Source organism: Rhinoderma darwinii, chromosome 4 (genome assembly GCF_050947455.1).
Source record: "Rhinoderma darwinii isolate aRhiDar2 chromosome 4, aRhiDar2.hap1, whole genome shotgun sequence".
Classification (NCBI taxonomy): Eukaryota; Metazoa; Chordata; class Amphibia; order Anura; family Rhinodermatidae; genus Rhinoderma; species Rhinoderma darwinii.
The window spans coordinates 229,870,399-229,942,487 of record NC_134690.1 but is presented as its reverse complement, the minus strand read 5'-3'; the positions used below and the strand labels follow the sequence as shown (position 1 = coordinate 229,942,487).

The following is a 72,089-nucleotide window of genomic DNA, read 5'->3' as shown; positions in this document are numbered from 1 at the left end:
GGCCCTTTCCTGTTCCAGCATGACCGCACAAAGCGAGGTACAAAAAGACATGCTTTGAGGTGATTGGTGTGGAGAAACTCCAGTGGTCTGCACCAAGCCCTGACCTCAACCCCATTGAACACCTTTGGAATTAATTGGAACGCTGATTGCTAACCAGACCTTCCCATCCAACATCAGTGCCTGACCTCCCAAATCCTCTTTTGGCTGAATGGGCACAAATTCCCACAGAGACACTCCAAAATCTTGTGGAAAGTGTTCCCAGAAGAGCATAGGCTGTTATAGCTGCAAAAGGGGGAACCATCTACATATTAATGCGCATGTTTTTGGAATGTGATGTCCAAAAAGCTCAAATAGCTGTGATGTCAGGTGTCCACATTTTTATACACATAAAATATTTTTAATGAGTAGAAATGTGCTTAATGGGTGAATCTATAAATACCAATACTAGAGAGATGAATTATATGGAAGTGAAGAACATAATCAGATATTTGGTTACAAAGCAGAGGCAATTGTGGAATACCTCTCACTAATGGATGTGTTTGAGCAAAATGTTCATACCTGTAACACCCTTTGGGGCATTAATCTCTCTCACATGATAATATTGATCACTGGATTATAACCCACCAGAGTTAGCAGCTCCATCTCATTGGCTGTATTTTTAAGCTCCTCTGTATCATACTCTATTTTATAAGTAGACAACAAGTGCCGAAGAAGCGGTTTTATCTTCTCTGTTTCTGTCTGGTGTTCAGGTAATTCATCATCTCCATGCTGATGTATTACTAAAACCAGAAAAAACACATATTAGTAATGTGCCACAAGCAACACCAGACAAATTCTAATAATATAAACCATCAATGTTTTCAACAGTCACCTAATAAAGAAGCACTAAAAGACAGGAAACCGGGGTAAACAAGTACCAATGTCTGTGATGTTACTTTTTTTTTTTTTTTTCATAAAGGACATATTTCTTACCAGTCTCTTCTGAAGGGCTTTGAGAACTTGAAGTTGCACATTCAACATCAGTGAACTGGTAATTTTCACTGTCTTTTAATTGTGATCGAATATCTTCCACAGCGGAATCAGATATGGGCAAGTACTGTAAGATCTACAAAAATGCAAATAAATAAAAAAATATATATGAATTTCATGGGATCAGGGTAATGCTTGCCAAACACTTGCCTCCACCATAAACATACACACTTGGATTGGTCAAGCATGCATGTTTAATTCGGTAGGGACAAGGCAAAATATAGTTTTGATGTAGCTTTGTGTGCAAGTCTTACATCACCAAGCACAATGCCAAGCGTTGGATGGAGTGGTATAAATCACGCCGCTACTGGACTTTGGAGCAGTGGAAACGTGTTCTGTGAAGTGACGAATCACGCTTCTCTATCTGGCAGTCTGATGGACGAGTCTTGATTTTGCGAATACCAGGAGAACGTCACCTGCCTGACTGCATTGTGCCAACTGTAAAGTTTGGTGGAGGAGGGATAATGCTATGGGGTTGTTTTTCAGGGGTTGTCCTAGGCCCCATAGTTCCAGTGAAGGGAAATCTTAATGCTTCAACATAGCAAGACATTTTGGACAATCGTATGCTTCCAACTTTGTGGGAACAGTTTGGGGTTTGGCGATTTTCTGTTCCAGTAAGACTGTGCCCCAGTGCAAAAATACAAGATCCATAAAGACATGGTTTGGTGAGTTTGGTGTGGAAGAACTTGCCTACACAGAACCCTGACCTCAACCCCATCGGTCACCTTTGGGATTAGCAAAAATTCCCACAGTCACACTCTAAGATCTTGTAGAAAGTCTTCCCGGAAGAGTGGAAGCTGTTTTAGCTACAAAGGGAGACCAACAACATATTAATGGTTAGAATTTAGAATGGGATGTCATAACAGCTCCTGTAGGGGTAATGCGTAGGTGTCCTAATACTTTTGTTCATATAGTGTATATATATATAGCTTCTGGGCTCGTTACTGAGTCATTAAAAAGCTGCAGTTAGTAAAGAGAGGGTCAGGACCTGAAAATCCACACAAGGATAATGTGGAAAACCCGGTCCAAGGAGTATTGTACTCATGGTTTATAATAGGTGAGGAGACCTGTTGTTTAGTTAGTGCCCAGATGGGCAGGGTGCTTGTTTTTTTTAGAATGCTGTAAGTCTTGGATCCTGAATAAGCCTTTATTAATTTTTGGACTGCAATAAAGCCAAGCACGGACTTTAAACTTCAACTGTATGTACGTTTTATTGCCAAAATCCCCCCCCTCCCATTTTGACGATACATACCCTTATATAGTTGTATATAGGCTTCGCTGAATGCAGGTGACAAATGAACCACTGCATATAAATGACAAGGTCCTCGATAGTAATTAAATTAATAGAAGTCTTCTGTCCAGTCAGCAAGTGTTCTCTCGCTATTGAAAGTCTCTGGGCTCTCTGCATAGAGTCAGCATATTCTTGCATAATGTATCCAACCTGCTCCTGTGGGTTCAAGACAAATTGACAACATATACCCGTAAAGCTTGTAAGCAAATCATTACTTATTGAGGAACTATATACAGGATTATGCGACAAAAAATAGTATTATAAGTGACAGCCAGTACGCTTTTACTAAGGACAGAAGTTGTGAAACCAACCTGAATTGTTATTATGAAGAGGTGAGCAGAAGCCTAGACAGAGGGGTCGCTGTGGATATAGTGTTTTTGAACTTTGCAAAGGCATTTGACACTGTCCCTCATAGACGTCTAATGGGTAAATTAAGGACTATAGGTTTAGAAAGTATAGTATGTAATTGGCTTGAGAATTGGCTCAAGGACCGTATCCAGGGAGTTGTGGTCAATGATTCCTACTCTGAATGGTCCCCGGTTATAAGTGGTGTACCCCAGGGTTCAGTGCTGTGGCCACTATTATTAAACTTATTTATTAATTGTAAAGGATCTGCCAGACACAGCTTCTGTGTCGACGCCCGTGGTTAATCAGTCTGCATCTGCTCCTAGGTCTGATACAGTGACTCACTCTGCTACCACTCAGGCTGGTAGGCTGAGAAGTGGGAGAACCTATCACAGCCTGGCCAGACGGTTCTAGCTCCCGCCCTCGGTCTATGTATACCTTCATTTGCGTCTTGTCTTTGCCTGTGACTCTCTCTTGTTTCCTGGCTCTGCTGTTCCTGCTAATACTACTGGCCTCTGCTTCATATTGACCCTGGTTTTACTGACTACGCTCCTGCTCTGCGTTTGGTACCTCATATACTCCTGGTTTGACTCGGCTCGTTCACTACTCTTGTTGCACACGGTGTTGCCGTGGGCAACTGCCCCATTTCCCTTAGCTTCTGTGTACCCTTGTCTGTTTGTCTGTCGTGCAAATATTGAGCGTAGGGACCGTCGCCCAGTTGTACCCCGTTGCCTAGGACGGGTCGTGCAAGTAGGCAGGGACTGAGTGGCGGGTAGATTAGGGCTCACCTGTCTGTCTCCCTACCCCATCATTACATTAATGATATAGAGGATGGGATTAATAGCACTATTTCTATTTTTGCAGAGGACACCAAGCTATGTAGTAATGTTCAGTCTATGAAAGATGTTCGTAAATTGCAAGCTGATTTGCACTAAGTGTTTGGGCATCCACTTGGCAAATTAATTTTAATGTAGATAAATGTAAAGTTTTGCATCTGGGTACCAACAATCTGCATGCATCATATGTCCTAGGTGGAGCTACACTGGGGGAGTCACTTGTTGAGAAGGATCTGGGTGTACTTGTATATCATAAACTAAATAACAGTATGCAATGTCAATCAGCTGCTTCAAAGGCCAGCAAGATATTGTCATGTATTAAAAGAGGCATGGACTCGCGGGACAGGGATGTAATATTACCACTTTACAAAGTATTAGTGAGGCCTCATCTAGAATATGCAGTTCAGTTCTGGGCTCCAGTTTATAGAAAGGATGCCCTGGAGTTGGAAAAAATACAAAGAAGAGCAATGAAGCTAATGGAGAGGGGGCATGGAGAATCTAAGTTATGAGGAAAGATTAAAATAATTAAACCTATTTAGCCTTGAAAAGAGACGACTAAGGGGGGACATGATTAACTTATATAAATATATGAATGTCACATACAAAAAATATGGTGAAATCCTGTTCCATGTAAAACCCCCTCAAAAAACAAGGGAGCACTCCCTCCGTCTGGAGAAAAAAAGGTTCAACCTGCAGAGGCGACAAGCCTTCTTTACTATGAGAACTGTAAATCTATGGAATAGTCACCGCAGGAGCTGGTCACAGCAGAGACAGTAGATGGCTTTAAAAAAGGCTTAGATAATTTCCTAGAACCAAAAAATATTAGCTCCAAAGTGTAGAAAGTTTTCCCTTCCCTTTTCCCATCCCTTGGTTGAACTTGATGGACATGTGTCTTTTTTCAACCGTACTAACTATGTAACTATGTAACTATGTAACTTCAGTCACTCTGTCAATGTCAGCATATTAATGAAATGCAAAGTACATCTGAAGTATTTATTTTTAAGTGGATGGGACATTCGAGCCATGATAAAGCATATAATAGAAAGGTGCTTGACTTCCCGTATATTAACACCTTCGAAAAAACCATTTTTTATTGTTCCAATTAGTCTAAAATAAAATAAAAAGAGCTCTGCAAAGTCTCCTACTATTTTTGTCCACAGTTTCAATTCAGATGTGTGTGTCTCCATGGTTACAGACTACTGACAAATCCTGTGTAGTCTGATTCTGCTGTATTATTCCCTTATATTTATTCCCTTACATTTATCCCCTACTACTTGTAACCTACCAAATAGTTGTTACCATGAAGTAGGAGAAATTGAAGATCAACCTTGGAGCTACTTTAAAGAATATATTAGGTTATTGCATTGTCCATAATTCTCAAATAAAATACTACAGAATTATTTCTAGTAGCTCAAGGCCACTGGAATTTCAATATAACCACACCTTTCCGACAAGCACTCTTGATAGAATAGAGAAGTTACTTTTGGCAACTGGTCAAATGTCTGCTTAAAGATTATTCCCATCAACATATCATGACTCGCTGAAGTCAAGCAAGAGAAGGCAGTTTAAGAAAACGCCAACAATATCATATGAGAAAGTCATGCATGTATTTGCCACCTACCTTGTACTGAGGATAACACTGCTCCATGATACTACTGTGACGACAGAACATCTTCCACCTCAGCATGTGCAAGTATTTACTTCGAATTAACTGGTGAATTCTGTCAGTGAAAAACTTTGACAGAAATATGGGAATTAATCACTTTATAACACACATATATGGAAAATATGGGAATTATTGTCCCTAATACATTTACAATTAGTTATGAATATTCCATTTCAATGTTTTATACTGCTTAGCTCCAAGGTTCTCAAACTGCGGCACGTGTACCCCAGGGGGTACATGCCTTGTTTCTGAAGTCGTTTTCCACAGGATAGGCGATAAATGTATGATCCATGGGGGACCCACCGCTGGTACCCTTACCGAACACTAGAATGGGGGCCCGAGCCCCCATTTCTCCTCACTGCGATCATGCAATGAGGATCTAGGAGCTGATGGACACAGCCGAGTGCTGCACGCGACTGTCTCCTTTGGCACTATGTGCGACCGCCGCTCTATTAAAAATCCTACTCACTGCGATTGTGCAGTGAGGAGGATAGACGGATTGGGATCCCAGTTCAAGTGATCAGTGGAGTTCTCAGTGGTGGAGGTCATACTTTTATCACCTATCGCGTGGATTGGTAATAAATGTTCTTAGAGGGAAAACTTTAAGCTGTATTGACAAGTGCCTTTTTTGTACCGGTTTTGCAATGTCTTTGTTGTTGTTTTTTTGTTGTTTTTTTTTTTTTTTTTAAATCATAGGAAAAATACAAAAATTGCACGTGTGAATACAGAATAAAGGGCGATGTAATTACATAGATTACTCCTGTAATATTATCATAACTAGTGATACATATTTAGTATGGTCTCTTTCACATGGCAGTATTTTAGTCAATATTTTGCATCAGTACTTGTAAGGGTATGTTCACACGCAGTGGTTTCAGACGTAATTCGGGCGTTTTACGCCTCGAATTACGCCTGAAAAAACGCCCCTAATACGCCTACAAACATCTGCCCATTGCTTTCAATGGGAATTACGATGTTCTGTTCCCACGAGCCTTTATTTTATGTGTCGCTGTCAAAATACGGCGCATAAAATGACGGCTCGTCAAAAGAAGTGCAGGACACTTCTTGGGACGTTTTTGGAGGCGTTTTTCATTGACTCCATTGAAAAACAGCTCCAAAAACGGCTGTAAAAAACACCACGAAAAACGTGAGTTGATAAAAAAATGTCTGAAAATCAGGAGCTGTTTTCGCCTGAAAACAGCTCCGTATTTTCAGACGTTTCTGGTCACTGCGTGTGTACATACCCTAAGAAAAAAACAGGAGTAGAACTAAACACGGAAGTGGCACAAATCTTTCCTTTTATACTTTTCTGTTTATTTTCCTCTTCCGGTTTTGGCTTCCAAATACTGATACAAAATACTGACGAAAATACTGCCGTGTGAGAGATGCCTAACAATAGCAACCCAAGTAATTTAAAATCAATTAACCATTTAGGGTGCACTCAATCATTTAGGGTGGCGTATTTGCTTACTAGTCTTTGCGTTGCAGAATAATTCTCCCATAGGCATACATTGTAAGGTATGTTTACGCTGTGGAAATACAAAGCAAGTAGGCCACGGTTGACTGCACCCTAAAAATGCCTTAGCATAGATATAGCAGACATGGTGTTCAAGATTTTCCAGCATGGCAGATTTTTATTTTTAGGTTGTACAATGCAATGAGTAGCTACGCCACGGCCATTGGGATTTGTTAGGTGCTTAATAAACATAATGTGACACTAATTTAGATAACCTATGTAGAATTCTGTTTGCAGGAGTCTTTAAACATTAAATCTTTAGGGACAGGGATCACAGACATCAGAACACATTTTCACCTGCTGTAATAGCAGAGGCAGATTATCCGCAGTGTATTCTCTTCTTAGACAAGTCTCCAGCTCTCGTCGTATGACATCAGCCTGAATAGTAATTGGTATTGCTTCTGCCACCTTTGATCCAAGAAAACAGCATAATAAGTGAACAACACTGGACATTACCAGTCATATGTATATATATATATATATATATATATATATATATATATATATAAATAGCACACCAAAAAACGGTGACAGCACACTGCGAACACTAATGTCACCAAAACAGCTAAATATAAATAAGTATGCATTACCTGCTAAATCTACATACGATAGGGACATTCTTAGTGCACATTTTTGATCAAAAAGTGTTTGCCCAACTGCCACGACAAGGTGTTCTCTATAGGTTCGGGACCTACACTGCACATACGCCCAGAACTAGGACTAAGCCTACATATATGTGGGGATGGTAGGAACCAGCATTAAACTAATTAAAATCACCCAGGGAAAAATGGGAGGAGTGCAAAATCAAAAAATGGAGGCAGTCACTAACCCCACATATATGAATCACATAAACAACGCAAAAGTTTGAACAGCACATACCCTACGGGAACCAGCATAGCGAAGTGGAAGTTAGTGCCAGCGTCTCTCAAGAGGGAGATGCCGCCAAGCACTCACACGTCCATTGCCGTGCCCGTCGAGGGGTAAGTCAGAAAGATGGTCCGCGGCTGTGGACGTTATAGTATCACCCCTCTTACGCCCCCTCTTCTTGGGCCGGAGTGAGAGAGGAACTTCTTAATGAGGGTAGGGGCATTAAGGTTCTCTTTTGGCTCCCGGGACCTCTCCTCTGGACCGAACCCCTTCCAATCCATCAAATAAAAGGTTCTTCCTCCTACTTTCTTGAAGTCCAGGATCTCCTTAACCTCGAACACATCGGCAGAACCGCTGGGAGCAACTGCAGGGCTAGGAGTTTTAGTGTAGTGGTTCAGGACCACAGGCTTCAGGAGGGACACATGAAAGGAGTTGGGGATCTTGAGGGTAGGAGGCAGCCGAAGATTATAAGAGACAGGGTTAATTTGCTGCAGGATCTCAAAAGGTCCGAGGAACCTGGGAGCAGATTTGTATGAAGGCACCTTCAGCCAGATATTCCTTGAGGACAGCCAAACTTTGGTACACGGAAGATACTGAGGCGGCTCTCCTCTCCTAGTATCCGCTTTTCACTTCATGTGATCGACTGCCAGCAGAATGGAGGACCGGGTCTGCTGCAAGATCTGTAGAAAGTCCCTAAATGCAGAGTCAGCTGCAGGTACCTGGGATGTAGGCAAAACAGGAAGAGGATGTGGATGTTGCCCGTAGACAATGAAGAATGGTGTGGCAGCAGTGGACTCACTTGTGTAGTTGTTGTATGAGAACTCGGCCCATGGAAGAAGCTATACCCAGTCATGATACTGTATGGAGATGAGGTGGCGAAGATAGTTCTCTAGTTCTCCATGATTTGGTTAATCCTCTCAACTTGGTCATTGGACTGGTGATGGTAGGCTGAGGAAAAGTCCAATCTCACATCTAGTAGTTTACAGAGGGCTCTCCAGAATTTCGAGGTGAACTGAACCCCCGATCAGACACGAATTGAAGGGGCAAGCCATGCAAATGGAAGATGTGCTGGATGAAGAGATTGGCCAGTCAAGAGGCAGATGGTAGGCCGGTCATGTGCCATCTTCGAGAACCGATCCACCACCACCCAGACTGTATTGCATCCTGCTGAGGAGGGAGGATCGGTGACAAAGCCCATTGCTATATGCTGTCAGGGAGCGTTGGGCACAGGCAGACGTTGGAACAGACCAGCAGGCTTGGAGTGAGCAACATTGTTGGAGGCACACACAGTGCAGGAAGAGACAAAGTCCACAATATCTGTAATGATGGGGTGGGGAAATGGACAGGTGAGCCCTAATCTACCTGCCACTCAGTCCCTGCCTACTTGCACAGTCCGTCCTAGGCGACGGCGTACAACTGGGCGACGGTCCCTACGCTCACTAAGTGCACGACAATCAAGACAAGACAAGGGAACAGAGAAGCAAGGGAAGAGGGGCAGTTGCCCACGGAAACACCGTGAGCAACAGAGTAGTGAACGAGCCGAGTCAAATTAGGAGAGTACGAGGTAGCAAAAGCAGAACAGGAGAATAGTCAGTCAAGCCAGGGTCAATATGAAGCAGAGGTCAATGGTAATGGCAGGAACAGCAGAGCCAGGAAATACAAGAATCACAGGCAAAGGACAAGCAGCAAATGAAGGTATAAATAGACCAAGGGCGGGAGCTAGAACCGTCTGGCCAGGCTGTGATAGGTTCTCCCACTCCTCAGCCTACCAGCCTGAGTGGTAGCAGATCGAGTCACTCTATCAGACCTAGGAACAGATGCAGACTGATTAACCACGGGTGTCGACACAGAAGCTGTGTCTGGCAGATTCTTTACAATATCTGTGGGCAGCGCGGGCCACCAGAAATAACAAGCAATCAGATCTCGAGTGTTACGAATACCTGCAGAATGTCTCTAACTTGCAAGGGATTAGCAGAAATAATACAGGACGGGTCTATGATACATTGAGGGGAGTCCTCAGTGTCCTCTGTTTTAAATGACTTGGACAGGGCATCAGCCCTCACATTTTTGTCAGCGAGACGGTAGTAGAGCATACATTGGAACCGGGTGAAGAACAGCGACCCCCTGGCTTGATGGGGGTTCAGCCGCTGAGCCGACTGAAGATAGGTGAGGTTCTTGTGGTCGGTATATATCAGGATGGGGTGAGCTGGGGTACTTTTGTGTATGTTACTGTATTTGTTGAAAATGACCAATAAAAAGTATTTGATTTAAAAAAAAAAAAAAGTGAACTTCTCCAGCTTGGCGTACAGATAATTCTCCCTTAATCGCAGTAGAACGTGATGGACATGCCCCAATGAGTCATCGGATCTGGAGAGAAGATCAAAATATCATCGAGATAGACCACAACACAGACATAGAGGAGATGTCGGAAGATATCATTGATGAATTCCCGGAAGACAGAGGGAGCATTACACAGACCAAAGGGCATCATCAGGTATTCGTAGTGCCTGTCTCAAGTGTTGAATGCTGTCTTCCACTCGTCACCCTGACGGATACGGATCAAATTGTAAGCCCCACACAAGTCTAGCTTAGAGAAAATCCTGGCTCCTCGTATGCGGTCAAATAGTTTGGCAATTAGTGGCAACGGATATTTGTTCTTGACCGTGATCTGATTGAGACCACAGTAGTCAATGCAAGGTCAAAGAGATCCGTCTTTTTTCTTAACGAAGAAGAACCCGGTCCCGGTCGGGGAGGAGGATTTTCATATGAAACCACTCTCCAGATTCTCCTTGATATAGGCCGACATGGACTGAGTCTCTGGCAAGGAGAGAGGATATACCCGTCCACAGGGAGGGGAAACATTTGGAACCAGTTCAATCGGACAGTCGTAAGACCGGTGTGGAGGAAGAATCTCAGCCTCCTTCTTGCTGAAGACATCCGCAAACTGAGATAAATGGGGAGGTAATCCTGTTAATGACTGAGGCAGAGGACGCTGGACAGGATGGATCTGTGACAGACAGTGGTTGAGACATTTGGAGCCCCATTGGGGAACTTCTCCGGAATTCCAGTCCAGGACTGGTGCATGTAACTGGAGCCAAGGCAAGCCCAGTAGGACAGGATTGACAGCTTTGGGCAAAACAAGAAACAAAATCAGTTTAGTATGGAGGGCTCCAACTTGGAGCTTCAGTGGCTTGGTCTCAGGTACGATCGAGTCGGGCAGAGGCAGTCCATTCACCGAGGCAACAGCCAAAGACGTCTCCAGAGGTATTGTGGGCAACTGGAGATGATCCACTAGGTCTTGTTGGATGAAGTTTGCCGCGGACCCTGAGTCCAGATGGGCAGAGACCCGGTGCTTCTTTTCGCTGGACACTATTGTCACGGGGATGGACAGTTTAGAAGAGAATTTTTTATTTAGCGCCGTTCCACCTAGAGTTGTCTCTCCAACCAATCCTAGGTATTGGAGTTTTTGGCTTCTGGGGACACAAACGCACAACATGGCCTCCGAGGCCACAATAGAGACAAAGTCCCGAAGTGCGTCTTCGTTGTTTCTCCTGGGCTGACAATTTGAGCCGGTCCACCTGCATTGGCTCCTCTGGTGGAACAACTGGTGAGGGCAACAGGGATTGCTGGAAAGTAGGAGCCAGCCTGTGGAATCTTCCCTCATGACGAACCTCTTGGGATCGCTCCTGGATCCTCATGTCAATCCGGGTGGCTAGAAGAAGGAGGTCATCCAGGGTAGGTGGCAGATCACGAGCGGCAAGCTTGTCTTTAGTCTCAGAAGACAGTCCCTGCAAGAATGTAGCCACCAAGGCCTCGTTGTCCCAGGACAGCTCTGCCGCCAGGGTGTGGAACTGAATGGCGTACTCACTTACGGAGATGTCTTCCTGACGAAGGATCAGCAGAGATGCAGCTGCTGACGAGACTCATCCAGGCTCCTCAAATACTGTGCAAAAAGTCTGTAGAAAACAGTGGAAGTCACGAGTCTCTGGTCCCTGATGTTCCCAGATAGGATTCGCCCATGCTAGGGCCTTGCCAGTAAGGAAAGAGACTATGAAAGTGATTCTTGCGCCACCAGAAGGGTATGCTTTGGCACGTAGACTGAAGTGGATCTGGCACTGGATCAGAAAACCCCTGCAGGTCCACCCATCTCCGTAGTAGCGAGGAGATAGTGGCAGCAAAATCGGGAGTCGGCACTGGTACTGACAGGAGGTGTAGCAGGAGGAACAGCTAGACAACAGGAACAGGTGCTGTGATGACTCCAGCTTGTGCATCTAGCTGATGTGCAATGGAGTTCACCGCTATTAGGAGTTGGTCCTGTCGTCACCGAAGGTCTCGCAGGTCTGCCTGCATGGCTTGTGACGTCGTCCTGGTCTTGGGTTGACCAGCGGGGTCCATGGCCTGAGCGTGCCATCACGATCCGTGGGTATGTGGATCCATTAGGCTGCACCGCCGTAGAGGAGTAGCAGCTGACAAAACAACAGTCCTAGTACAAGAGTACCTTTGATAGTCCAGACAGTAGCGGAGGCTAGGCACAGATGAACTTGAAGGCAGATGACACCAGATGTGGTGTGGGACAGCAGGCATGATAAGTCGCACAACACGACTCCAACACTCTAAGGCACAGGAACAAATATAGCACGGGATACAGGATACAGGTAGTGGGGCACAGGAACAATGGGAAAAAGATAACACTAAGGGACCATTTGCTAAGACTAACATGGGTAAACACAACAATGCTTAGGCAATCAGTGAAAGGGTAGAGCCCTTTTTATAGTCCAGAGTGATCATGGGCTAATTAGTGATATTTTACATGTGCGCGCACTGGCCCTCTAAGGCAGGGCGCGAGCGCACGCACCCTACGGGAACCAGCATAGCGAAGCAGAAGTGAGTGCCGGCATCTCTCAGTAGAGCGATTCCGCCCAGCACTCACATGTCCACGGCCGCAACCGTCGAGGGGTAAGTCATAGCGACGGTCCGCGGCTGTGGACGTTACAGTGTGGGTGCAAGCCCTGGGGAACAGACCAATGTCCCATCTATATAGAGGCAAAAAATAGGCAGAACTCTGCAGAAATAAGTGAAAAATAGGGGTACTTTATTACCCTTAGTACAACGTTTCAGCCCCGTCAACTGGAGCCTTTCTCAAGCAGTTTGTTAGTGGGTATGCACACATATATAAAGATTGTGCAAGTGAATAAGTAATTTACAATCTTCAGTGTACAATCAAGCAAAATATCCAAATACAGTTCCTATAGTGGATGTATGCAAGCATCCCAGTGAAAAGGGTGATATACATTACAATTGTGCATATATAGCATACAAGGAGAGCTGCAATATCTTTCATAGCATACTGTAACAGTCTGTTTTATGATAATAAGTAATAAGTACATCTGGGCGTATTTATTGAATAAACAAATGAGGAGGGCTCACTTATGATCCAGTATAGTAGGAAGTGTTTACAATGGGAGCTCGCCAAGCATCCTGAAAGTGCTAGCTCACCTGTGCAGGGGAGAAATTAATGGGACATTGCTGTGTTAATGTGCACATGTGCAGAAGAGTGGAAAAATCCGCCACAGCCATGTTACATGTAGTTAGTGAGTCCCCCTGATTTGTTCATTAGATAAGCACAGTTGCACTTTATTACTTATTATTATGAAACAGACTGTTACATGTTTTTCACCATAAGGCTTTGTGAGTGCTGCCTATTTGGCTTCGTTCACATCTGAGCTAGTACCCCGTTCCGACGTTCCGTCTGAGCTTTCTGTCAAAACGGAGCCCTGCCCCACACAAACGGAAACCATAGGTTTCCGTTTCCATCACCATTGATTTCAATGGTGACGGATCCGGTGCCAATGGTTTCCGTTCGTCTCAGTTGTGCAAGGGTTCCGTCGTTTTTACAGAATCAATACCTTAGTCGACTACGCTATTGATTCCGTCAAAACAACGGAACCCTTGCACAACGGAGACAAACGGAAACCATTGGCACCGGATCCATCACCATTGAAATCAATGGTGATGGAAACGGAAACCTTTGGTTTCTGTTTGTGTCATTCAGGGTCCCGTTTCGACGTAAAGCTCCAACAGAATGTCGGGACGGGACCCTGGCGCAGATGTGAACAAAGCCTTTACTGGGTTTTTTTTTTGTGTGTGTTTTTTTTTTAGATAGATAGATAATCATGCCATTTTGCTGTTCTTTCAAACACAATTTGCTGATACTATCAAGCTCCGCACACGCTATGTTTAAAATCTGATGGACCCATTATAAGTCAATATCGTCCATCAAGTTCCATTTGGTTCTACTTCAAAGCAGATCATAACATATCCGTCATATGCGTAAAAAATAAAAGACACGACGTCAGTATTAACAGACCCTAATAATAATAATAATAATGTAAATCTTCCCTGTGTTTCCAGTATTTTGTGTCCTCAGTATTACAGAATCTTCCAAGCAGGAGGTAATGTGTATTTGTATTTGGGTGCTCATTTTACCTGTAGGCCTCTTTTCAAGATCATTTCTCTCTCATTTCTAAAGTACACAATGTCCTTTGGGATTGGTACAGAGCTAGAATATTAAACAATAAACATATATAAAGTCATAGAAAATGACAGGTATTACTTCAAAATGTAGCAGACCATGAAGATAGTACAGAAAATCCATAATAAATACGTTTTGTACAGATCTAGTTTTTAAAAATAAGCTTAGGGCTCATTCAGGCAAACTATTTTGGTGCTGTCTATTCTACACTGGGACAGCACCAAAATCGTTCCAAAATCGTTCCATCTGGATGGAATGAACTGACAAACTCAAGGCAATCGCAGAAAAAACTGATGCAACCAGATGCAAAGTTTCTCACTGACTGAATTCAAACGAGTTTTAGGCTATGTGCTCACGACAATGCCAAATATGTCTGAAATTACGGAGCTGTTTTCAGAAGAAAACAGCTCCTGAATTTCAGACGTTTTTACAAGTGCACGCGTTTTTCGCTGCATCTTTTACGGACGTAATTGGAGCTGGTTTTCATTGGAGTCCATGAAAAACGGCTCCAATTACGTCCCAAGAAGTGTCCTGCACTTCTTTGCCGCGGGCGTAATTTTATGCGCCGTCTTTTGACAGCGACGCGTAAAATGACAGCTCGTCTGCACAGAACATCGTAAGACCCATTGCAAGCAATGGGCAGATGTTTGCAGACATATTGGAGCCGTCTTTTCAGGCATAATTTGAGGCGTAAAACGCCTCCATTACGTCTGAAAAGATGTCGTGTGCACATACCCTAACAACATACGTCTGAATAAGACTAAAGTATCAGTAAATCCAAAAGGCAATAATAAGATGAAGAGAATGTGTCATCAGAAAATTACATATTATCTAAATCAGGTTTTTATTATTATAAACATCTTTAAAAAAAATTTTTTGTTTATATGACAACAAAAAATCTTTAACTATTCTGGTTTTCACACTGGTCACTAGATCAGTTTTCAATAGGCTGAGTTCACTTGTCAGCTTTGTGGTATAGACTAGGACAAAATGATAAAGGTCATCTCATTATCACCAGAAGGAGGATGAGTAAGGCTTCGTTCACATCTGCGCCAGGGTCCTGTTCCGACGTTCCGTCGGAACGGGACCCTGACTCACACAAACAGAAACCAAAGGTTTCCATTTCCATCACCATTGATTTCAATGGTGACGGATCTGGTCCCAATGGTTTCCGTTTGCCTCAGCTGCAAGGGTTCCGTAGTCGACTACGCTATTAATTCCGTCAAAACGACAGAACCCTTGCACAACGAAGACAAACGGAAACCATTGGCACCAAATCTGTCACCACTGAAATCAATGGTGATGGAAACGGAAACCTTTGGTTTCCGTTTGTGTCAGTCAGGGTCCCGTTCTGAGGGAAAGCTACGATGGAACGGGACCCTGGCGCATATGTGAACGAAGCCTTAAAGAGGACCTGTCACCTTTCCTGACATCCTGCTTTAGTAAATAATTGTATTACCCATAAAATAACAATTCTGGAGAACCTTTTCTTAGAACTCTGCGTTGTGCTGTTCCTATTACAAATTTATGAATAAATTGACAGCTGAATGTTACCAGTTTCCGGAGTGTCCCTACACAGACTGATAGACTGAGACTGTATAGGGACACGCCACTTTGACAAAGGGAATGGTAGCACCCAGTTGTGAATTTATTCATAAATTTCGAGGCGGAATAACAGAGGAATGGCAGAATGCAGCGTTCAAAGAAAAGATGCCCCAGAATCGTGATCTTATGGGAAATACAAGTATTTACTAAAACAGACATGTCAGGAGAGATGACAGGTCCTTTTTTAGCCAGCCATACACATGATAGCTGTCAACCAAACCCTCTGGCAACAACTAATGTCCCACAGGAACAAAGGATCAGGCGTGTTAAAATCCAGCAAGCCTGATCCTTCTTTCCCCAATATCTGCCAGGGGAGGGGGGGGGGGGGGAGTCGGTAAGCCCTCATATACATTAGATAGTTAACGAGTTTGGCTGAATTTCATCAATGTGTATGGCCAGCTTAGGAAGGTCCAGTGCCGTATCCTATGTTAGTACATTGTAGCCGTATGAACGCCGGGTGCTGCCGCATCCACCTTCTGGCAGCACCCGGCGTGGAAGAAAAAAAATGTTGTCATGGTGCGTTGTGAGTAGCTGTACACTAGCTCCTCCCTGAAGTCAGGGCTAGTGTTCGGCGCCTTGCAGTGAAGATCTGTGATGAGCTGCCTTTTCTTCGGCCTGCGTTGCCAGCGCTTCTGGACCGCACTCCCCGAGCACTGCCTTCTCCATGCCCAGGGATTCCGCTCCTGAAGAAGCCCCTGCTGAAGTCACTATCCGTATCATCAGACATCAGTGGCTTCTGCATGAGCAGAAAACCGGGCCATCGGCAACACTCTGGCCGGGGTTTGCGGTTCTGGGGGGGGGGGGTGTGTGGATGGCACTATCTATAGGGCAGCCGTGGGTGGCGCTATCTACAGGGCAGGCGTGGGTGGCACTATCTACAGGGCAGGCATGGGTGGCACTTTCTAAAGGGCAGGCGTGTGTGGCACTATCTACAGGGCAGGCGTGGGTCGCGCTATCTACAGGGCAGGCGTGGGTGGCGCTATCTACAGGGCAGGCGTGGGTGTCACTATCTACAGGGCAGACATGAGTGGCACAATCTACAGGGGGCGTTGTGTGTTGCCATCTACAATGGGTGCTGTGTGGTGCTATCTATAGGGGGGCTAGGTGACATTATATACAGGGGGTCCTGTGGCATTATATACAGAGGGCACTGCGGCATCATCTACAGAGGGCAGTGTTTCATTATCTACACATGAAATTCATCTGTTTTTAAAAATGTGTCAAAAACGGAAAACACGGACACGGAACGGATACAAAACAGATGCAAAACGGCCATCAAAGACGGACCTAGACGGACCTTTACTGAATTATAAAAGTTGTGCTAATCTGTTAGGGTGCATTCACATATATCAGTTGCATCAGCATCAGTTTTTTTGACTCTCAAGTGATTACAACTGATGCAAAAACTGATGCAAAACTGTATCAGTTGCCATCAGGCTTTTTCACGATTTTTACTACAAAACCATCAGTTGTTTTACCACTAGTTTTACATCAGTTTTTACCACAATGGTCCACCAAAAACATAGTCTAGGGTCTGAAAATGTGCCAATTTTATCAGAGAGGTGCATAGCTTGTGATAGATTGGATACATGATAGATTAGATACTTGTTGTGTACCACTTCAGGGCTCTCCTTCTCTGCTACGGGCTCAGCGCTATACTGAAGTCTGACACACAAATTGTAATGTCACGTGTGTTATATTAAGTGCAGCGCCAAGGCCGATGCCAAGAGAGAGAGGCCAGAAGGCAGCTGCTGTCCACTCAGATCAGATCTTCGACGCAGCCTTGTGAGCCTGCAAAGACGCCAAACGCTAGCCCTAACTTCAGGGAGTAGCTAGTTTTTGGCGACTTTACAGCTACCCAATCATTGCTGACGCTGTGGCCAGGGATTCCCTCAAGGAGGACTCCCTGACGCCACTGTCCATATATGGACAGTGACGTCAGGAGTTACTCCCTGAAAGGAATCCCAGCTACAGCATTGCCAACACTGTAGCCAGGGATTCCCTCAAGGAGGACCTCCTGACGCCACAGTCCATATATGGACAGTGTCGTCAGGGGTTACTCCCTGAACGGAATCCCAGCCACAGCATTGCCAATGCTTTGCCCGGGGATTCCCTCAAAGAGGACCCCCTGACACCACTGTCCATATATGCACAGTGACGTCAGTGGCAATTCCTTGAGCAGAATCCCCGTTGTTGACTCTGGCCGGGGATTCCGCTCCAGGAGGAGCCCGTGACGTTAATCTCCATCTATGGACAGTAACCTCATTGGTATCCTCTAGGAGCGGAATCCCCAGCCAGATCATCGGCAATGAGGATTCCACTCAATCAGTAGCCACTGACGTCACTGTCCATATATGTACAATGACATCAAGGACTTCCCCGAGCACAGTGCTTAAAGTAGCGCTGTGCCCAGGGAGTCCTTGGCGAGCGCAGGAGCTCCCTCTGCTCCTCTGCTCTGAACTAATTCTGAAGCGTGGAGCTGATGGTTCCCTGCTTCAGAATTGGGTTCAACTCAGCGGTACATACCCCCGTCGCCTTCCCGCTGAGTGCTACCGGAAGGTGGATACGGTAACAAACGGCGTTCATCTGGCCACAGTTAAAATATATGCTGCAGGTAACGTTTTTGGATCTGGCTCCTGCACAGATCCAGCGCCGTACGGAGCCACAACTGATGTCCCCTGTGCCAGGACTGATCCCATAGAAGGCTATGGGATCTGTTCTAGCATCAATTTCCCTCTGGCTGTTCTGCAGCACGCCGGAGGGAAACTGACAGGAGCAAAGGACATATGTGAACGGCCCCTTAGTAATGTGTCTGTCAACAAGATTGGTAACTGTTTCTAATAGCAACCAGCAGAATTTTGAATGTGGCTCTGGGCTATAAGATGGGCTGAAAGTGGAAGATGAAAATGTATAAACTATAAAATGGTATTTATGCATGTGCTTTAAATTAATGAACTTGCAATACTATTTTAAATACCATATAAACATTTTGAAACCTACCTGTAGGCTCGAAAATGGGTGCCATGGAGTGCTCCATTCTCTTCTATTTCTGTCCTCAGTTCTGTCAACTGAGAAGCCAATTCCCTCTCCAGAAACTGGATTTTATCACTTGACGAGATTCTATACACCTCATTCATTTTCTAATTGGCTAAAAAAGAAGCAAATGTCTCAATATATACTTCTATATACAGTAGATAAACAGACTACAGTATTATTAACAAAGAAAATCTTAATTATAGACGACTAAGTTTGGGTTTAAACACTACAATTCCATAATGATCCAATCTTCGATTGTGGGAAAATCTACATGTAGTGAAGGAGACCTGTCATATCTATACAGCTTGTTCACACAGCAATCACCACAATTTAACTTGAACGATGACATCATTTTCATGTTTAACATTTCAGTTAATTTACATTATATTATAGACGAAATCTGCACAATTGACATAAAATCCACGCTAAAATGCACTCACATTCTTTCAATGGAGTACTCCACTTTAGACGACAATGACATTTCCTATTTTGCATGAAATACATCTCCCGGTATCTCTAGATCCATTTGAGTATTTTAGGGGTGTAATTAAATCGGAGACAGGTTATGATTTTTCCTAGGTTAATGCACAATAAATACTATGTTCATTCATTTTGCCAATCTTTCCATAATAATCTCGTCAGTTTAGGAAAGTTGGCCACCAACTTGTTAAAAACCATGAACAGAAATCCAGGTGCATTTGTCTAAATTAAGGTATAAAATATGCTCATCATTTCCTTTTTTGTCTATTTGACTTTAGTTATAACATGGGCATGGGTGAACTTTAGATTGTGTTATATTCTACTTTGTCATTCTTATTTACACAAAAGTATTGGATATTCCTTCACTAGCAACCGGCATATACACCTATGCAGAGCAGCATGTACAAAAAAATCCTTTAATTGTACAAAGGACAATATGGAGAGGAAGGTTTATATGCCATGATGAAGGACACTGCACGTGTCTGAAACGCGTAGGTGAAATATGATTGCGATACACCCTTCAGTACTTTGAACTTATACTTTTAACTCGAATTTCAATAAAATTGGAACTTAGATTCCTTTTAATTACGCACAAGCGCTGGATCACAGTCTCTTCCTTGTCTCTATTGAGAGGAAGGTTTGCTTTCTATACGTATCTATACCGGTTGTCTCTATATTGACATTGCGTGACACAGCTACACATTAAATGACATACAAAGGCAGCAAATATGGCTGAAATACCTACAGTCATTACCAGTATCGGGGTGTTACCTATAATGCGGTTCTGTTGACCGTCCGCCACCTTTACTGCTACACCAGCAAACACTGGCTTTAAATGCAAAGGCCAAATGTAAGTTTAGGTACTTGATGGAATAAAGAATAGGTGTAACTACAACAATAGTGGTCATAGTAGACGCTACATGGGCCCCCTCAACTGCAGGAATTGTGCCACCTGGAAAAAGCAGCAACATAGGCATCTTGGATATCACCAAAGTTCTCAGAAGATTTCACCAAGTCTTGCTACAAACATCTGAATACAATTTTTAACAACTTGACATAAGACGACCAAGGATTTACATGTCCTAATGATTTTAATTTAATTTAATGGGGAACTTGTCACATGCCTAGTAGTCTGCACATGCTGTATGGAAAGCTGTTTGTACAGATATTAATAATTTGGAAAATTCTAAAACCTATTTATAAAAATCAGTTGTAAAAAAAAAAAGAAACATATGTAAAGTAAATGTCTTCTATATTGATTCTCTGATTTGAGCCAGGCAAATGTTCACGCAATGGGAAGTTTCTGATATTATTATTTTATGATATTAGGTATGAAGTTACTTGCATATACCCTATTACTGCCATGCAGTATGCCCCTAGTTTAACACGGTGGTGACAAATCACAGTGGCTAAACACACAAATTTTTTACACGCTCCAAGACTTTGATCCTCTTACACATCCAATAGTTTATGTTCAATGATACTTACCAGAGCACAGTTTTACTGACTGGCTTCTTAGATTTCCCTTTATACAAACTCCTCGGAGCAGTCGAAGAGATCCCCAAGCAGTGCACAGAGGAGTTATGCAGTTTGCAGTCACCATGGCAGCCCAGGTACACACATTACACAGCCCAGGAAGCAGTCAGGGATCAATAGATACAAACTTTCCTCCTTGCGATATAACTAGCCAGCAGAGGGCGCATGTGTGCTCTCTAAACTTTAAATTGAAACAATTGGAAAAGATGATACAATTCTATACAGGGGCGTTGCTAGGGTCTTAAAAGATCAGGGGCACAAGCCCCGAGACATATATTTACATATATATTTTACATATATATATTTTTTTCATCTATATCGGAGATAGCATATCTATAAGACTAAGGCTCCTATAGCTTCACCGCTAGATAGGATTGGATGCATTGTCCCAGCAGACAGTATCACACATGATAGGCTTAGATACATGACCCCAGGAAACAGTATCATACATGATAGGCTTAGATACATGGTCCCAGCAGACAGTATCACACATGATTCTTGTCCTTGTGCTGTACGTTGAAACAACTCACAGCACACGGCCCCATTCATATCAATGGGGCCATTCACACATGCAGTTTTCAGGCAGAGAGTGTCTGTTGCGTGAAACTCACTGCATGTCCTATATTAGTGCATTTTCACCTACCTAGTCGCCGTTTGAAGTCAATGGGTGCGTGAAAACCACGGACAGCGTACGGACGACATCCGTGTGCTGTCCGTGTTTCACGCATCAATTACATTGAAAAAAAAAAAAGTGCTTGCAAGTGCATGAAAAACACACGCAACACGCAAAGCACACTGATGCAAAACGCAACGCACACGATCAGATTTACGCGTGTCTTTTGCGCACGTAAATCTGTCACGCTGATGTGAATGTAGCCTTAGATACAGGGCCCCAACAGTAAGTGACCTTGCACTAAACCTCAGGGGAAAATTTGGCATTTCTGCGGCCCCAAGCAAAGTTATGTCTCGGGGTTCTAATCAAAGACACCTGTAGAGTGTTCCCCACACAATGCCCCCTGTATATAGTGTCACAACCCCCTGTATGGTTCCACACACAGTCCCCCTGCCATAAATCCCCCTTGCAGACAGTGCATGCAGTCCCCTATAGGTGGTCCCACATACCCACCTTGTCTCAGCAGACAGTATCATATATGATAGGCTTAGATACATGGCCCAGCAGACAGTATCGCACATGATAGACTTAGATACAGTGCCCCCGCAGTCAGTATCACACATGATAGACTATGGGCATGTTCACACTCACTATTTACGGATGTAATTCAGGCGTTTTACGCCTGGAATTACGGCCGAAAATACTGCTTGAAAGCGTCGGCAAACATCTGCCCATTCCTTTGAATGGGTTTTACGATGTACTGTGCAGACGGTAATTTAAAAAAGATGCCCGCGTCAAAGAAGTGCATGTCACTTCTTGGGACGTAATTGGAGCCGTTTTCCATTGACTTCATAGAAAAATAGCTACAATTACGTCCGTAATGGACGCTGCGAAAAACGCCGGCAACATTTCATTACGTCTGAAATTCAGGAGCTGTTTTCGCCTGAAAACAGCTCCGTAATTTCAGCCGTAACGGACGTGCACGTGTGAACATACCTTTAGGGTATGTATGTTCACACGCAAAACGAAAAACGACTGTATAATACGTAGCTATTTTCAAGGCACTTCTTTTTTACCTGCCATTTTTTTACACGCCGTTTTTACAAACGGTCGCGTCAAAAAATGCCCCCGTGGGAACAAAACCCATTTTTTTCCATTGAAACCAATGTGCAGATGTTTGGAGGCGTTTAGCCTCCGTATTTTGAACCATTTTTTAGGGGTGTTTACGTCGGGAAAAATGGCTGAAAATAAGCCGTGTGAACATACCCTTAGATACAGAGCCCCAGCAGTAAGTACTAACATATGTCCACCGCCCAAAAAAAAAGTGTGTGCATGTATGTATATGTGTGTATATGTATGTGTGTGTATATATATATATATATATATATATATAGGAGACAGCATATCTGTAGCACTCTGACCCTATAGCTATGGATAGGATTAGATACAGTGGCTCAGCAGACAGTATCACACATGATAGGATTAGATACAGTGGCTCAGCAGACAGTATCACACACGATAGGATTAGATACAGTGGCTCCGCAGACAGTATCACACATGATAGGATTAGATATAAGGCCCAGCAGACAGTATCACACATGATGGGATTAGATACACAGCTCAGCAGACAGTATCACACATGATAGGATTAGATATAAGGCCCAGCAGACAGTATCACACATGATAGGATTAGATACAGTGGCTCAGCAGACAGTATCACACATGATAGGATTAGATACAGTGGCTCAGCAGACAGTATCACACATTATAGGAGTAGATATGGGGCCCAGCTCGCTGACATTGCGGCTCCAGCGCTGGACCCAGGAAAGGTAAGTATAAGAATTGTTTTGCTTTTTTATGTGTTACTAATTATTTTTGTGTCTTTGTGTTTTTTTAAAGGTTTGGTTGTTGGACTAGGTCGGATTCGAGGACTACTTGGATGACAGCGTTTTTAATTCTCAATAAAATGGTTAATGAGGGTGTGTGGGTTTTGTTTTTTTTAATAATTTATTACTACTGCCTTATTAATAGCTGCAGGCTGATTGACAGCGTCCATTACTAAGGCGGGGCTTAGTGTTAGCCGGTGCAGAGGCTAACACTAACCCCCATTATTACCCCGGTACCCACCACCACCAGGGGTGCTTGCAAGAGCTGGGTACGATCCATCATCTGTAGGGACGGTCGGGCAATACGGCGGCCGCATGCTGGCGTTATTAGGCTGGAAAAGCCCAAAAACAGTGGCCCTTTCCACCCTGGTAATGCTAGGCTGTCCCGGTACAGTTCTATAATACGGACACCCATCCGTAGCGATACGGAAAGGTGTCCACGGCCAATAGAACCGAATGGGCCCGTAATTACGGTGGTGTGCATGGGGCCTTAGAAAGGAATAAATCACGAATAAAGGGGAGTTTATAAAATAATATGTAGCAGTAAGTTGGGAACATTTCTAATAGCCATAAGCTACAGATGCACAATTTATTGAGGCATGATGCCACTACTGAAATGTCCAGCAATCATTCGGCCCATCAGTACACTAGTATTTAGAATAGTGTTCCTATTTTCTATATGGGATTATAAAACATACTATTAACATTATAATAAAAATAACCATTGTCAAAAATTAACAAATTAACTAAATAAATAGACACGATACTGGAGTGGTGCTAAAAATATTCTGGTGCCGGCCTTTTATTAAAGTTACCATAAAATATTGAATAATAAAAACCATTAACTTTATCATCCTGAATTATTAACCTGGCTTAGCCATAAACTCAAGCCTACCACAAATAATACATAAATGTACACTCATACTGCTGAGCGACTTACCCCTTTCAACAAAAGTCTGTGGTAATAAATACAGTACAATCACAAAATTTAGGTAGGGAGGGCGGGGGCAGTGAACATTTATTCCAGGAATATGTCAGAAGCAGGGGCGTAACTAGGAAAGACTGGGCCCCATAGCAAACTTTTGACTGGGGCCCCCCCTCCCCTGGGTATCACACAACCCCCCCTTGTAGATTGTGCCTCCCTGTATATTCCGCCACACATCGCCCCCTGTAGATAGCACCATACAGCCCCCCTGTAGATAACGCCATACAGACTCCCCACTGCAGATAACGCCATACAGCCCCCCCTGTAGTTAACGCCATAAAGGCCCCCTGTAGATAACGCCATACAGCCCCCCTGTAGATAAACCAATACAGCCCCCTATAGATAACGCCATACAGCCCCCCTGTAGATAATGCCATACAGCCCCCCCCTGTAGGGAACGCCATACAGCCCCCCTGTAGATAACGCCATACAGCCCCAAACCCCCTGTAGATAACGCCATAAAGCCCCCCTGTGGATAACGCCATACAGCCCCAAATCCCCCTGTAGATAACGCCATAAAGCCGAATCTCTCCATGACAAACCTCGGACTTCCGGAGTCTGCGCAGTTCAATAAAAATGAGAGGAGCGCTGGTCACGCATGCGCACAGACACGACCGGTGCACAATTCATGTCTATAGAGCTGCCGACAGAGCCCAGAAGTCCGAGGTTGGTCATGGAGAACTTCGGGGGACTTTCGGTCCCCTGTTCTCCTGATCGCTGCCAGTGATCACACATGTATCCCCTCTCCTGTGGATAGGGGATGCATGTCTTTTGTTTTGTAGGAACAAACCCTTCAGTGGCGTCGCACTGTAGCAGCCATAGCGGAGCCTCCGGCCATGTGGGGGGCCCGTGCCAGCCACTACGGCTGCTAGAGCGGTAGTTACGCCACTGGTCAGAAGGTCTGCCAAGACCACTGCATATGCCTGGTTTATATCTAACTAACTAGTCACCTGACCACACCTCTTACACCAATCCCTGACTGTCACTAAGGCCCTAAACTGCCCCCACTGTCACATAGGCCACAGCTGTGGCCCAATGACAGACATCACCCGGCAGAATTCCCATTCTGCCCTGATACCGGAAGGAAAAATTCCCGTAGAAAACCAGGGATGTCTGTAATTGAATGTAGAACCCTCCTAATGGTCCGGGTTCTTTCAATCACTAGCAAAAAAATCTGAGGCCATATGTAAGCTTGTAGTCTATGGGGAAATATTAAACGCACTACAAACATGGCATTTTTCTTAGGTGGCTTTTTTTATTGTCTCTTGCATTTTTTTGATCAGTGCCGTTTTTTCCAAATTACAGCAAGACTGTGTTTGGCATGTTTTTAATTATTTAGTAGCGCTTTTCTTCCATAGACATCCATAGGTTTTTTGTGTATTGCGTTTTTTATGGTGGTTCTAGGTTTCATGTATTGCAAAGGGGAATTTTTTCAACCCTATGGACTTCTAGTTACATGAATTTCAATGTGAAAAACGCCAATTGAAAAACGCAGGTAGTGAAACCCACTATTTTGAAAAAAGTGTTTTTGGATGTGTTTTTTTGGGCCCAAAAAAAAAAGCCACACAAAATGTGTGCGCGAAGGAAGCCTTATGGCGAATTCCCTATGGATCAAAAGTTGACGGAGGTGGAATTGCACTATAAAAAAAGCTTGTGCATATAATAGCTCAGAGCTTAGTATGACAAAGTGCAACAAGCTGGGAGTCACCCTCAGTAAAGAGCCATTAGGAAGTTAGAGGTTAGGAAACAAGGTACCAGTTATTCCATTGGAAGTTTGAATAGAACAATGTAGAACAGGCATTGGGTGAAGGACAAGTGGACAGGTTTAGAAAGGATTTATAAGATAGGTCATTGTAGGTAAATTATACCAAAGATGAGTTTCACACTCTACCATTCCTATATTTTCCAGTATGACATTGGGTTTGTAAGGCAAGATCACAGCACTTCACACGCCAGTTGTGCATGAGCCACAGCTGGCATACCACAGGCTAAGGCCACCTGCACATGGCCGTAGCCGTGTGTACGGTCCATGATTACGGAACGGATCACATTAAGAATTATAGGAGCACGGACCGTAAATGCAAAAAATAGGACATGTCCTATTTTTTGCGGGTCATTTATACGGCCCGGACACTTACCCATAAAGATACGGGAAAGTGTTCGTGGACCATAGAAATTAATGAAACAGTATTTTTATCCGCAATTACGGATCCATAATTGTGGATAAAAATTACGGTCGTGTGCATGAGTACTTAATGACAGGTTAGCTCATCAGTTCCTATTTGGATGGACCCAGGTAGGCATGAGATTGTCGGGGCAGTAGTCTTCTCCGTGTGAGCGGCTGCAACGACGAACATGCCTCCACAGAACTCACCACAGAGCAGAATGCATTATTCCACTTGTGTAATTCTCTTATTAGGCTGGATTCACACGAGCACATTACGTCCGTAATTGACGGACGTATTTTGGCCGCAAGTCCCGGACAGAACACAGTGCAGGGAGCCGGGCTCCTAGCATCATACTTATGTACGATGCTAGGAGTCCCTGCCTCGCTGCCGGACAACTGTCCCGTACTGAAAACATGATTACAAATATGTCAGATTTGTCCCTATTCGTCCCGTCAAAACGACGGACCCCACTATAAGTCAACGGATCCATTATGAACGCAAGTGTCAACATAGCCTAAAAGAGGAGGTTTATTAACCCCTATCCACACGAGTAAGTAACTGTACGTCGTTGCGGGAGGTTACTTCCCGCACGAGGACGTACAGTTACTGAGTTTTTTCCGGTGCACACTGTCGGCGACAGTGTGCAACGGGAACAGGGAAGTCAGCTGTCGCCGACAGCTGACACTCCATTTTTGCCGGCCAGCAGTCCTTTGCCGCTGATTTAGGCGAATTAACCCCTTAAATTCGGCGATCGGTTGCAATCGCCTAATTTTAGGGGTTTCTAGCATATCGGCAGACCTCGGTCCGAAATTGCGGGGTTTGCCGATAGTTAGTATGGCAAACGGAAGCCAAACAATGGCTTCCGTGTCTGTCATGGACGGAAGTCCATCAGGACCAACCTTCAGCTGGTCCTGATAGGCTCCCTGTCAGTGACAGGAAGTCACTGTGTCGTTACCGATGCACACTGTCGGCGACAAGGTGTGCATCGGGAACTTGGAGATCAGCTGTACCCGACAGCTGACACTCCAGTATTGCCGATCAGCGGCTCATCGCCGTTACATGTGGGGCTCGATTGCGATCTCCGCATGTAGGGGGTTTGTAGCACATCAGCAGCCCCATGCAATTGTGGGGGCTGCTGATGCTTGTGATGGCATCCGGAGGCCAGGCAACAGCCTCTGGGTCTGCCATGTTTGGAAGCCTATGAGGATCAGCCTGGCTAATCCTCGTAGACTAACTGTCAGAGTGACTGTGACGTCACACTGACAGTTGGAATACATTACACCACCTAGGTAGTGTAAATGTATTATAGCAGCGATCAAAGCTGCAGGTCAAAAAAATAAAGTGTAAAAAGTAAAAAAATAGTTAATAAACAAAAAAATAAAGTGTAAAAAGTAAAAAAAGTTAATAAAAATGTTTTATAAAAGTGTAAAAATAAAAGTTTTTGTTTTCCTATGAGAAGTCATTTATTATAGAGAAAAAATGAAACCGTTAAAAAAAAGTACACATATTTGGTATCACCGTGTTCGTAACGACCCAAACTATGAAACTATAATGTTAATTTTTACGCACGGTGAATGCCGCAAACAAAATAAACGGAAAACTGTCAGCATCGCTATTTTTTTGGTCACCACCCCTCCCAAGATATAGAATAAAAAGTGATCTAAAAGTTGCATTTACCCCAAAATAGTACCAATAAAAACTACAACCCATCCCGCAAAAAACAAGACATCCCACAGCTTTTTTGACGAAAAAATAAAAAAGTTACGGCTCAGAATAGCGTGTCTCAGAAAATTAATTATTTTATAGAAACGGAATTTTATTGTGCAAACATTGCAAAACTTTAAAAAAAACTATACACATATGGTATCGGCGTAATCGTACCGACCGGCAGAATAAAGTAAAACGTACTTTATTGCGCACGGTGAACGCTGTAAGAAATAAAGAATTTAAAGCGCCAAAATCGCAGTTTTTTTTTGTCATCTTAGCTCTAAAAAAGATCCTGTGGGGTCAAAATGCTCACTATACCTCTAAAGAAATTCCTTGAGAGGTGTAGTTTCCAAAATAGGGTCACTTTTGGGGGGTTTCCACTGTTTTGGTTCCTCCGGGGCATTGCAAATCCGACATGGCACTGAAAACCAATCCAGCAAAATCTGCGCTCCAAAATCCAAAAGCCACTCCTTCCCTGCTGAGCCCTGCTGTGGGTCCAAACATCAGTTTATTACCACATATGGGGTATTGCCGTAATCAGGAGAAATTGCTTTACAAATGTTGGGGTGCTTTTTCTCCTTTATTCCTTGTAAAAATGAAAAAATTATATGTTTCCACAGAAAAATAGGTGATTTTCATCTTCACAGACTAATTCCACAAAATTCTGCAAAAAAACTGTGGGGTCAAAGTGCTAACTATACCCTAGGAAAAATGCCTTGAGGGGTGTAGTTTCCCAAATGGGGTCACTTTTGGGGGGTTTCGACTGTTTAGGTACCACAAGACCTTTTCAAACCTGACATGGTGCCTAAAATATATTCCTAAAAAAAGGAGGCCCCAAAATCCACTAGGTGCTCCTTTGCTTCTGTGGCCTGTGTTTCAGTCCATTAGGACACTAGGACCACATGTGATATACTTCTAAAATCTGCAGAATCTGGACAATAAATATGGAGTTGCGTTTCTCTGGTAAAACCTTCTATGTTACAGATTTTTTTTTATTACAAATGAATTTCGGCTAAAAAAAAAGAAATTTGTAAATTTCACCTCTACTTTGCCTTAATTCCTGTGAAACTCCTAAAGTGTTAAAATACTTTCTGAATGTGGTTTTGAATACCTTGAGGGGTGCAGTTTTCAAAATGGGATGATTTATGGGGACTTTCTAATATAGAAGGCCCTCAAAGCCACTTCAGAACTGAACTTGTCCCTGAAAAAATGGCCTATTGAAATTTTCTTGAAAATATGAGAAATTGCTGCTAAAGTTTTAAGCCTTGTAATGTCCTAGAAAAATAAAAGTATGTGAAAAAAAATGATGCAAACATAAAGTAGACATATGGGGGGATGTTAACTAGTAACTATTTTGTGTGCTATTACTATCTGTTTTACAAGCAAATACATTAAAATTTAGAAAAATGCAAATTTTTGCTAAAATTTGAAGTTTTTCACAAATAAATATTGAATTTATCGACCAAATTTTTTCACTAACATAAAGTACAATTTGTCACGAGAAAACAATCTCAGAATGGCTTGGATAGGTAAAAGCATTCCGTAGTTATTACCACATAAAGTGACACATGTCAGATTTGAAAAAATCATCTGTGTCCACAAGGCCAAAACAGGCTGTGTCCTAAAGGGGTTAAGGATTGTTATACATATTGTGTAAATATAGGGTGCAATGTTAACTTTTAGTCATAAAATGAAACAAAATTATTTTTCATTGCTGGTTTGTTTTTCTTTTCAATACACATTGCAGATAGAGACAGTCTAGGCCAGCGGTCTCAAACTCGGCCGGGTTAGCGGGCCGCATATAGAAAAAATGGGAAGTTGACGGGCCGCATTACTTTCAAATTTGATACAATCCAAAATTATTGTTAATCAATTAGTTATTTGAACTACTATAACACTATATTACTATAATAATAATACTACATTACTATAATAATACCGCTAGGTTTAAAATGTGAGATATTTCTCCACGTGCTTATTTCAACAATCCAGTTTTCCAGTTTAAGTGTCGCTAAATGCAGTCCAGCGGCTAAGTTAGCACACGTCAAGATTGGGCAGCCCCTTTTTAGATAGTGCCGCAGTGCCCTCTGTGGATGCTGCCACAGAGGCCTCTGTAGATGCTGCCCCAGAGTCCTCTGTAGATGCTGCCCCAGAGTCCTCTGTAGATGCTGCCCCAGAGTCCTCTGTAGATGCTGCCACAGAGTCCTCTGTAGATGCTGCCACAGAGTCCACTGTAGATGCTGCCACAGAGTCCTCTGTAGATGCTGCCACAGAGTCCTCTGTAGATGCTGCTACAGTGCCCTCTGTAGATAATGCAACACACGCCTAGATAACGCCACACTGCCCTCTGTAGATAAGGCCACAGTGCCCTCTGTAGATGCTGCCACAGTGCCCTCTGTAGATGCTGCCAGTGCCCTCTGTAGATGCTGCCACAGTGCCCTCTGTAGATGCTGCCACAGTGCCCTCTGTAGATGCTGCCAGTGCCCTCTGTAGATGCTGCCACAGTGCCCTCTGTAGATGCTGCCACAGTGCCCTCCGTAGATGCTGCCACAGTGCCCTCCGCAGATGCTGCCACAGTGCCCTCCGCAGATGCTGCCACAGTGCCCTCCGCAGATGCTACCACAGTGATGTCAGGGGCTTGCCCAGAGCTGGAGTCCCGGAGCAGAGCCGCTTCTGGCACTCTGCCTGGGATTCCAGCTCTGCTCCTGACATCACTGTTCATATATGGACAGAGATGTCAGGGGCAACCCCAGAGCTTGAGTCCCGGGCAGAGCGCTAGTAAGCTCTTCCTGAGACTCCAGCTGTGCTCCTGACATCACTGGGACTCCTGCTCTGGGGAAGCCCCTGACATCATTGTCGATGTATAGACAGCGATGTCAGAGGCTTCCCCAGAGTCCCGGAGCAGAGCCGATAATTGCGCTCTGCCCGGGACTCCGCTCTGGGGAAGACCCTGACACACTGTCCATATATGGGCAGCGATGTCAGGGAATTCCAGAGTCCCGGAGCAGAGCCGATACTAGCGCTCTGCCCGGGACTCCGCACTGGGGAAGACCCTGACACACTGTCCATATATGGGTAGCTATGTCAGGGAATTCCGCAGCGTCCAGGAGCAGAGCCGATACTAGCGCTCTGCCCAGGACTCCGCTCTGGCGAAGACCCTGACACACTGTCCATATATGGGCAGCGATGTCAGGGAATTCCGCAGAGTCCCGGAGCAGAGTCGATACTAGCGCTCTGCCCGGGACTCCGCTCTGGGGAAGACCCTGACACACTGTCCATATATGGGCAGCTATGTCAGGGAATTCCGCAGCGTCCCGGAGCAGAGCCGATACTAATGCTCTGCCCAGGACTCCGCTCTGGGGAAGACCCTGACACACTGTCCATATATGGGCAGCGATGTCAGGGAATTCCACAGAGTCCCGGAGCAGAGCCTGTACTAGCGCTCTGCCCGGGACTCCGGCTCTGGGGAAGCCCCAGACATCGCTGTACATATGTGGACAGCGATGTCAGGGAATTCCAGGGGCTCGGAGTAGAGCGGGCCGCAGATGACAGCCCCAGGAGCCGCATGCGGCCCGCGTGCTTGAGACCCCTGGTCTAGGCTTTGACCCATTGATATAGTCAAGGTTTTTTTTTAAGCTGGAGGTGCTTGTGTATATCAAAGGGTAACTAAAGGTTCAACAAACTTTTGACATGTCACAGTGACATGTCAGAAGTTTTGATTGGTGGGGGTCCGAGCACTGAGACCCCCACCAATCGCGAAAACGAAGCGGCAGAAGCGCTTGTGTGAGCGCTGAGCTGCTAGGTTTCTGTTCTTTTTCTGGAAAGCCGATGTAGCGGTGTATGGGCCCATAGACTTTCTATTGAGCCCGTACACCGTTGATTTCTGGAAAAAGCCAAACAAAAACTAAGCAGCTCAGCGCTCACATGATTGGTATCAGTGCTCGGACCCCCACCAATCAAAGCATCCGACACGTCACTATGACATGTCAGAAGTTTGTTGAACGTTTAGTCACCCTTTAATGTGATTGTAAGCATCATCATTTAACAGTTTACAATTAATTCTGATAGTGTGTTTATATAAGAATTAGACATGTATTACTTCTAAATCTTTTGGCCATGTTCACACAAAAGTTTTTTGCAGGCAGAAAAAAAAATCTTCCTTCAGGAATTTTGAGGCTGATTTTGACCTGCCTGTGCATTTTTGCCGCGTTTTTCACAGCGTTTTTCTGCCCGCGGCCATTGAAGCTAATGCAAAGACCATGGGCAAAAAATACCCCAAAAACCGCTCGGAAAAGAGCGCCACAGGTGTTTTTTGCCTCCCATTGACTTCAATGGGAGGTCAGAGGCGGAGACCGCGGCAAGAAAGAACATGCTGCTTTTTTCCCCCGCAAGCGGCTAAAAGTCTCCTGGGGGAAAAGAAAACCTGGGGGGCAATTTCGGAAGTTTTTTGGCGCTAATTCCGACACGGGTTCCACATCAAAATCAGCGCCAAAAAACTATGTGAGCAGGGACTTGAATAATTTCTATTGATTTTCGGATTTGTTTTATAAAGATTTTGTCTAACAGTTTTTTCTAAATTGCCCAGAGAAACAAAAAAGGAGGAAGTTGAGAACCTTGGACATCTTGAGTAAACGAACTTAAATTGAGTAAATGTATGAGTGTCTTTATAAAACAACGGACAGGCTATACCTTACCAGTGACACTGCTTTACACAAAATTACAAAGCTTTATTTAAAATATTAAAATTACATAGACATACAAAATCACTGAGAATAAATATAGGCAAGAATGTAAGTCTTATATGAACACAAACACACACATACACAAATAGAAGGCTGTAAACACACAAAGAAGAATTCATTTCTCCCACATGATGTCATCTTTCTTTAGCGTCATCTGAATCTTTTGCACATTTTTCAACAGTTGGAGGGCGGCCTTGCTGTTAGGGTTCGGAGTGCTTCTTGACAGAGTTTCTTCTTTTCTCCTTGGTGTAGCTGGTATATCTGCTTTGCAGGGCTCTCCTGCAACAGCTCGTTGGGCGTTAGAAGACAGCTTCTTCATTGATCGAGCTGCTTTCTTTAGTCTTATAACCTAAAGGAACGAACATATTCACGGTAATTAGCAAAAAAAAAAAAAGCAACAGCAACGTTACATTTTCTATATAATTAATCTGGGGAAACTGTCCAACTGCTGTTAGACGAAATTGGAAAAAGTTGGCCTGTTGTGTCTTGCCTTACCCTAAGGCCATTAATGACGGATCCTTGAAACACGGACCGCACACGGATGGCTTCCGTTTGCAGTCCGTTGTTTCAAGAACCAAATCAATGAAAAGGCCGAGACTGTTCTGTCAATAACGGACAGGAGTAGGACCTGTTCTATCCTTGAAGGAACGGCGACACGTTTCCGTTAAAACAACGGAAGTGTGCATGGCCCCATTGAAATGAATGTGTCCGGGTGCTATCTGTTAAAAAAACGGATAGCACCCTGACAAAAATAACTGAAGTGGAAATGAGGCCTAAGTCAAACAGCAAGGTCTGAGAAAGGTTGAATTTGATGTCGTTTTTTTGACCCAAGTAACTATGTAACTAGAAGAACTTAAAAATAAAATGTTTTTCATACAATATTCATGATTGGACATCATGGAACTTTAAAGTGTAGCTAAACGTTTGACAAACTTCTGACATGTCAGAAGTTTGGATTGGTGGGGGTCCGAGCACGGAGACCCCCACCAATCACTAGAACGAAGCAGCTGAAGCGCCCGTGTTAGCGCTCAGCTGCTTCGTGTCTGTTCGGCTTTTTCCGGATGTATCGGGGAACGGGTTCATAGACTTTCTATTGAGTCTGTACACCGATACATTTATCAGCTGATGCTCTGCTCGGGGACTCCACTACTGCTGCTGACATAACTACCCATATATGGATGGTGACATTGGCAGCAGTTCCGGAGTCCCCAGGCAGAGGATCAGCTGATGCTCTGCTCGGGAACTCCAGCTATAGGAAAACCCTAAAGTCACTGACCAAATGTCGGGAGAAGTGTAGGAGTCCCGAGCAAAGCGCTAGCTGTCTGCTCGGGGACTCCAGCAATAGGCAATGTGACTGCCCCTTGCGGTCATGCGATTGATAACACGCCGACACGAACAGCACAGGAAGCAAGCCCTCAGTCACGTGGGGCCGTGTCATCAATATTAGAAAAGCTACAGGACTTCCGGGAACAATTCACCGGGTTTGAACGGTACCATTTAGTACCGAATTTTTAATTAAAGTATATTAGTAAGGGACTTCTTTTTACATAACAAATATGAATGCAAAGCAATTTTTTTAAATGTTTGGTACCTGGATAACCCCTTTAAGCTTTCTGCCAGCAGAGGGCGCATCTTAAAGGGAACCTGTCACAAGATTTTATGGCACTAAACCACTAGCATGTTGACATACTGCTGGGGATTCGTGTCCCAAACATGCCCTTTTCAAAACTGTCCGTTTTAGAATTAATGTATAAAAGGAAGATATAAATCAACGAAGAGGAGTCCTGAGATGAGTTCAACGTCATCCTGCGTATGCACAGTACGCAGTTGAAGCATGTACACCTTGCTTCACTGCACATGCGCAGGATGCCGTTGGCCTCATCTCATCCCCTGCTGTGACCACTAGTCAAAGGGTGATGGAAACCTTTCAGGAGAAGGAAGAGGGGCACTGCTGTGACTACTGTGGGAAGGGGGTTCTGCTGTCACTACTGCATGAAAAGGAGCAGTGACTACTATGTGAATGAAGCACTGCTGTGACTACTAAGTAAAAGGGAGGGGAAGCACTACTGTGACTACTGGGGGGCATTGCTGTACCTGCTATGAGAAGTGAGGGAACTGTTCTAACTGCTGTGGGAAAGGGGGGCTCATATGACTACTGGGAAAAGAGAGCACCTCTGTAACTACTGGGAGGGAGAAGTCGAATGCTGCTGTGCAACTTATCGTTAGAGGGTGGTCACCGCTGTTATTACTATTTGGGGGTACTGCTGCATCAAGTGTTAAGGGGGAGTACGGCTGTGCTGTGTCTACTATGCTAGTGATGTATAAGGCTAAATTCACAAATCTGTATGCAGAGAAAAATAAAATACACTGGTATGAACTGTTTTCTGCCGGCACGTTGCTCCATTTTTTATATATTTTATAGAATATGGGGCGAGGACTTAAACCATAAGCATTCTATGCTCCTGATATGTAAATATTGTACTGTTTCAAAGTACAAAGTGAGCATCACTAGAATGTTAATTGTACATGTTTTAAATTATTTTATTAATGCATTAATTTAATTGAATAGAAAATATTTTTCAAGTTTAACCTATTCTGTGAAATTGTGGTCTCATTATTTTCTCTGTAGAACATCTGAAGACTTTATAACCTTAAAATGTACTTCTGGAACAAAATAAATCTAGATAGGGCTGAGATAATGATGAGAACCGGGGTTCTGGCACCATTTTTGGGGGGCCTGCAACCATCTAATGCACATGTATTGCAGGTTGCCAAGAGATCAAGTGCTAGTGTAATAATGTGATATTCGTGCTATAGCAGAATCATTTCATTTTAGACAATATTACTGTGATATAGTTTGTGTAATAAAAGGAAAAATTGTTATTTCAATCCTCACATTTGTTTGATGCCTTTTCAGCTTGAGTATTTGGTCGCTTTTAGTTTCCATTTGTTTGACGAGACAATCCATTTCACGTTCTAAATCTTCACGTAAATCATTGTCCTTCGTATCATTTATCTGTTTAAGCAGCTCTTGATGGTCACTTAAAAGAGAAACATACATAACAAAAACAGGAATCATCTTCTCATAGCAACACATTACAATTCATACTTATAAAGCTATAAGCCTTCATAGACTGCAGTTACAACACTCTATTATTTGGGAGGAAACTATAGCACAAACCCCCTGCGGACTCCTGGTTCATTAAATAGATACGCAGAATTTTGGAATAACCGGCACAGGCAAAGTAATAGGAGACAAAAAGCATGGGAAAGTTGGGTGACAATGAACACTGAAGAGGCTGACATTACTTATTATCTCAGAGCACAGATAAAGCGGTGTAAAAAAAAAAAGGTGCGCGTGTGTGCGTGTGTACATCAATTGACCCAGTCCTGGCTGAATGTAACATGTGGCACTTTGATGTAGTCAAAAGATGCATTTTAGGCCCCAACAATATGTCGGGTTGACCACTACTAGCCCAGAGAGCATACACATTAGTATATTCAGTGAAAACACATGGGGCTACTGAGAGACCTCCACAGTAGTAATTTCTAATTGTTGTAGAGAAGGAGCCCCCAAGGTCCAAGCCTCCTACATAAGTCATATAAAATATAGATGGAGATCGGTAGTCAAAAGTAAGTTTAATGATCCCTAGGTCTTTGGCTACATGTTTCTCCTGAAAATTCCCTCGGTACAATGGATACTCACAAACTCATTTGCTCTAGTTCGCCTTGCAGATCCATTAGTAAATCAGTCAGGCTGTCACCAGTAGAGTGTGGAGTATAAGTTGCTGAAGTTCTGTTGGCACCTAGACTCCTAGGACATGGCTTGCGTCCTGCAGATCTTGAGCGTTGATGGGCGACACCCGGGCTCTGGCTTCGATGCTTCATCATGTGAAGAACACTCTGAACATTTGCGCTGAGAGAATGGCTTGTACTGGTAGACTTGGGAGGAGAAAGAGAGAAAGAATTCTAAAAGTTAAATAGAATGCAGAATATCAACTTTCTTAAGAAAAGACTAAAACAATACACTCACCTTTCCAGCTACAAATGGAAGATCTCCTGCCTTCACAGAAATCTTCGGTTCAGAAGTACTTGTACATGCTGCAGGTTTCTTCTACAAAAGATAAGAACATTAAATGTAAGTGTAATAATTCAGATTAAAAACTGTAAGAAAGTGTTCATTTAACGTGCATGTTCCCCTTTAAATACTATTTTACAGTTTGAAGTACTATTACATCATGTAATAGATGTCCTAAGAAAAATAATGCACCCAGTTGGGGGGCAGCTAAAAAGAGAACCTTGAATGGTAATTGATCTATCAGCACAGTGGGATCACATTCACACCACTTCAATATGTGGGAAGCCCAATTACCATACAGGATGCACAATATTTTGCAGTGCCCTGAATTTGGATTTGGGGGGCTGCTCAGCATGTGCACCGTTTTGCCTTAGGAATCTTTCAGAGCTGGTTGAGTATCTCCTATAATGAAGAAAGCTACTTGCCTCCCTGTGAAGTAGAAATTGGTCTGGAATTACACAAGCCCATAGAGGTTTCTAGCAATCACAAGCAGTTCTAAGTCAATTGCTTAGAACTGCTGATCTCAACAGGAAAATGCTAGCGCCCGCGCTACAGGGTAAACTTAGCTTTACACACTGCCCACTAAATTCCATGGACAGCCATTAAAGATAACATTAGGCATTTTTTTGGGATAATGCATTTGGATCTGACTGCTGTAACAATGGTGTATATGCAAAACCACCACGAACAGAATACTTATATATATATATATATTGCTTGAAAAAGTTCCTATAGCAGGACGGAAACGTTGCAGCTGTTGACTGAATAATTCACATACTTTTTGGAACCATCGGAGTGCTGTGGGATTTCTTTTGTTTATGTCTTACAATCTACGGATCTGGATTACCTGCTTGCACCCATTACCGTGTTGGAATCTGTCGCAGAGTGCTGCTTATCTCTACATATATATATATATATATATATATATATATATATATAAAGCGCACAATTTACTATCTCTTCGACAAGTACTGATATTACCTATACAAAGAACTGTACTTTTGGCAAAGGTCACATACACAGTCTAATTTATATACACAGAGATTTTCTGCTGGACTTCATAAGGTACGTAATAGGCGATCATTTCATGTTTGCTTGTAAGTGGAATTAGGGATGCATGATGAATCAAAACTTTTATACTGTTTCGATACTCTGCATCCCCAAACGGTTCGATACCGTTATTTCATGTATTTCGATACTTAGCTGTGCAGCCGCATAGCTGAGTATAGTAACACAGTAACACATGAATGTATGAGAGCGGGGCTGCGGCTGTGTAATACAGCCATTGCCCCGCTCCTGAGTCCTGATAACAAGTGCGCGGGGTCAGGATGATGCGATGCGGCCGGCACTGCACTAATGAGTGGCGGCACTGAAAACAGAACATGGTGAACGCACTGCAAAACACCCTCCATGTTCTGTTTTCAGTGCCTGCGCTCATTAGTGCAGTGCCGGCCGCATCTCCTCATACACCCCGCGCGCACACTTTCTGTCAGGAGCGGGGCAATGACTGTATTGCACAGTCGCAGCCCCGTTGGTGGAGATCAGAGAAACCTCTCATCTCCGCCGTTATTCCCGTGAATGTTGCGATCACAGAGGACTGCAGCATTCAGGGGAAAATGAGAAAGGGGATGCCCCTTGGATCGCATCACAGGGAATTCCTGTGATGCGATTGAGTGACATACCATATATGGGCAGACAGCCCAGGGTCCATTGAAGGACCCCAGGGCTGTCCTACCATATTTCCTGTTAGGGCCTACTTAGGTATGTCCTAGCAACTGCCTGTGTACTATCAGTACACAGGCTAATGTACTGTAATATAGATATATGCCAGTACATTAAAGTTTAAAAAATAGAGTAAAAACATAAAAGTAATGTTACATTAAAAAAAATACACATACACCTTTTTTACAATAAACATTAATATAAGTCTCAATACATAAAATACACATATTCGGTATTGGCGCAGCCGTAATAACCTGCGCAACAATTTTTCTGCATCATTTATGATGTGTACGCAGTAAAAAAAAAACAAAAAAAACTGCTTTCGATCACTTATTGTGACGCACGAGGTGATGAATTTAACCTCCATGTGCCTCACATTAATAGTAATTAACTCCATCATGTACCTTACATATTAACCCATTATGACTGAGAAACATGATGGGATTAATTACTATTAATGTGAGGCACGTGGAGGTTAAATTCATCATCACACCACGCGCCTCACATCAGAAAATGGAAGTGCTTTTTTTTTTTTACTGTTGGCAAAGTATCGAATTGGTATCTAAACAAAGTATCGGTATCGAAGTCCAAATTCTGGTATCGTGACAACCCTAAGTGGAATAGTCAGATTTAACTGGCGTTAAGTAAGTGGTTTAATGCTATAGTGAATTCTCTAGTGTGTGATTTCAATAGATCATAAGGATATCTGCTATGCTGTAAAAAGAAGGCAGGGGAGTCACGTAATCTGGACCAGTGACTACTACAGCCTGAAAGGGAGTCAGACAGTGATTAGAATGCTAAGGCCTCATGCATACGGTCAGTAAATACTGCACGGAGAGGCCGCGGAGTGTCACCCGAATTTGTGGAAAGTGCTGACAGTAATAAGTATAGGAGCTCTGTCCGCGAATGCAAAAAATAGGACATGTTCTATTTTCTGCGGGTGATTTCTACGGCCCGGAAACACCCCTGTAAATATACAGGAAGGTGTCCGTGGCCGATAGAGATGAATGGGTCATATTTTATCCACAATTACGGATCTGTAATTGTGGATAAAAATTACAGTCATGTGCACTCCAGAGGAGATCAAGGATCTGGAAACCGGGTACTCCGTTGTGGCAGAACCCAGAGGGTAGATTAACGTGTACTGAGAAGTCCCAATAATGGATCAGTGATTTGGTTATAAGCCTTTCTGATAAGGCGATACAAGAGCCATATCTCAACAACGTGGCTTTTAATTAACAGACATGTATTAATGGCTTTGGAACTGGGACTTTAATCTTGACCATTTTAAAGCATACCTAACTTTTCAGAATAAGATGTCATATGTGTGTACATAAGGAATAACATTATTTCTGGCCATTGTATGACTTGTATTCTGCATTATTTATCAATTGATCCCTCTGCAGGCTCTAATTCTCAGTGGTCTCTAAGCTATTGGGAGAGCCGAATTGCTATTATGTCATCTATACACTGCACACATAGAAGGGGAGAGAATCCTGTGTAGCTGAGTATCCAGCACTGGGCTGACATTGAAATCTTACCAGAAGCCTATGTCTTTCTCACACTGCTCCTGTTTCCTTCCCCTGCTAACCCCTCCCTTATCCATAAACTTGTATGCAACATGTCTGTTGCTAGACAATGACAGAAAAAAACAACAAAGCGCACAATAGTGCATGAAACTGTATATACGGGTGTGAACAGGGTGCAAGTGATGCTAACCTTTTGCGGTTATACATCCAGTAGAGCAGAATCCAGGATACCTCGATGGTATAGTGGTAATAAAGTTCGGTTGCAGCCTAGGACCCAGTTTGAGAACTTAGCAGGAAGTCTCAATGCTGAAATGGAAAGGATAAAAAAAGAAGAAAGAACGGGTATTTTCCAGGCGCTGCCGATCAGAGTGTCATCCGTGATGAATACGATCCATTTGTCTCATGGATGAAGACAAGGTGAGTAGTTGAGAGGTTTATTAGTACAAGTATATAAAACATCTTTTTGTGTGCGGAGTTGTATAAAAATAAAATTATTACCCGCACACATTTTTAAAAAGTTGACAGCAACAGCTATCTGGATTATAAGAGCAGTCACTATCTGAAGTGGCTAAAAAATATACCATATAGCCAGTACAAGAGGATTCGAAAAAACTGTACATCAAACAAAGACTTTAATAATCAAAGCCGCATTCTGCACAAACGGTTTAAAGAAAAAAACTACCCACATACACTCCTTTCAGATGCATATAAAAAGACAGTAATTTTAAGCTAACAAGATTGCCTACCCTCTAATGATACAGCATCAAATGGAACTAAAGAGAATGACACAATTGGTACAAAAAAGGCGAAGGAAAAACATAAAAATTATTTTTCCTTCAATTTTATAACAAAATACAACTCGGCACACAAAAATATGTTTTATATACTTGTACTAATAAACCTCTGAACTACTCACCTTGTCTTCATCCATGAGACAAATGGATCGTATTCATCACGGATGACACTCTGATCGGCAGCGCCTGGAAAATACCCGTTCTTTCTTCTTTTTTATCCTTTACATGTCTGTTGCTGCCTCAATCCCTCCTCCTGCTTCCCCCTCTCCATCGACTTGTATTAGCAGGCAGTGAAGAGACACACCCCCACCTTCTGCAGCTCTTCAATTCTGCTCTTTAACCAGGGATGATTTTAACTCTTAACAGGGGGTGGACAGCAGACTACAGGAAGGGAGACACTTCGTGGCAGTGACTTTACACAGAATTTACATGGATAAAACAACTAAATTTTAACAGGAAGTGAATTACAAAGTTTATCTATATCAGGTATACTATTAGATTAGCATAAGCTGTTTGAAAAGTAATTGTCTATTTGAGAAATGTTTTATTAATCTGTTATATGTTATACTTATATCTATTATACGGTTTGTGACCTGTGTCTTATGTATAAACTTGTATGCAACATAGATAAACGAACAAAAGTAGAGGATCCAGCGCAATCATTTAAAATAGAACTTTTCCCAGGGAAAAGAAAGCCATGAGGAAGGACGTGTAGAGCATCTGAAACGCGTAGGCACCTATCTACCTATCTCTAAATACCACACTCGGGATTGATTCTGTTTTAATATCCCAATAAAATTGGAACCATGTTCTATTTTAAATGATTGCGCTGGATCCTCTACTTTTGTTCGTTTATCTCTGTCTTCAACACCGTGAGCCGTCACTGAGATCCAGGCGCAGAGCGCAGAAAATCTGCATTCAAGGTGAGCTGGAGGACCCCTCCCACAGTTCCATTTGTATTGTATGCAACATGTCTGTTGCTGACTCACTCTCTCTGCTCCCTCCTCCTGCTTCCCCCTATAGGTTAGCTCAGTCCTTGTCGGGAGAGATGGTAAATTAGGTGCTGTCTAGCATTTACCTGCCATGGTACAAAAGAAAGGGCATATTGTAGTACTTATTACCTGCAACTGCTTCTTTTTCTTTTCCTTCTTTTGGGAAGTATTTTCAGCAGATGCTGACAGAAATATTGTATTCAGTTCTGGACCAGTTTCCAGCTATAAAATAGTAAAATGTTAACTTGTATACTAGAAAGAAATCATTTATTCCAAAATAAAACTTGCTACATGAGAGATTCAGCTTTTTTGTTTTTGTTTTCTCTCTTGGCTGTAACTTTAATTTTTTTGCTACAACAAGACTTCAGATCTTTGCATTTTTGTTCTAAATGACAGAAATTATGCCATTTTATATAGTGTTATTTTCTAGAGTGCGATCCAAATATTTCTAAGAACGTATTTCCTTTTCTTTTTTTGGGTGAAAGACAAATATTCACTTCAGAAAACATGGTAAATATTAACTTCCTTCAAACTTTTACAGAGTTTACTGCTAAAAATATATATATATATGAAAGAGGACCTGTCAGTCTTTGACAAGTCACCACAATATCTCTCACAGGATAGTTTATAGGTAACAGGGCTGGTGGACAAACTGTTCAGGTATTCAGTCTCCCCATTGTAAGAACCTAGTTACAAAAAGAAACTCCAAAAATCTAAAAAAAAACACATGCACTATCACTCAACTATCAAATTTCGAAACTTTCTTTAAAAAAATTACAGACATAAGATATTTTGAAAAAAAAAAAACCTCCAACAAGTAATACAGAGCGAGTAGGCATACTTTACATGATATAAATAACTAATGTTATCAATCGGCAAAATCCCATGTAGAGTAATCCTGGAACATCTGCTACTAGTATACAGTTCATGTAGCCCATTAATATCATTCAAAAAGCAAAAAAAATCGCCGCTTCTCAGACTTTTGGCTAAGATCAAGCTAAGGTTAGTAATCATCCCTGCCAGTGGTACAGCGGCCATCGTAAGGGGATGATAGAACGCCGAGGTGATGGCAGGAAACCACAACGGTCATCGCTCTGGTGTACGCATTTGGTTTAAAGGTACCATTTGTAGGTGACCAGGCAACCGCCGGATCGAGGTCAGGTAGTTTGGAAGCCTGAGTTGCTATGTGCCCCAGGGCTGGTGACCCTGGGGTGCCCTAACTCACTGGGGGTGGGATCCCGCTGAGTGAAGGCACATTTTGCACGCACTCTCTTTCACACTATATGAGCACACACCTTTATTCTCCCGGCCTTCTGGCTGGGAGATGAGGAATTTTTATACCTGGCGGATGTCCAGGCTGTATCACAGCGCACATCCACTTATTTAATTTTGTTTTTCACTGTGTGTTTGTCACAGGATTTCGGATGCGGTGCCCTTTTGGGACCCTTCCAAGGTCTAGGGGGAAAATGTGTGGCCATCTGGTTCCGTTTTCCCCTGCAACCCAGCCTCCCTTCTTCGGAAAGGAGGTGCAAGTAGAAGCAGGCTGCAAGGTGGACACTGGGGTGGCAGCCCAGGTAGAAGCCTTGGAGTGTTGTTGGGTCTCCCTAAGCTCCGGCAAAGGGGGGGGATCATTGATCCTCGATCCTCTTGGCCTAAGGCTTGGAGAGTCGGGGAATGGTTATGCGGGGCCTCTCTCTTTTAAGAGAAGGGCTGCGATAGACCGCATCCTTGTGCACTTTTTGTGTGGCACCCTTGCACTTTTTTTTGAACTTGGGTGATAGAAAGCACGGCTCGGGCTTTAGAAAAAGAAGAAGAAAAAAAGTGCTAACATACTAAGGTCAAAAGACATGGATGAGAGTCATACCCATGTCCCAGGAGTCTAGTCACACTGTATAGTGCCCCAATGTGCGTTTTACGTGTATAATTCCTCAAGAGCCATACAGCAACTTTTTTATACTAGCCATACATACTACTAACATAACAGCACTATGCTATATACAAGAAGTAGTATGCCATATAATATTGCCCTAGAGTTGCTATATGTACATAAAGCCCTGCCCTCCCCCACAAGGCACTCCCCAGCAGAATATTTATCTAATGAAGTGTCTCTTGTGCAACCAGCAGCACATTATCCGCAAACCCTCAACACGGTTTACAACATATGCAACCCCTCCCCCCAAAAAAGGCCATCTGACCTACATTCTCCTTCTCCCGCTTCCTCCCGAACAGCAGCAGATTCTCTAACTCTCCTGTCGGAATTAAATTCTCTTTCTCCCCTCCCTCAGCAGTACATATTCCCCACTCCTACAGCAGTCGGATGAGGAGCATCATTCTTGCCTAGCAATGGCTCTCACAAGACTGGTGTGCTAAGCAGCAATGCCTGCTGTAAATGTCGCTATGATTAATATTTACACATCATGCCGCCAATAACCAATGATTTTTACGACAGCATGATCAATCAAGAGCAACGATAAAATATATTTTCCTGCATTCACAATGGGCATTTATTATTATTAGAATTGGCCTGTGTATAAACAGGCCTTTAGCTGCTATGGTTGCATCTGTAAACAGGTCCCAATATCGATCATCATGTATCCTTTATATTTTATTGCTTTAGGAAGTATCTAATCCTCTCCTGAATCAATTAGCTGTGTGTACAAATACTAGTTCCTGAGGTAGACTGTTCACCAGCACTAACAGTAAAGAACCCTTAAATAATAATTTATCCATTAATCGTTCAGTAGTTGACCATTTATTTGACCACAAATAACCCCCTATTTACCTGTCTATTCATGTGAGCCAAATATCTACACAATAATAAATACAAAGGCAGTACATTCTGAGATGTTAGTCCAGGAAAAAAGACAACACATAATATTTTCTGACTTAAGAATGAGCTGAACAATTTGTATAACTGCCACACCGGGTCACACGGAAGCTGCGGTCCACCGCTACTTTGGCCCAATCATACTCTGAAGTGAATGGAGATTGTCTTGCAACATTTGGCAGTCAGCCTTTATGTCCTTGTGTAGGGCGCTATAGGAAATGCGGGAAAGTTGCATCATAAAATTTAGGATCTGCCACCAGAATCACTTGACTGATGCTGCCATAAGACCTCAGCCTTGATACATTCAGTTATCCTTCACTTCAGCAATATTCAACATGTGAATAAGGATAGACATGAAGTTTTCACATACATTTTTACTGTGGCGCATTAGGAGAACACTACTCAAAAATCAAAGCCTATAATTTGCCAGAGTAAACTTACCTGGACTACTGTGTCCTGCATCAACTTTCGATGTTGTTCCTCTACATGTAATTTTTCCTCTAGCTGATGAATTTTGCTCTGAAGGGATAAAATATTTGCTTGTGTGTAACTCAAAGTAAAGCAACACATTAAGTCTGTTAAAGTGCAACTATTATCTTACATTTTGGACATAAAAAAATATTTCTAGTAGCACCCTCTCCAATGAAATGAAGAGGAACGTTCTGTCGAGTCAAGCATGCACGTTTATGGGGGAGTTGGGAAAGATAGGCGACGTTCAGCCGAAAGCCATCTAATGTGTATGGACACCTTTACCTGAATGTAATTGTCCGACACCACTCCCAGATCTATGTTTTAGTGACTAGAACTCAGGGCTGAAATCTCTATATACTTTCACAATTTGGTCCTCAAGCCAAGAACTTATGGACCACCACTGTATGGCCAGCACGTGTTTATAAACTCTGCTGTATGGAAAATGCAATTGTAAATAGAGTGATCTAAACGGTATGCGTAAGTGTATATAAAAACACTGTTTGGGCTCTAGTGGACACCAAGTTATTATTAGAGCATTGTATTGAAATTTCTGATCTACCCCAGCCAACTGTAAGTGCTATTATTGTGAAGTGAAAGAGTCTTGGAGTAGCAACACACACGAATAAGTAGATCGAACATACTCACAGAGCGGGGCCATTGAGTGCTAAAGCGCGTGGCGTGTAAAAATCTCCTCTCCTCTGTAGCATCACTTACGACAGAGTGAATTGGAACATCAATTGTGAGCCAGACTTTCCCATTCAACATCAGTGTCTGACCTCACAAATGATCTTTTGGCTGAATGGGCACAAATTCCCACAGACACACTCCAAAATCTTGTGGAAAAAGTCTCCCCATTTAATAATAATGGTGTATTTTTCACCAATGCAATTAAAGGGGGTGGATGGTGAGAATTGTGCCCGATTTATGAAAAAGGCAAAAAAGACTTAACAAATTTGGTGCATTTGGAATCGTCTGACTGAATTTCTTTTTATACCTACTATAAGTAGCTGGACATTTGTGCCGCTAAATTGTACCTTTATAACTTTTGTCTTTGATATATTAATCTAAAAGTACGTTTACCCACTTTTCTCATCTGTTTTTTTTTTTTTTTAAGAGAGATTTGGTGTAATTTTATATTTAACCAGTGCAGATTCCACCAAGGTCAGGCATACACTGAGTAATAAACTCGGGCCGGTGTGTCTTACCTCTGCAATCTGCTGAGTGGCCGTGAGTCGGAGACATTCTCTCTCTAATAGCTCAAGTTTTTCCAGCTTGTCCTGTATATTATCTTGCTTTAGAAAAGTCTGTGGATACATTGAGGAAGACCAATTACATTTTAATTTTCTCTTCTCTGCAGAGCAAATACGTCTATGTTAGAAAATATCTGCACATAAGAATCTAATTTGCTTGATTACTGTGATTGTAATTACAGTACATGAGTAACAAGTTATCATTAGCACAGAACTAGAGATAATCTGGGAGCCACGTAGCCAATGGGATTTACACACACACCAGGGGCGTAGCTAGGGGGGGGGCAGGCGGGGCACGTGCCCCGGGCGCAGTTCAGAGGGGGGCGCCAGCGCCACCTCCTCCTGCACTATAATTGTACCTGTGTCGCAAGGACACAGGTACAATTAGAAGCAATGAATGACCGGGGACGTTCCGTGCCCGGCCATTCAGCGCCTTTCCACGAATGAAGCGACTGGTACCTTTTGTACCAGTGACGCTTCCGTCGATGAAAGGCGCTGACTGACTGGCAGGGAAAGTCATCCTGCCCAGCCAATCAGCGCCTTTCATAGACGCTGTGTTCAACCCCCTGGTGACCTGCGCAGAAGAGAGCAGGTCTCCATGGCTGCCGGACGGCGTGGGAGCGGGAATAAGGTGAGTTTGAATTTTTTTTAAATTGTAATAGACGTGTGTCGCTGTATCTGCGGGGGGGGGGGCTATATACAGGTGGACTATATCTACAGGGGGGGGCTATATACAGGGGGACTATATCTACAGGGGGGGGGCTATATACAGGGGGACTATATCTACAGGGGGTGGGCTATATACAGGTGTACTATATATACAGGTGGACTATATATACAGGGGGACTATATATACAGGGGGTGGGCTATATACAGGTGGACTATATCTACAGGGGGGGCTATATACAGGGGGGGCTATATCTACAGGGGGTGGGCTATATACCGACTGGACTATATCTACGGGGGGGGGGCTACATACAGGGGGACTATATCTACAGGGGGTGGGCTATATACAGGTGGACTATATCTACAGGGGGGGCTATATACAGGGGGACTATATCTACAGGGGGGGCTATATACAGGGGGACTATATCTACAGGGGGTGGGCTATATACAGGGGGACTATATCTACAGGGGGTGGGCTATATACAGGTGGACTATATCTACAGGGGGTGGGCTATATACAGGGGGACTATATCTACAGGGGGTGGGCTATATACAGGGGGAGGGCTATATACAGGTGGACTATATCTACAGGGGTGGGCTATATACAGGTGGACTATATCTACAGGGGGTGGGCTATATACAGGGGGACTATATCTACAGGGGGGCTATATACTTGGGTGGGCTATCTATGGAGCACCATATACAGGGGTGGGCTATAGCTACAGGGGGGGCTATATAGTATATAGCCCCCTGTAGATATAGCCCCCCCCTGTAGATATAGCCCACCCCTGTAGATATAGCCCACCCCTGTAGATATAGCCCACCCCTGTAGATATAGCCCACCCCTGTAGATATGGTCCCCCTGTAGATAGCCCACCCCTGTATATAGTCCCCCTGTAGATATAGTCCCCCTGTAGATATAGCCCACCCCTGTATATAGTATCCCACAAATAGCTCCCCCTATAGTGCTCCACAGAAAGCCCACCCCTGTATATAGCCCCCTTGTACATATAGTCCACCCCTGTATATAGTGCTCCACAGATAGCCTACCCTTGTATATAGTATATACAGAGGGGGGGCTATCTGTGGAGCACTATATACAGGGGTGGACTATCTAGTGGAGCACTATACAGGGGTGGACTATATGTACAAGGGGGGCTATATACAGGGGTGGGCTATCTGTGAAACACTATATACAGGGGTGGACTATATGTGGAGCACTATATACAGGGGTGGGCTATATCTACAGGGGGGCTACATACATGGTTGGGCTATCTGTAGAGTACTATATACAGGGGTGGGCTATATCTACAGGGGGCTATATACAGGGGTGGGCTATCTGTAGAGGACTATAGGGGGAGTTATTTGTGGGACACTATACAGGGGTAGTCTGTATGGGGGCACTATCTACAGGGGCTCTATGGCAGGCACTATCTACAGGGGGTACAGTGTGTGTGTGTAGGACACGGTGTATGGTGTTATTATAATTAGAGGTGCAGTGTATGGTGCTATTATATTTAGGGGCATAGTGTGTGGTATAATGATAACTTTATATTTATTTATAGGTGCAGAAATGTTGGAAAAGTTAGAAGCTGAAGACATGTGAGCAGCAAACTGCAGAAATGGGCTGTGACCGGGAGAAGCCACCATAGAGGTCTGGACCGGATGGAGAAAAAGAACTAGAATCTGAGACGTCACCAGTGAGTCACTTAATGTATATGTTTATTCTGCCTCTGATCAGTAATGTAGTCACTGTATGATCTGCAGCGAGATGATGGGTGGTGTGATTATGATAGGATTTATTTTTTGTGAAACGGCATCTCCCAGCATATCCTTACCATTGTTTGGGCCATGCTGGGAGCTGTAGTTTTACGCCGTACATACCTATACAGCAGGGGTTGCACTAAATTCAGCCGTATTTGTGCTGGTGCTGTATATATGTACTGAGCTTGGTTCTGGTGTTGTGTATAGAACTATATTGCTTGTAAAATGTACAAATGTTTTTATGCTCGCGTTACATAAAAATAAATTACACGTCGATTGGTAGAGAAAACAAACACGGCGAGGGGGAAGGAGATGTCGGGAAAAAGGTTGGGGGGGGGGGGCGCCAAACTGAATCTTTGCCCCGGGTGCTGGAGAACCTAGCTATGCCTCTGCACACACACACACACACACTATTAAAAAAGTTACAAAAAAAAACCCTTTTCCTATTTTTTCTCTTAAGAAATGTTAAAAAAATAAAAGTTATCATAACTGGTATCGCCGCGTCTGTAAAAGTCCAAACTATTACAATATAACGTTACTTAACCTTCTTGGTGAATAGCGTAAAAAAATTAATAAATACAAATTACAGCTCGCCCCACAAAAATTTAGCCCTCACACTGCTCAATCGACAGAAAACTAAAAAAAAGTTATGACTCCCAGAATGCGGCGACAACAAATTATTAGTAAATATAAAAACATTAAAAAAAACATACATTTTTTATCGCCGTAATTGTATCAACTCATGGACTAAAGTGAACATGCGGTTTTTGCCGCACAATGAAAGCCGTAAAAACGAAAACCCCCAAAAATGGCGCAATCGCTGTTTTTTGCCCCATTTCCCCCCCACAAATATTTTAAGTGTGGCAGGGGGCATTATCCTACTGAAAGAGGCCACTGCCATTAGGGAATACTGTTGCAATAAAGGGGTGTATTTGGTCTGCAACAATGTTTAAGTAGGTGGCATGTGTCAAAGTAACATTCACATAAATGCCAGGACCCAAGGTATTCCAGCAAAACATTGTCCAGAGCATCACACTGCATCCACCGGCTTGCCGTCTTCCCATAGTGCATAGTGCCATCTCTTTCCAGGTAAGCAACGCTTAAAGAGGCTCTGTCATCAGATTATAAGTGCCCTATCTCCTACATAATCTGATCGGTGCTGTAATGTAGATAACAACAGTGGTTTTTATTTTGAAAAACTATAATTTTTTAGCAAGTTATGAGCAATTTTATATTTATGCTAATTAGTTTCTTAATAGACAACTGGGCGTGTTTTTACTTTTTACCAACTGGGCGTTGTACAGAGGAGTGTATGACGCTGACCAATCAGTGTCGTACACGCCTCATTGTTCCGGCCCAGCTTCTTTCACTGCACAATCACACTGAGCAGTGAAAGAAGCTGACCTATTCTTTTGCGCACACACACACACACACACACACACACTGTATGTGTGTGTATGTATGTATATATATATATATATATATATATATATATATATATATATATATATACACACACACACACACACACACACACACACACTTCTTAAAGGGGTTGTCCCAAGATTAAAAGTCCTAATCACAGGGTAGGTATTAACATTCTGATCAGTGGGGGTCCGACCGCTGGGACTCCCACCCATCACGAGAACAGGTGTCCCGTTCCTCTGAATGGAGCGGCAGGTCGCGCATGCGGACCACGACTCCATTCCCAGCCTATGGGACTGCCAGGGATAGTTGAGTACAGCACTTGGCGATCACCGGCAGTGCCATAGAAAATAAATGGAGCAAGGCACAAATGCGACCTGCCGCCCCATTCATTCGGAGGAACAGGACCCCAGTTCTGGTGATTGATGGGGGGCCCAGCAGTCGAACACCCACCGATCAGCATGTTATCCCCTATGCTGTGGTTAGGAGAGAACTTTTATCCTTGACATCCTTTAAACTTATATTAGCTTCCCTCTGTACTGACCATTTTCTAGATATTCTGATGGAACCTGCAAAGGTACCTGCTGATCCATAATGGTGTTCTTATCCACTTCTGCATGCAGAACCATTTTCCTCATGTAGTTTAGCTGTTTCTCAAGAAGTAAGCAACGTTCCTCAGCTGCATTTAGTTGGGTAATTACATCTAATATTGTGAGAAGAAAGATTTGCAAATATTTAGAAAAACTCAATGGGAGTCAGAAAAAGCATCACATTTTATCGGTGCCTGCTGTATTATTAATTTGGCGCATCTAGCTAGACACTTTTTTTTTAACCTCATACCACCTCTTGGTTGGCTTAGTTTCAGTCAGTTTTTTTGCACCAAAATTTGTGTCACACAATTTCGCATTTAACTATGTAAACCCCTTAACGACCGCCCACCGTCTTTTGACAGCAGGCGGTGCAGGTGCGTTGTCTACAGCGATGTCTTTTGGCGTCGCTGTAGAAGAGGCTGATGAGCGCTCCTGTGAACTAAGCAGGAGCTGTAACTTACAGCTCCTGATCTTAGAGCAGCCTGCTAAATACAGCTGGGGTCGGAAAACAGTCAGACCCCAGCTGTTTAACCCTGAGATCACCGCAGTCCGTGACCGCAGCATAATCAAAGGGAACTCCTCTCTTTGATCGTATCATCGGGAACTCGGTGATGTGATCAAAGACCGGTGAATCCCTCTGCAGTCAGCCCTGGGGACCTAGAAAGGACCCCAGGGCTGTCTGTTCAGTAAGCCTCCTGTTCAGGCACACTATGTGCTGCCCTAACAGCAACTTGTGTCATAGTGACACAGTATGATGTATTAGCATACAGGAGGATGCTAATAAATTACAAGTAAAAAAAAATGAGTTAATAAAGTTATCCCTTAATGGGATTAAAGAAAAAGTAACATAAAAATAAAATAAAAAGTCCCCCCCAAAAATTTTTATTTTGCATATACTGCCCCTACATTAAATAAAAACAAAAAGCCTACACATATTAGGTATCTAAACGACCCTAATAACCTGAAGAATTAATCTAACAGGTTATTTAGCATGAGACGTAAACGAGATAAAAAATAAACAAGAAAAACGATGCAGAGAATCGCTTTTTCCTATATTCACGTCGTAAAATTTTTTTTTCTACCTCCAAACGATTACAAAATAATGCAATTTCTCCCGCATAAAACAAGGCCTCATACGGCCACGTCAATGAAAAAAATTAAAAAAAGTTATGGCGGCTGAAAGGCCCGTTAATTAAGGGGTTAAGCCACGTCACCTTTCTGCAAGACCACGCCCTCTTTCCTGCTAAACTACACCCCTTGTCGAGCATAAACCATTAATGAATGTGGAGTACAGCATATAAGCCAGAATTCTGCCTCAAAAACCAGAATGATAGTGAATTTGGAATAGTAAATCTGCCCTCCGATATTTCATTTGCGTGAAATGAGTGAATTTATTTATACTTATTCTGAGGTCTAACTTGGAGTTCCTGGGCCCCAGCTACAATGTAATACTGGTGTCTACTTATGCAAGCTTTGGGTCCTCTAAGGTATGGACATTTCCCTAAAATTATGCATCAATATATATCTAGGGAAAGTAGAATATGAAAGTTATTTTTCTTGTTGAAGATTTAGAAATTGTAAAAGTGGGATTTTTTATTTTATTTTACAATTCAGTGAACACTTGGGGCCTGTAATCCTGCATAAAAAAACAACAACTTTGTATAGCAGACTATGTAATGGACACCAGCCTCGTTGATCTTGCTGTATTTTAAAAAAAGACTTAAATGAATTATGCCATACAAACAACTGCATTTTATTCTCATGAACAGATGATAAATGCCAATTGGCAAATGTAAAGCTTACCATTTTTTTGTCTTACAGCTTCATGCTGAGCAGAGTCAGTCTTCTCTTTGTTAAACCAAACCTTCTTATGTTCTGCGGTCTCCATGGGCAAGCTTGTTAAGTGGTTCTGTGCCTTAGACTTCTCTAGTTCTAGCCGGGAAATCTTCTCCTGAAGAGTCTTCAGTGCAGACACAAGAGCTGTTGTGTTAAAATGTCAAATAGTTAAACTTCTCATAAGAAAGACAAATATAGAACAATTTAAAAAGAACAACTCAAGAAAAACATCAAATTGAATGACAGTAGATAAAAACACAGAATGCTAGATAGAGAAACAGAAGAACCCCATAGGTGATCATTTTTACCAATAGAAAATTTATTCTAATTTTCTAGTGACAGCAATTCAGTAAAGGGTTTTCCCAGGCGTTCAAAAAATAGATTAAAAAATCTGGACACTAAAAAAAACACATTAATCTCGGTTAAATCTCCCACCGTTCCCTGCCGGTCTTTGTTTACATGGCTGCAGCAGTCACCTGCCGTACCTACTCTGGCATTACCGCTGCGGCCAGCAAATGTGTGTAATGGTTACATTCCGGTACAGCACGTCATCGCCGCTGCCATGTAAACAAAGACCAGCCGGCAACTGCGGGAGCATCATCGATGGAGTGGCGGGGGGATTTAACAGGTGAGTAATGTGTTTTTTGTTACTTTATTAGATATTCTGCAGCCAAATGTTTTTAAACTCTTGAACAATCCCTTTAAAATGTGACTTCAGCAACAATTGAAAAAAACACACACATTGTGCAAAACTTAAAGACTACAAAATATCAGAGAAACCGCATAATGCAGTGGTCCAAAAAAAAAAAAGATCTCCAGAAAATTTTATTTTATGGGGCATTCAAGTATTTAATATAACAGGCATCAGGGCCGGACTCAGGGGTGTGCGACAAGTGCACAGGGCGCTGCACCCTCCCAGCATGTAGGGGGCGCCAATGGGCTCTGCCTCTGCTCTTAGTCACACACGCAGTAAAGAAGAGCGGAGGGAGAAGAGGAAGCTCCGCTCAGAGCCCATCCTGTAAGAAGCCTGTCAGCAAGGAGAGATGGTAGGTGTCTATATGTCTGTATATATGTCTCCGTGTATATGCTCCTGTATATGTGTGTATATATATATATATATATATATATATATATATATGTTCCAGTATGTGTGTGTATATACTGTATGTTCCAGTATGTGTGCGTATAGTCTCTGTGTTTTTATGTGTATACGTTCCAGTATGTGTGTATATATGTATACATGTGCCTGTATGTGTAGATGTGTGTGTGTGTGTATATATATATACACACACACACATATATATATATATATATATATATATATATATATATATATGCCTCAGTGTGTGTTTATATGTGCCTGTGTGGGTATAGTTATCACTGTGTGTCATCTGTGGTGTTACATAGGACTGCAGGTGACATCTACATTATCTGCACTGTGTATATTTATGCCTGTGTGGTATAGATGTGTCTGTATGTGAATGTGTCTTTGTGATTGTATATATGTGCCTGTATGTCTATATATGTGTCTGTATGAATTTGTATAAGTTCCTTCCTGTGTATTTATGCGCCGGTGTGTGTATATATGTCTGTATGTCTATATATTTACCTTTATGTATGTATATATTCCAGAATGTGTGTGTATATATTTGTCTAAATATGTGCCTTTATGTACGTACAGTATATATGTTCCAGTATGTGTGTATGTATGTGGTTCATTTTTGGTTTGTGGAGGGCAGCAATAGATTCCAGAACAGGGCGCCATGCAACTTAAGGCTATGTTCACACGGAGTATTTTGCAGGAGAAATATCTGCCTCAAAATGGGAGGCATAAAACACCGCGAAATACGCTTTCTCTGCCTCCCATTGAAGTCAATGGGAGGTCAGAGGCAGAAGCGCCCGAAGATAGGGCATGTCGCTTCTTTTTCCCACGAGGCAGTTTTACTGCTCGCGGGAAAAAGACGCCGACGCCTCCCATTGAAATCAATGGGAGGAATTTTCGGGCCGTTCTTGCCGAGTTTTGCGACGCGGTTTCCGCGTCAAAAAACTCGGCAAAATACTCCATGTAAACATAGCCTTAGGCCGACCCTGACAGGCATAAGCTAATAGGTCCTCTTTAAATGGTCAGGTTTGCAGTATACTTCATTACTGGCGTATTCCTTGTTTCATAAATATCACAGCACAAACTGGGACAGTGTTCATAATGAGACTGTGCCCAACAGAGTCTGTGCTGCAGAGGCTCCGTACAGAATATAGATTCCTAGGAGACTAAGACAAAAGGATATTTCGTATTCTTGCACATTGTATAACTGTGAATAATTATTTTACCTGTGCGATTTGGAGCTTCTAGCATATCATATGAATGGGGACTCTGGTTCTGCAATGCGGATGATATCAGTTTTCTTGAAGATGAAGACTTGGACTCAAGAAGGTCAGCAATGGGAATAGAATCAGGAGGGTAACAAAAGCTAGCCAGGTAACTTTCCTTTAGCACTGAGTCCATTTCCGGCTACAAGCAATAAAAATGACATTATGTGATAACTATATATATATATATATATATATAATGGGGTCCTGGACTACCCATTTAGAGTGCCTTCAAGGTAGGGACCACTTTAAACTGCTGTATACAGATGATGCCACAATTAAGCGAAACAGTCTACAACATGAAAGTAGAAGATTTTGTATTAAAGAGATTTTCCCACTAAGAACATTTATCACCTATCCACACGTTAGGAGATAAATGTATGACCCTCACCACTGGGACCCCCACGATCACTAGAATGGGAGTTCTCCCTCATTGAGGGAGAAAGAATTTGAATGCAGTGGCGAATGTGCATGTGCCCTGTGGCTCCATTTAATGTCTATAGGGTTGACGGAGACAGCCGAGCGCTGCGCTCAGCTGTCTTTGTCAGCTCCATAGACATTGAATGGAGCAGTAAAAACTTTTATAAATGGGAAAACTCCTTTAAGCTCCAGTTCCCATTTTAGAATACTGGTATGGAGTCAGTTAATTGCAATTAAATTATACAGTATATCACCAACAAAATCCGTGAACCCAAACCTGAATAGCTAGAAAACACCATAAAAATAGTTCCTTTCCATGCTTTCATTCTCCATGCTATGACTCACTTAAATCTTTCGCTTCATCACTTAATGAAGGGTGACTTCACATTTTCAGGCAAAGGGAACAAATTTAATTGTCTCATCAGTTCTATTTTTACGTTTTCAGATATTTTTTCACAGTATTTCAGTCTTTATCATTAAATTCAACAGCCACGCCATCTGTCTAAATGATCTAAAGCTTGCTGAAATTAGCATATTCTACCATAGAATACAGATTAATGAAAACTAGCCTACAACAGATGGTATAAGGATATCCTTCAAAACAAGGTTACGTCATATATTGCCCACGTGAAGGGTGAATATGCACATTTCTCATTAAACTTTTGTGGAATTAACCCCTCAATATTCTTGCAAGAGTACACCAAAAGGCAAAAACAATTCTTTCAAAATGCTTTGCATTAACAGTAATAAAGGTTACACACAAAATTCTGCATCAATTTATTGGCAACGCCACCCAGGAAACAATAAAAATCCATGTATTACTAGTAACAGCATTAGGCTCTGTTCACATCCCGTTACGTGAACAAGTTTGGCGTATGCGCCCAGTGCCTTCCCCCGAAAGAAGCCACAAACTACCATTCAACATACTTTTTTTTTTTAGGCTGCGGAAGACTGCATTTTTCTTAGCAGTGACTATACAGTGGCATACGTCGGACTTATGTGGCGGGGAATGCTCCTGCTGTATAACTGCAATGTATTGCTCGAACGAAATACGAACAGAGCTTTAGTGGAATAGTGAACTGTGGGATATACTTCCAACTTACCTGTTCATCAGGGATCAGTCCTATGTCTCCTCCTCTTTTCGCTATACAAAGCCCGAATTGTACAAACCATCAGAAGCTTTGGCTTCTAATACCATCTCTACTCTGTTGGCACCCAATTATATACCTCCACCTGTGATATCACCCCCGCTCTCATACAAAACATCAGTGATTGTCTATCCGCTGTCTCTAACATCATGTTTTCGATCTGAAACAAAAAATTTCAAAATCTGAACTGCTTATATTTCCTCCATCTACTAAACTACCTAAACCCGATGTGTATATTTCAGTGTGTGGTACTACCATATCTCCTAGGCAGCATGCCCACTGTCCTGGAATTTTTTTTTACTCAGATCTTGCTTTAAAGGGGTTTTCCAGCTTCTGACAACTGATGACTTATCCACCGGATAGGTCATCAGTACATGATCTGCGGAGGTCCGACACCCGGGCCTCGCACAGATCAGCTGGTCCGGTGCCTCCGTGCACCGGACATACAAGCCGGAAGCAGTTAGCTCCGGCCATGGAATAGCGGCCGAGCTGCAGTACTGCAGCTCTGCTCCAATTCAAGTGAATAGGAGAAGACCTTCAGTTCTGCAGCACGGCCGCTATGCTATGTACAGAGCCAACTTATTCCGGGCTCTATCCATAGCATTATGTGCCACAACATCCGGTACACGCAGGCCACCGAAGCGGCTTATCGGTGCGGGGTCCGCGTGTCGGACCCGCACCGATGACATACTGATGACCTATCCGGTGGATAGGTCATCAGTTGTCAGAAGTTGGATAACCCTTTAAGCCTTATATTCAATCACTTACACGCTCATGTCACCTCCACCTCAAAAACATCTCCAGAACCCACCATTTTCTTACTGCGGAAACAGCCAAAAATCATCTTGTCGCTCTGATTCACTCTCGTCTTGATTACTGTCACTTATTACTAATCAGTCTTCCCTTCACTAAACTCTCCCCTCTTCAATCTTTCCTGAAGGCTCAACTTTCTGACCAACCGCTACACCAATGCCTTTACCCTGTGCCAGTCACTAAACTGGTTGCCCATTCACTTTAAATTGTATTATAAAGTCATTACTCTCAACCACAAAGCTCTCCACAGTGCGGCACCTCCTTACATCTCCTCCCTCATCTCTGTCTACCACCCTACCAGTGCTCTATGTTCTGCCAACGATCTAAGAATTTCATCCTACATAATCCAAACCTCCCACACCTGTCTACATGACTTTTCTCGTGCTGTGCCAGTCCTCTGGAATGCACTACCTCAGAGACGATCAAATTAATTCCCATCTACAGTATTAAGCGTGCCCTGAACACACATTTTTAGGCAGGCCTATTACATTCCCTAATCTGACTCCTTTCCTTTATCCTCCCACCAAATATATTGGTCCTCAGAACCTGATCCCTTCATTCAACAGTATCTCCCATACCCCTTGCCCCCTAATACATTTAATGTCCGTCATACACGGATACTGGCTAGTGACTGGCTCATGCAGCTTTATGTGTACTACCCTGTTTAGTATAAAAGATGGCTGGACCATTGTACTGAAAAAGCACTTTTTACCTCGTGTCACCCCTAATTCCTCATAGATTGTAAGATCTTACGAACAGGGTCCTCACTCCGCCTACTTGAATTGTTAAAGAGGTTGTCTGGTCATGGGGCAGTTTTTCAAACTGATCACCTATCCAGAGGAATATTGAAGAACAACTAGTGGTGTAATTGATGCTAAGTTGCATGATTATTTGATTGCAAACCATCCAGTGACCCCTATGATGTATACTTTGCCAAAAATTCACAAAAATCTTGAAAATCCACCAGGTAGACCAATTGTGTCAGGAATAGGGTCGTTTTTACATCAATAGCGACTTTTCTTAATAAACCATTGAGACAGTATACCGTGGGGGCTCAATCATATGTTCGGGATAACAACAGATTTTATCTGTAAATTACAGACATTGGACATGCAGGAAAAATATATTCTTGCATTATTTGATGTAGTTAGTCTTTACACCAGTATAGACCATGAGAGGGGAATTGATTCTGTGAGGCGAGTGCTAATGGATTCTAACTATGATGGTGGACAATTCTTGTTATCATTATTGGAAATAGTTCTGAAGTTCAATTATTTTCTATTTCAGGATAGATACCATGTACAACGTAGGGGTACTGCGATGGGGTCCAATGTGGCCCCAACATACGCAAACATCTTCATGACTCAATTTCAGCAAGGTTTTGTATACTCATCCAGTCCCTTCCAATTTGTGAAGGGCTGGATACATTGATGATATATTCTTTATATGGTTAGGGACAGAAGAGTGTCTCAATGAATGGTTAACTTACCTCAATGGGATTAATGAAGAGTTACAATTTACGCTGGTGTATTCGAGCGAATATATAACATTTTTGGACACTAGATTCAGTTTTCGAAATAATAATCTAAGCACAGACTTATATGTTAAACCAACGGATAGGAATAATACCTTGAGATATGAAAGTCAACATCCCAAACATATGATTGAGTCCCTACCATTTAGTCAATTACTACCTATTATTATTATTAGGATAATAGTGGCTGAGGAAACAATAGTTGAGGAACATTTGAATGGAATGTGCAAGCATTTCATGCATTGAGGTTATCATAAGAGGCTGGTCAAAAGAAATAAACAAACAGTGAAAGCATGCACTAGAGAAGACGTACTATGAGATAAGAATAGGTATTTCATTAAACGTAAACCTAGAATTGCCTTTGTATCTACTTACACTAATTTGAGCAAGATGATTGTAAATGTAATAAAGAATAATTCGTCTATTTTAACCCAGAGCTTTCCGGAAGTTGAGGAGTTCAGTGCTCACCCTTTGATGTCCTTTAGGTGGTCCAGAAATATAAAAGAGATCGGTTGGTTAAGACTGATGTAGTAAGGCAACAGAAAATAGTTGTTAATAAGACAGGTTGCTACCCGTGCTTGGGGTGTTGCAACTGTAACAGTATGCAAAAAGTTATTTCTTCTGTACATCAGAGAACAGGAAAACTATATTTGATTAAACAATACTTCACGTGTAAATCAGAATATGCCATTTACCTATTATAATGCCCTTGTGGGTTTCTGTATGTGGGTGAAACCACTCAAGAGTGTAGAAATAGGATTACCCAACATAAATACACTATCCGCAAACATATGCTAGAGCTACCCATTGCAGAACATTTTGACAAATTTAAAAACACAACGTGTCTCAGTTGAGATTCAGAATCATTGATGGTATCCCTTTCCCCTGGAGGGGAGGTCATAGGGAGGCTATGCTAAAAAGATTGGAATTACTCTGGATATATGAATTAGACAGTTTAGAGCCAAAATGTCTAAACCGGGAATTTAGGATTGGAAACTTCTTTTAGTTCCCACTTAGGTTGCGTACGATTCCCACTGCTGTGGAATAAGAGGAAACATTTGTGTTGAAAATAAGTATGTGCCTAGTGAACTGTTGGTCAGACAGCTATGTCAATTTTTGTATTACAGTTTTTAACATATATTTTTTTGTATTTTAGAATCAGATTGTCATTCTGGATATGCATATTTGTACCAGGGAATTTATGTATTTAAAGGGGTTATCCGGGGACCAAAAATTGCATTGCATTAATATTTTTATGTAAAAAGAGAAGTCACTTACTAATGTACTTAAAATTCGGTACTAAATGGTGCCATTCAAACATGGTGAATTGTTCCTGGAAGTCCTGGAGCTTTTCTAATATTGATGACGTGCCGACACGGCCCCACGTGACTGAGGGCTTGCTTCCTGTGCTGTTCGTGTCGACGTGTTATCAATGGCATGACCAGAAGGGTCAGTCACATTGCCTATTGCTAGAGTCATGAGCACAGCATCAGCTAGCGCTTTGCTCGGGACTCCAGCACTGCTCCCGACATTTGGTCAGGGACACAAACAGCGCAGGAAGCAAGCGCTCAGTCACGTGGGGCTGTGTCGGCGCGTCATCAATATGAGAAAGTCTACAGGACTTCTGGGAACAATTCACTGGGTTTGAACGGCACCATTTAGTACCGAATTTTAAATTAAAGTATATTAGTAAGTGACTTCTTTTTACATAAATATATTAATGCAAAGCAATTTTTGGTCCCTGGATAACCCCTAAAAGAGGCTCTGCCACCAGTTTATTAATTCCTTATCTCCTAACTAATGTAATAGGCGCTATGGCAAGATAAGTAATGCATATTAACTACGGAGTTACTCAATGTTTATGTAAATTAATTCTATATGTATATTGTAAGATGATGATACGTGTTTAGTGATATGAGTAATTTAATACATCCCAGGATTAATTTACTATACTGTGTTATCAAAGTCAACAGGCCTGTTATGTTTATTGGGAAAATATCCAGTTCTTTCTGAATCTATCTGCAGTGCTTGTCAGTGCCAGTCTATGTAGGAGTTCTGTGCACAGTTTCACAAGAAGCATTTTGTAGCAGGAGCTTTAAAGAGGTATTTTCACAATAGAATCATTTGGCATGTCAATAGTTAAAATCAGTGGAAAACTGAATGCAGGGAATTACAAAAAGCCTATGAGTGAGACCGACGTTACATGGCCAAAAACATGTGGACCCTCTCAATCTATTTTAGTGTGGAAAAATTGCAGCCGCACGAAGATATAAAGCACATAGCCACTTGGCCACTTTGGCCTCTCACACACAAGCGTGTTTGGTCCGTGATATACGGTCCATATGTCGGACGCATTTCCCGGACCGAACACACTGCAGGGAGCCGGGCTCCTAGAATCATAGTTATGTTTGACGCTAGGAGTCCCTGCCTCGCTGCGGGAGAACTGTCCCGTACTGTAATCATGTTTTCAGTATGGGCCGTACATCACAGACCAAACACGCTCGTGTGTGGGAGGCCTAAGTAATAGAGGGTGCAGGAGCTTAGTGATTTTCGACACAGCACTGTCATAAGAGGCCGCCTTTCCAACAAGTCAATATATCATACAATCTGACAGAACCAGTGAGTGCTGAATGAAGTGCTGCATTGCATATCTTTGGCTGAACAGCCACATACAAGCTTGAGATGACGGAGACCAATGCCCATTGCCAGCTGGGATGGTGTAGTGCGTACAATTAGGGTAAATCCAAACGTAGAATAACTACTGCAGATTTTCCACAACAAATTTCATTGTGGAAAATCCACAGGATAATACAGTAGCAGCGGAGTGGATGAGATTTGAACAATCCACACGCTGCGTAAAAAAACAGCCGAAAAACTGTTCTTAAATTGACCTGCGGTGCATTTTCATTAATCCGCAGCATGTCAATTTATGTTGCGGAATCGCTGGTTTTCTGTTGTGGGTTTTTCCCATTGAATTCAATGGGGAGGTAAAAGCTGCAAAAAAAAGCAGATGTAGCGTTCTTGCGGCATAGAAGCGGTCATCCCACCGAAAAAAATCGCAACTAAAAAAAAGGTCTACACTTACCCAGATCTCTATGCTACTGCGTCCAGCCCGGCCTCCAGGGATGACATTTCATCCCACGTGACTGCTGCAGCGGTAACACGGGATGAAACGTCATCCCAGAAGACTGAGCTGCAGGACGTCATAGGGACGCATCGCCATGACTATAGATAAGTATAGGCTTTTTTTTTTACCTGACGTTTTTCGCAGGGGATATTCCGGCCGACAATTTGGTTCGGTTTTTCGGCTGGAATTCCCTTTTACGCAGCATATGTGCACCGTGTGAACATACCCTTATAGGAAATTGAAGCAATGTAAACTGTAAGGGCTTGTTCACACGTAAAGGATTTGAGGCACAAAATTTTCGCAGCATTTACGCATTTTCATGCGTTTTTTTTACTGTGGAAAATAGTGCAGATTTTAGCTGCGTCTCATGACAAGGTTCCTCTGTTGTCAGGCTATATGGTCAGCACAGGCTTTATGTGCAGCCTAAGGCTGGGTTCACACACCTTATTTACGGTCATTTTTTTTACGCGCCGCGGTCAAAAGACGGCACGTAAAAAAGACGTCCGCGTCAAAGAAGTGCCTGTCACTTCTTGAGACGTAATTGGAGCCGTTTTCCATTGACACCATGGAAAATCAGCTCCAATTACGTCCGTAATGGACGCAGCGAAAAGCGCCTGCACATGCCATTACGTCTGAAATGCCGGAGCGGTTTTCCCCTGAAAACAGCTCTGTAATTTCAGCCGTAACGGAGGCTGCCGTGTGAACATACCCTAAAAGAGAATAGAGTCTGATCTCTGCAGCATTACATTTGTGTATACACATACATAGGGGGCCAGCGTTTGACAGTATGCAGCAGTGCAAGGAATAAAGGGAAAGCAACGCTTCAAAGAGCTGATCGGCGGGGTGCAGAGAGTCGGACCTCCACCAATCAGATATTGATGGCCTATCCGGAAGATAGGCCATCACTTTTCTCTCTTCTGATAACCATTTAAAACAACCCTATCACCTTGAAAATGTTGGACCAATCCATGTGTAGCATGGTAAAGAGCAGTTCATGAATATAAATCCCTGCTCTTTCTATGCTTAGGTGTCCAGAGGGCGGTCTTACGGTGTGATTGACAGCCTTTACTCTATGAGGGTGCATACAGAGATACCTGTCAATCACTATGTAAAACCACCCACTTAGGTCTGAAAATTCAGCCTTAAAAAACCCAAAAACGTTGTACTGCACATGTGATGCGAACACGAGTGAAACGGCTCCAGTCATCTTTATTTAATGTCCAGTGCAAAGATCGCAACAAGCACTAGTCATATGTCACAAATCTATTTATATTGGTGCAATATCCTAATGTCAAAGAAGATGACGTAGTGACATATGGAGCACACAGAATAGAAATAGGCATGCGTTCACACACGGTATGGAGTCGGTAGCTATGGGCCGTAGGCTATACGGCAGTTAGGATGACCAATGGCAGTGGAGGTGCGTGGGCACTGCTGGCTTTTAGTTGGTGGAAGGTGGGGTATAGCAGTCTGCTGGGTCCCCCAACTGTGCTACTGAATGTAAAATAAAGCATGGCTGATGCCACAAATATTTTGCCATAATACTATTGTTGTGTGGCTATTTTGATTGCACTCCTATAATTAGGCATGTGTTTACACTTGGCGATTATTGCTACAATCTTATAAAATTGACTGCGTGTGAATAGGTAAAAAGGCTGTTCCGTTATTAGAATCACATCGTGTAAGTCACGAATCATTGGCATCACGCCTTGCCCAATGTTCTAACTGGTATTATAAACATAATGTGTGGGATGTTCTAATCCACGAATGAATGAAAACGTTACGAATGTTCCCATTCCCGAATGTGCAGAAAATGTATCAGAAACGCTCATGTAAAAAGCCGTCCATAGCTAATGATCTCATGCATTTCCCATTGCGGTGCACGTCACACTCAGCAAGCTCCATTGCCGCATATAATCCGCACATGCCAGCACAACTATTCGCCCATATATAATAACCTACTCCACAGTCGTATAACAGGGAATCATACCTGTATCCCGGGCTGCCAGATACACTACCGCTGCGATATACAACGGCTCAGTACAGTGTATACAGAACGCTGGGGGCGGAGCGAGCGTAACCCAGCAAACACTGCCCCGCCCACCGTGTCACTCATTTGACGTACATAGAAGGTCAGCCAATGCAATTACACTTCTTACCTGTTCTTATCGGTGCACATGGTAAAAATCTGCTGATTGGTTAAGAGGACACATGGCCGTTTAAAGCCTGTGATTACATTGGTGGGATGGGAATAGAACGCAGGTTAAATTGTTGTTGCCCAAGCTTGATGAGCAAGGATCCTGGTGTAGTAAGATTGGGAGAGAAGTGGTGCAGGAACTGGACCGCGATGCTGATAAACCATATTTAATAACGCAATGGACTTTAGCCTATTATTCTCCTGCTGTTGTGGTACCACAACTCCCAGCAAGTTGCGCCAGCCTAGATGCTGTTCGGTAATTCTGGGTGTTGTAGCTTCATACCAGCTTGTAGGCTTTATGTTGCAGATCACTGCACTAGCAGGATGTTTTGCATTATGTCGGGGCTCCACAATGATGGATTGCATTAGATCTTGGCCCAATATCACCTTATGCATTTCTAACTTTTTTTTCAAGATTATTGCAAATTGCATGTGATTTTTTTTCACCCCATAGGATTCTTTTAAATTGCATATATTCTGCGATCACGACTTCATGTGATATCACTATGCAATATTAATATCTTTACCTCCAAAAAGGAGGCTCCTCCTCTAAATCACCTGTCATTTTATGTGATGCAATATTGTATAAAATTCCAATATGTTTACTGCGGTGATGGTTGTGTGATCGTTGCTACTCCTAAACCAGTGTTAACCGGTTAAGGACTAGGCTGTTTTACAGCTAAATGACCAGAGCAAATTTCACAATTTTGCTATGCGCTTCTTTACATGACTATAACTCAGCAGGTGAATAAAGTTCATCTTTGAATTTTACACTCTTTTTAAAGGACAGATAGGGCTTTGTTTTAGTGGCATTTGTCAGTATATATCATTTTTTTTTTTTTCACTAAAGTGGGCAAAATTGGAAAAAAATGCAAGAATTTAACAATTGCGTCGGTTTATGCTAGCATTTTTCACACACGGTATGAACCACGGCCAAAATTAATCTCCTTTCACATTCTTCCACTTCTCCCGTGCATGGGGATACCAAATATGTGAGCCTTATTCACTGTGCGGGCATGTGCCAGGGCTTGGCATAAAAGGAGGCTTTTTGGCCTTTTCGGTCCAGGAATTTTGCATTTGATTTTATAGCCGCATACTGTTTTCTGGGGGGCCTAATGCTGCTGAAACATTAGAAACACCCCATAAATGACTTCATTCACACAAGTAGACCCCACAAGGTTTCCTTCAAGGGGTTTATCATATTTTTAGCAAGTCCAGTTATCTTCTGAAAGTTTCTTGAATAAGATGGAACAAAATAAAATCAGCACTTTTTTAGCAAATGCGTCAGTTTAGGCTAGTATTTTTCACACACGGTATAGACCACGGACAAAATTCATCTCCTTTCACGTTCTTCCACTTCTCCCGTGCATGGGGATACCAAATATGTGTGCCTTATTCACTGTGCGGGCATGTGCCAGGGCTTGGCATAAAAGGAGGCTTTTTGGCCTTTTCGGTCCAGGAATTTTGCATTTGATTTTAGAGCCGCATACTGTTTTCTGGGGGGTGTAATGCTGCTGAAACATTAGAATCACCCCATAAATGACTTCATTCGCACAAGTAGACCCCACAAGGTTTCCTTCAAGGGGTTTATCATATTTTTAGCAAGTCCAGTTTTCTTCTGAAAGTTTCTTGAATAAGATGGAACAAAATAAAATCAGCACTTTTTTAGCAAATGCGTCAGTTTAGGCTAGTATTTTTCACACACGGTATAGACCACGGCCAAAATTCATCTCCTTTCACGTTCTTCCACTTCTCCCGTGCATGGGGATACCAAATATGTGTGCCTTATTCGCTGTGCGGGCATGTGCCAGGGCTTGGCATAAAAGGAGGCTTTTTGGCATTTTCGGTCCAGGAATTTTGCATTTGATTTTAGAGCCGCATACTGTTTTCTGGGGGGCCTAATGCTGCTGAAACATTAGAATCACCCCATAAATGACTTCATTCGCACAAGTAGACCCCACAAGGTTTCCTTCAAGGGGTTTATCATATTTTTAGCAAGTCCAGTTTTCTTCTGAAAGTTTCTTGAATAAGATGGAACAAAATAAAATCAGCACTTTTTTTAGCAAATGCGTCAGTTTAGGCTAGTATTTTTCACACACGGTATAGACCACGGCCAAAATTCATCTCCTTTCACGTTCTTCCACTTCTCCCGTGCATGGGGATACCAAATATGTGTGCCTTATTCGCTGTGCGGGCATGTGCCAGGGCTTGGCATAAAAGGAGGCTTTTTGGTCCAGGAATTTTGCATTTGATTTTATAGCAGCATACTGTTTTCTGGGGGGTGTAATGCTGCTGAAACATTAGAATCACCCCATAAATGACTTAATTCACACAAGTAGACCCCACAAGGTTTCCTTCAAGGGGTTTATCATATTTTTAGACAGTCCAGTTTTCTTCTGAAAGTTTCTTGAATAAGATGGAACAAAATAAAATTACCTTTTTTTTTTAACAATTGCGCCAGTTTATGCTAGCTTTTTCACACACAAAATGGACCACGGACAAAATTCATCGCATTTCACATTCTTCCACTTCTCCCGTGCATGGGGATACCAAATATGTGTGCTTTATTCACGGGCATGTGCCAGGGCTTGGCATAAAAGGAGGCTTTTTGGCCTTTTCGGTCCAGGAATTCTGCACTTGATTTTATAGCAGCATACTGTTTTCTGGGGGGCCTAATGCTGCTGAAACATTAGAAACACCCCATAAATGACTTCATTCACACAAGTAGACCCCACAAGGTTTCCTTCAAGGGGTTTATCATATTTTTAGACAGTCCCGTTTTCTTCTGAAAGTTTCTTGAATAAGATGGATCAAAATAAAATTAGCAATTTTTTAGCAAATGCGTCAGTTTATACCAGCATTTTTCACACACGGTATAGACCACGGTCAAAATTAATCTCCGTTCACATTCTGCCACTTCTCCCGTGCATGGGGATACCAAATATGTGGCCTTATTTATCACATAGAGATGTAGGAGGGCGGACGATAGAAGAAGATTATTTCACAAATCGCTTTTTTTCAAAGCTGGTTTTACAAAACTCAACAGAGTTTCTATAACACTTCCAAAATATCTGCTCTTGAAGCAGAGATCCCAAAATATTCATCTAGCGGTATAATGGGAATTTATTTTTTGGGGTTTTCTAAAATAAGAAATTTCAGGTTAATGCAAATGGAGCTCTCCAGCAGATGAACTTTAGAAAACATCAAACATGACATCCACCCCCCACCCATTCCCTCCCTCACCCTTGGAGTAAAATCAGGGGAAAAATAAAAACGTAATGTAGGGCAAATATATTTTCAACAAATTAACTAAAATCTAATAATTCAGAACAGTGTGGTATTTTTTAAAACATGGCTCAATGCACAGGCCTGGTTGCGAGGGACATGAGGGACAGAAATATCGGGAATCTTTGCGGTGCCCGTCTTTTCTGCAGACGCGGCACTTTTTCTGGGGGTTGCTTCTGGTTGCTGTTGGGGGAATCCGACTGACGAAGTGTCTTTCAGTCAGTCGCGTGACATCCTCAGACTGGGGGCATTCTCGGGTGTCCTGAACATCAAAAATGAGGCCTTCAATAATTTTCTCCTGGAAATCCAGGTATGTGTCTCTGCCTCTGTTTTTTTTATAGAGCACAAATGAGTTGTGGATGGCCACCTGTAACAAATAAATGGCCACCTTTTTGTACCAGGTTTTAGTTTTGCGTTTTACTAAATAGGGCTGTAAAACCTGGTCGCTTAAATCCACCCCCCCCATGTACTTGTTATATTCGGACACGCTCACTGGTTTGTGCTTGTCCGATGTTGCCCCTCTTTCCCTCACTGCCACTGTTCCTGCGGTATGAATCGTGCTTAGCACATACACATCTTTGCGATCCCTGAACTTGACCGCCAGCAATTCCTCAGATGCATAAGCACAGGAGTCCCCCTTTACCATGCGCTTCCCCACTAATTGCTGTGGAAAACCAATTCTGTTTTTGCGCATGGTACCACATGCCCCAGTCCTTGCAGCATGCAAATGCCTAAACAGGGGCACACTGGAATAAAAATTGTCGCAGTACAGGTGGTACCCCTTGTGAAGCAGAGGCTGCATTATCTCCCACACGATCTTACTGCTGGTGGAAAGATCAGGGGGGCATCCAGGAACATTTATTGTGCGGTCCCGCCCTTCATAAATCCTGAAGGCGGTGGTATATCCTGACCCGCTTTCACACAATTTGTAGAGCTTAACGCCATATCTTGCCCTTTTTGAAGGTAGATATTGGCGAAAGCTAAGTCTGCCATGGAAGTTGAGGAGGGATTCGTCCACACTTACATTCTGCTCAGGGGTGTAGAGTTGCAGAAATAAATTATTCAGGGAATTTATTAGCGGTCTTATTTTGAACAACCGATCCCGGTTTGCATCGGTACTTGGGGGGGCCTGTGCGTTGTCATTGAAGTGGAGGAACCTCATTATTGTCTCATAACGAGACCTGGGCATTACTGCAGAATATACTGGGGTGGCTTGGGCGGGTCTTGTTGACCAGTAAGACCTAATGGAGGGCTTTTTGACAATACCCATATTTAGGGTGAGCCCCAAAAAATTTTTTAATTCCTGCAAATTGGTGGGCGTCCAATCTCTGGCATGGGTGGATGAAGGTTTCTGCCTTATATATTGCGTGGCATATAAATTTGTTTCGTGGACAATCTGATTTAGGATGTCGTCCGTTATAAATAAATGGAAGTAATCCATTTGGACAAAATTTGTATTGTCCACGGTTATGCCAGGAGTGGCCGTAAATCCGTGGATTCTAGGCCCAAAAGATGGGGCAGGTGCCCATACAAGAGCCTGGACTGGAGGGACCAGGCTGTCCCGTGCTACAGCGCTACTTGGCCCTGCACTTTCATGTTCTGCAGTTTCGACTGCATCAGGGACAACGTCCCCTGAAGATGAACCTGAAGTGACGCTGTCATCGTCACTACCTAAAACAGGTTCCATCTCGGACGCCATCTCTGATGCGGTCTCCGACTCAGACCACAGCATGGCGTATGCCTCCTCGGCGCTAAACAACTTCCTCGCCATAACGTAACTAACACTAACACTAACTAAACAAATTTTTTTTTTTTTTTTTTTTTTTATAAAACACACAAACTAACTGCTATATATATCTACACTACCGCTAACAAAAAAATAAACCGCTATTGCTATATATATTATATATATGTGGATATATATATAATTATATACTCCCTACCTGCCTATTCTAATAGAATAAAAGAAAGAAAGGTAGATAGATAGATGGATAGATAGATTGTATAGATAGATAGAAATCTATCTATACAGAGAATGTTTTAGTGTAACTGTATTTTTTTTCACTGTATTCTTCTGGCAGCAATTCTCCCGAGTCTCTTCTTCTCCTCAAACTGAAACAATGTTTGAGGAGAAGAAAAGAGGCAGGAGATTTACTGCCAGAAAAGTCAAAATAAAACAAATGTGGTCGCTGTGATAGGTTTTCACAGCGACCACATGATCAGGGACCATCAGATTGGTCCCTGATACTCTGCCCAGTGCCCAGAGCTGTTGGTAACAGCGAGGGCACAGGGCTGTGTGCACGCGATCGCGTGCACACTGTTTTCTATGCAGAAATGCATGTGATCGCTGTGATTGGTTGTCACAGCGATCACATGTTCAGGGGCCAAAAGATTGACCCCTGACATTCTGCCCAGTGCCCATGGCTGTTAGCAACAGCCAGGGCATAGAGCTGTGTGCACGCGATCGCGCGTGCACAGTCTCTGAAGTGCGGCCGTATATATACTATACGCCGGACTTTAGAGACCCTGGCCGCTGGCCGTATATTTACGGCCAGCGGTCGGGAACCTGTTAAAGGGTAACTAAACGTTCAACAAACTTCTGATATGTCATAATGACATGTCAGAAGTTTTGATCAGTGAGGGTCCGAACACTGAGACCCCCACCGATCGCTAAAACGAAGCGCAGAAGCACTCGTGTGAGCGCTCAGCTGCTTTGTTTCTGTTCGGCTTTTCTCTGAAAGCCGATGCATCAGTGTATGGGCTCAGACTTTCTATTGAGTCGATACACCAACTGCTCAGATTTCCAAGAAAAGCCAAACCAAAAGTAAGCGGCTCAGCGCTCATACCAGCGCTTCTGCTGCTTCGTTTTAGCGACCAGTGGGGGTCTCAGTTCTCAGACCCCCAGCGATTAAAATTTCTGACATGTCACTAGGACATGTCAGAAGTTTGTTGAAAGTTTAGTTACCCTTTAACTATTTGGGTATGTTCACATGGCTTAGCAAAATACGTCTGAAAATACGGAGCTGTTTTCCGGTGTAAACACTTCCTGATTTTCAGACGTTTTTGTAACTACTCGTGTTTTCCGCGGTCGTATTTTACAGTCGTTATTGGAGCTGTTTTTCAATGGAGTCAATGAAAAAACAGCTCCAAAAACGTCCCAAGAAGTGACATGCACTTCTTTTTCGCGGACGACAGCGACGCGTAAAATAACACCTCCTGGGAACAGAACATCGTAAAACCCATTGAAAGCAATGGGCAGATGTTTGTAGGCGTAATGGAGCTGTTTTTTCTGGCGTATTTCTAGGTGTAAAACGCCCGAATTACGTCTGAAAACAGTGCGTGTGAACATACCCTTAAAGAGGTTGTCCGGGCATGGGGTTTTTCATACTAATGAACTATTCACAGGATAGGTCACCAGTATATGATTGGTGGGGTCCAACACCTGGACCCTGCACTGCTCGGCTGCCTCCGGTGCACCGGATGTCCATGTCGGAAGCAGATGGCTCTGGTCATAGTACTTCGGCCGCTTTGCAGTACTGCATCTTCCGCTATACAGTGGTTGGAGCCATCTGCTTCCGATACCGACCGCTGCATGACTTCCGGTGCCCGGAGGAAGCCAGAACAGCTGATCGTGTGAGGTCCGGGTGTCGGACCCCCACCGATCATATACTGATGACCTATCGTGTGGATAGGTCATCAGTATAAAAAAACCGCCCTGTGCCCAGACAACCCTTTTCAATACAGCAATATCAGTCTGTAGGGTCTACTATGATCACGCTAATGTTTTTCTCTACACTATTGTGTTCCGTTAGTTTATAGAAAAATCTACAGGGATTTTTCTCATGTCAACTGGATCCCTGTTGCTTTTACTGAACAAAGGAAGGTTTGGGTGTTGCGGTGCTTATACGGATTCTAAGATTCGGCTGTATCAAGGTTTCCATAGCCTCAGTTCTGTAAGGAAACTTTTTTTTTTGTTTTGTTATCTGTTCTACTATTCTACCCAGTAAAGAAAAAAAAATGGAAACCTGTTGTTCTTTTGTTTTTATTATTGACGTCAATAAAAAAAAATGGATGGGGAAAAAAAGTTATAATACTTGTAGAATAGGAGGGACTATACATGGACTTGTCCTACAGTATATATCAGATGAATATGGATTTAGGCCTCATGCATGAGGCTGTAGTGAGGCACACAGGTCTGCTAGGTAATACGGCATCTGATGGATCATGATATGATTTTTTTTTTCATAAATGGATGTTGACGCAATCATGGCCCAAAATATATTAGTGACCCTATATATGTCTCAAACACACAATTTGTGTAGCAAAATTATTCTAGACACAAATTTATCCAAAAATATACTTTATTATTCCATAAATATGGATAACCCCCCCCAAAAAAACAAACCAATATACA

General features: G+C 42.9%; 1 protein-coding gene across 4 annotated transcripts; it reads right to left on the bottom strand.

Annotated features, from left to right (window-relative positions):
* Positions 1 to 32,804: 32,804 nt before the first annotated feature.
* On the bottom strand, positions 32,805 to 64,288 carry CEP57L1 (centrosomal protein 57 like 1). 4 transcript variants are annotated; one of them, XM_075864217.1, is made up of 12 exons: positions 64,184 to 64,288; positions 59,442 to 59,545; positions 55,113 to 55,293; positions 52,752 to 52,928; positions 50,940 to 51,061; positions 46,459 to 46,557; positions 45,224 to 45,301; positions 42,085 to 42,177; positions 36,874 to 36,954; positions 36,547 to 36,782; positions 35,737 to 35,881; positions 32,805 to 33,189 (listed from the first exon to the last, which is right to left on the bottom strand). In XM_075864217.1, the coding sequence occupies exons 3-12, from the start codon at positions 55,285 to 55,287 to the stop codon at positions 32,956 to 32,958; spliced, it is 1,440 nt and encodes a 479-aa protein (XP_075720332.1). In that variant the 5' UTR covers positions 55,288 to 55,293; positions 59,442 to 59,545; positions 64,184 to 64,288; the 3' UTR covers positions 32,805 to 32,955. The 4 variants fall into 4 exon arrangements, with proteins under 4 accessions (XP_075720332.1, XP_075720333.1, XP_075720335.1 ...); XM_075864218.1 differs by lacking the exon at positions 59,442 to 59,545 and having other exon boundaries at positions 64,184 to 64,285; XM_075864220.1 differs by lacking the exons at positions 59,442 to 59,545; positions 64,184 to 64,288 and adding an exon at positions 58,245 to 58,344.
* Between the last annotated feature and the right edge of the window lie 7,801 nt (positions 64,289 to 72,089).

What these genes read in the sequence shown, in the direction of transcription:
- CEP57L1 (XM_075864217.1), bottom strand. Translation starts at nt 55,287, where the DNA reads ATGGACTCAGTGCTAAAGGAAAGTTACCTGGCTAGCTTTTGTTACCCT. An exon ending in AGAAGCTCCAAATCGCACAG is followed by an intron (nt 52,929 to 55,112) that starts GTAAAATAATTA and finishes TTAACACAACAG; the next exon opens with CTCTTGTGTCTGCACTGAAG. An exon ending in TTCCATTTGTAGCTGGAAAG is followed by an intron (nt 36,783 to 36,873) that starts GTGAGTGTATTG and finishes TCTCCTCCCAAG; the next exon opens with TCTACCAGTACAAGCCATTC.